Below are 72,089 nucleotides of genomic sequence, written 5' to 3' on the forward strand. Positions count from 1 at the left end.
CCACAAGGCCGCAGGCGGCAGAGATGGGGACCATTCCCACCAGGTCCAGGTGAAAACCTACTATCTCGGAGACATTATGATAACAAACACACTTTGAGCCTTCCATCTCCTTTGGGGGACTTTGCAGTGAGGTTCGAGATGTGTGTTCTTTCAACAATGAACAGCCATTCACCATGAAATGGATAGATGAGGAAGGAGATCCGTGAACAGTGTCTTCTCATTTGAAATTAGAAGAAGCTTTCCGGCTTTATGAGCTGAACAAGGATTCTGAACTCTTGATCCATGTATTTCCTTGTGTACCAGAACGTCCTGGAATGCCTTGCCCAGGAGAAGACAAATCCATTTACCGAAGAGGGGCACTCCAGTGGAGAAAGCTTTACTGTGCAAATGGCCACACTTTTCAAGCCAAACGGTTCAACAGGCGTGCTCACTGTGCCATCTGCACAGACAGAATCTGGGGGTTTGGACGACAAGGATACAAGTGCATCAATTGCAAACTTTTGGTTCATAAGAAGTGCCACAAGCTTGTCACAATTGAGTGTGGGCGGCATTCTTTGCCACTGGAACCAATGATGCCAATGGACCAGTCATCCATGCATCTGGACCATGCACAGACAATAATTCCATATAATCCTTCAAGTCATGAAAGTTTGGACCAAGTTGGTGAAGAAAAGGAGGTGACCAACAGCAGGGAAAGTGGTAAAACGTCATCAAGTCTGGGTCTCCAGGATTTCGATTTGCTTCGAGTTACAGGGAGAGGAAGCTATGCCAAAGTACTGCTGGTTCGATTAAAAAAAACATCGCGGGTCCGGGCGGTGGTGGCGCACGCCTTTAATCCCAGCACTCGGGAGGCAGAGGCAGGCGGATCTCTGTGAGTTCGAAGCCAGCCTGGGCTACCAAGTGAGTTCCAGGAAAGGCACAAAGCTACACAGAGAAACCCTGTCTCGAAAAACCAAAAAAAAAAAAAAAAAAAAAAAAAAAAAAAAAAAAAAAAATCGCATTTATGCAATGAAAGTTGTGAAAAAAGAGCTTGTCGATGAGGAGGAGGATATTGACTGGGTGCAGACAGAGAAGCATGTTTTCGAGCAGGCATCCAATCATCCTTTTCTGGTTGGGCTGCATACTTGCTTCCAGACAGAAAGCAGATTGTTTTTTGTCATAGAGGATGTCAATGGAGGGGACCTAATGTTCCACATGCAGTGACAGAGAAAGCTTCCTGAAGAGCATGCCAGATTTTACTCTGCAGAAATCAGTCTAGCTCTAAATTATCTTCATGAGCGAGGGATCATTTATAGAGATTTGAAGTTGGACAATGTGCTGCTGTACTCTGAAGGACACATTAAACTCACTGACTACAGCATGTGTAAGAAAGGATTACGGCCTGGAGATACAACTAGCACTTTCTGTGGAACTCCCAATTGCATTGCTCCTGAAATTTTAAGAGAAGACTATGGCTTCAGTGTTGACTGGTGGGCTCTTGGAACGCTCATGTTTGAGATGATGGCAGGAAGGTCTCCATTTGATATTGTTAGGAGTTCCAATAACCTCGATCAAAATACAGAGGATTATCTATTCCAAGTTATTTTGGAAAAGCAAATTCGCATACCACGTTCTCTGTCTGTAAAAGCAGCAAGTGTGCTGAAGAGTTTTCTCAACAAGGACCCAAAGGAATGATTGGGTTGTCACCCTTAAACTGGATTTGCTGACAGCCAAGGACATCCATTCTTCAGAAACGTGGACTGGGACATGATGGAGCAAAAGCAGGTGATGCCACCCTTTAAACCAAACATTTCCAGAGAGTTTGGTTTGGATAACTTTGACTCCCAGTTTACTAATGAACCAGTCCAACTCACTCCAGATGATGATGACATTGTGAGGAAGATTGATCAGTCTGAATTGGAAGGTTTTGAGTATATCAACCCTCTTTTGATGTCTGCAGAAGAATGTGTCTGATCCTCCCTTTCAGCTCTCATTTGCTTACTGTCATTTAGTGCATGGATCAACCTGTTAGCCTGGTCACAGTTGACATTCTGTATCGTCACCTACAGAAATCTCACTGTCCTCTTACAGACGACAGGACTCATAGAGCTAAGTAGAGCTAAGAAAAAAAAAATGAAACTAGCTTCCTCACAGACAGGTCAGACTTCAGTTACACTTGCTCTCCAGAGGCCTAGGAATGAGTGAGGAAATTGTCTTTTGTTTAAAGGAAATACCACAGCTTCTCAAATAGAGTCTCTGTTGTGCTCTGACACACGGTGGGATGACATCATCAGTCTCCCACAGTTGGTGTCATCTTGTGTTAAGTCAGTTGAAGGCTTAATTGTGTAATGGAGGGTAATTCACAATACATCTTGTATTCCTAGTTTCAGAGTTCCTTGAGTTTAAGAATCCTCCTATAAATTTTCTCATTACTTGGGTAATTATTGCTATTTAAAGGAGCAGTTATCAAATTGATATACAATTGACTAGTTTTACTAAGAATTGGGTTATAAATTAGTAGCCATGTTTGAAAAACTGGCACAATGATTTATTTATTTTGTGTTTTAAAATTCTTTTTTTTAGACTAAGGGCTTAGCTTCTGAGCTTGCCTTTTCAGTGAAAACTAGCATGCTGATACATGTAGTTCAGAGACCCAGAAGGCACATGAATGGACAGTTGCTCAGTACATATAAAGGAAAAAATAGACATTTAAAGCTGCACAAAGAGCAGTGGTGGTGTGTTATTTCTTATTGGGAATGAATCCTACAGTTGGACTTTGAGATTTGGTTTAAATAGTGAGGAGACACTCACTTCTTACCCAATTAGAAGAGCACTCCATTCATTCAGGGGAGGCAGAATGTACATACATGTTTTATTATTTAGTGTACAGGAAAATAATTTAATTTATCTTCTAAGTAGAATGTCTTAACTACTTTTGATTCCTTCCTCAAAGTACATTTCTTGTACTTTTGAGACCTGTTAATGGTGTCTGCAATGAAATCAAGAACAGTAGTAAAAGAACTTGAGTATAACACATGTGTACTCACATCACAGTTCTAGCTCTTCCTGAGTTTTTATGTCTTAGGTAACAAATGTAATACATAATAGAATGCATTTCAGGGGCAGAGTTATTTAGTTCTCCACAATATTTTTATTAATAGTAGTAGTTAGCAACATTTTATTTTAAAAAGTACCATTTTTAGCATTGTTCTGCTGTTTATTTTAAATATTTTTATATAAAGAACTTTAAAATAATTATCTAAATAAACTACAGTTATCAAATCAGTAAAATTTAATTTTTAGGGATGCTATCTAGTGTTCTGCTTATAATGATTTAAACCATGTAGGCATTTGAAAATGATCTTTTGGGGGAATGCTACATTTCATTAGAAGTGTAAGTTTCCCCAGGTTTGTGTCATGTATTTTCTTTTCTTCAAATAATTTAAGGCTGAGAACAATGAAAATCTCCATTGATTGAGACCAAATAAGGGACCAGTGAGGTGGTTCATCAGGGAAAGGCGCTTGCTGCCAAGCCTGATAACCTGAGTTTGATGCCTGAAACTCACGTGGTAAAGGAAAGAACCAGATCCCACAAATTGGTACACATGGCACATGCACACCCCTCCCCTGCAGTAAGTAAATGTGTGGGAGTGGGGAGCAGCCAAATAAATGCAGGAAATGCACATCAGAAAGCAGTTGCTTATGTGCATTTTCATGTTTGAGAGGTATATATGTTTCCCTAATACTTAGAACTTAGTTTAAATCAAAAGGCAATGTTCGCATCATAAACTTGTAGAGAATTCTGGTGTCAATATGTTTATGACCTTTTAAGTGGTGCTGTTTTCCTTTAGGCATTTTGGAATATAGAATAATCACTGAGAGCTTGTTTAAAAATGCACATCATTGGACCTACCATAAGGTCCAATCTTGAGATTAAGAGGGATAATCAGTGAATTATCATACACATTTGTCAACAAATTTAGATGGATTAATTCAAGTTACATATCTTACCTACACTCACCCCCAATAAACCTGTCTGTTTTCTGCCAATACTGTACAAAAATGATGAGCATTTTTCTATGATGAGGTTTTAACCATTATTAATGGTGGTCTTTGTCTTTAAATCTTTTTTTAAATAAGATTTACTGTGTGTATTTTATACAGAATTATTGCAAATGTTTTTAATTGAGTTCTGGTTTTCAGTCCTAACATGCCGTGCCAGCTCTGTGTATGTCCTGTAAAAGTTCTCTCAGAATACTCATCAGGGGTAATGGTATGGATGGGCGGAGTGGTTAGCATTTGGTGTCTTAGAAATCATTTATTTTGCATAAGCTGTGGTCAGATAGTTTTAATCACATGCAGCTGGATTGGATGTCTAGTTCCATGTGTCCTCACTGCTGGTACATTTAGTTTAGAAATTTGTTTTAATTTTTGTCATATAGAATACTGCCTTGTTCACTATAATGTAATCTGTATTTGCATAATTTTTTACATTAAAACTTTTAAATAAAATGTTTAATATCTATGGAAAAAAATAAATTAGGAGGAAATGCTTTTTGCAATGGCCTCAAAAATAGTTATGGAGCTGGAGAGATAGTTCAGCAGTTAAGAACACCAGCTGTTCTTTCAGAGGACCTAGGTTTGATTTCCACCTCCCACATGGCAGCTCACACACACAGCTCGCCTCGGGTACCAGTCACACACATGGTGCACACACACACACACACCCCCCACCACACCACCCACGCGGTCTGTGTGTGTGTGTGTGTGTGTGTGTGTATACAAAGCACCAATATGCATAAAATAATTTAAAATTAAAAACAAATACTTAGCAATAAATCTATTCAAGGAAGTGAAAAAAAACCTCTATAATGAAAACTTTAAGACACTGAAAAATGAAACTGGAGAAGATGGAATTACCTTCATGGTTTGGTAGAATTTATATTGTGAAAATGACTATATTACTGGAAATAATCTACAGATTTAATGCAATCTGCATCAAAATCTCAATGACTCTCTTGACAGAACTAGAAAAAGCAATCCTAAAATCTATATGTATGCACAAAGGACTAAAAAATGTCAAAACAATCTTTAGGAGAAAGAAATTCTGGAGATATCACAATACCAGACCTCAAATTACAGAACAGAACCATAATAACAAAAGTAGCATATTACTGTCACAGAAACAGATACAAAACCAACAGAATAAAATCAGGAACTCAGAAAAAAAAGCCTAAATAGTTACAGCCACCTACTTAATTTGGAAAAATGGGATGCCCACATTTAAAAGAATAAAATTAGACCCTTATCTCTTACCATGCACAAAAACAAACTCAGATCATATAATACCTGAAACTTTGAAACTTCTAAGAGAAAACACTTCAAAATATAGGCATAAGAAAGGATATCCAGAAAGAATTTCAGTAACACAGGAAATGAACCTCCCCCCAAACAACAAATATCATCACATGAATTTAAAAAGCTTCAGCATCACAAGGGAGGGTGAGACAATCTTCAGAATAGGAAAAGTCTTTACTAACTATGCATCAGACAGAGCAAATACATAACTACAAAAATTAATCACAAAAAAATAACCAAACAGCAAATGGACTAATGAATTGAATGGATGGTTCTCAGAAGAAGAAATACAAGTGGCTAGTAAATGTGTAAAATGTGTTCAGCATCCTTAGCCATCAGGGAAATACAAATTAAAATTGACTTGAGAGCCTCTCACCACAGTCAGCATGGCTATCATCAAAAAGATACATGGTAATAAACGCTGGCAAGATGTGGGGAGAAAAAGAACATTTTACTTTGGGCAGCCACTATAGAAATCAGTACAGAGATTTCAAAAAAAAAAAAAAAAAAAAAAAACAAAAACAAAAAAACCTAAAAACTGGACTACCATATACCCAACAGTACCACTCTTGGGTATACGCCAAAAGGACTCTAAACCAATATACAACAGGGATACCTGTATATCCATGTTTCTGTCTGCATTATTCACAATAGCCAGGGGATGGAACCAACCATATATCCATCCATAGGCGAATGAATAAGAAAAGGCAATACATATGCACCATGGAAATTTGCATATCTCCCGCCCCCCCCCTCTCTCTCTCTGTGTGTGTGTGTGTGTGTGTGTGTGTGTGTGTGTGTGTGTGTGTATGTGTGTGTGGTATATGTGCACATGTGAGGGGGGCGGGGTTCAGGCACCTGTGCCCCATACACAGAGGCCAGAGAAAAGTGTTCAGTGCCCTCCTCTGTAATTCTCTGTCTTATCCCTTTGAGACAGGTCTCTTGCTGTACCTGCAACTCATGTTTTTCAACTCGCCTGGTAGCCAGCATACCCCAGCGCTCCTCCCCTCTGCCCTACCGTGCTGGGGCTACAGGTGTGTGTGCGAACACATCTGGCTTTACACAAGGGTGAGGGGGTCTGATCTGGTCTTCATGCTTTCACAGCAAGTGCTCTTCATTGCTGAGCTGTTTCTCTAGTCCCTACACAATGGAATTGTATGTGTCATAAAGAAAAATGAAACCATAACATTTGTAGGAAATTTGAAACAATTGGAAATCAGTATGCTAAAATAAGCAAGATTCAGAGAGAAAGATACTGAATGTTTTCTCACATGCATGCGTGTGTGTGTGTGTGTGTGTGTGTGTGTGTGTGTGTGTGTGTGTGTTTACCTATGTGTATGTACAAGTTGTAGAACTAAGAAGGAAACCCTGAGAGGGGAGGAGGAGATCTTAAGGGAGGCAGGAAATAGAGAAGATGATGTAGCACTTGTGATAAGAAAGCAGAAGGGAACTAACTGGGAAAAGAAAGGGAGCCAGATGAAGTTGGGGGACAAGCAGGGGAAGGAGAAGTAGAAGGAGAATGAAAGTATAACAACACAGATGTATAAAGATGTCACTCCAGGTGGCAGTGGCTCACGCCTTTAATCCCAGCCCTCAGCCAGGTGGATCTCTGTGGGTTCAAGGCCAGCCTGGTCTACAGAGTGAGATCCAAGACAGGCACCAAAACTACACAGATGTTACAATGAAGAACATTTGTATGCTAACCTAAAAAATGAATTGTTTTTTAAAAAGGCAGAGAGACACAGACTGGTAATCCCAACCTATTAGGAGGCTGAAGAAAGAGGATCACAAGTTCAAAGCATGCCTGGGCTAAAGTGTGATTTCAAGTGCAGCCTGGGTAACTTAATGAAGCCCAGCCTAGAAGTCAAAAGAAGTAGCTCAGTGGTGGAGCACTTGCCTAGCATTGATTAGACCCTGGATTCAACCCCCCACTACTGCAAAACACAAAAATGAACATAAAATGGGAAACAAAATGTGCCTGGGGTAGTCCATCCACAGGAGCATATAGTTCAAGATGCCACTGTAGAGACACAGAACCATTAAGTACACAAAAAGAAAAGCATTATTTTCTTTTTTAAACTATGGTATCACAAACATAACCTTGCCTATTTAAGATGGAGATCCAACCACTTCAACATCTTACTTAGGGTTGGGGCTGTAGCTCAGTAGTAGAGCACTTGCCTAATATGCTCAAGGCCAACATTCAAAATGGAGTACTTCCTCCTCAAAAAAGTTTACTCACCTCCCCTTCATTATTTGCCAAATCAGTCAGTATTTGTTGGACATCATTAATGAGCATTAATAGGTCTCTGATCCATCCTACAAAAATCATCCAGACATGAATGCCTAGTCACAACCTCTCAGGATCATTATTTGAACTGTCGACACCAGTTAGATAGGAAACTATTTATTTGTTAATAAATATTGATGCCACCAGGACAATTTTTGTAAAAATTAAGCTAATCAAAACAAAACAAAACTGTAGTGAGTAGCTGTTCCAGCTTTGACCTCGAAGCACTGCCCCTAGTGTGGCTACAAGAAACTGCCACACTTGCCTATCACCTGCCCCTGGTGTGTGGCCGAGAAGAGACCCCTGAAGACCCAAGATGCATATGTGCTTGCTCTCTTAGATCCTCATGGTCCTGGAGGCTGGATTGCAGACCAAGTTAGAGTTCTCAAAGAACTACGCTGGATTGTACCTCATCTCTCCCGGATCCTGTAATCAAACCCTTATTGGTTGTAAGTTACCCCTGAAATAAATCTCTTTCAATTACCAGATAAACTACATGGAATTGCCTCATTAATTGCCGCTATACAAAACAAAACAGGTGGCAGTGGCACATGCCTTTAATCCCTGCACTGGACGCAGAGGCATGTAGTCGGCCTTTCTTATGGAGACTACCAGCCTGCAAATAATGGCATGGAAACTTATTATTAGTTATGAAAATTTGGCCTTAGCTTAGGCTTGTTCCCAACTAGCTCTTATAACTCAGATTAACATGTTTTTTATTAATCTACATTCTGCCATGTGGCTTGTGGCTCACTACTTCTGCTCCATTCTGTATATCCAACTCCTTCCATACCTCGTTGGCATCTCTGCCTTTCTTCTTCCCAGAGTCCTCTCTTTCCCCAGAAAGCCTGCCTATTCTTTCCTGCCTAGCTAATGGCCATCCGGCTCTTTATTAAATCAATCAGAAGGTATCTTGGCAAAGACACATCTTCACAGTGTACAAAAAGATTATCCCACAACATAGCCTGGTGGATCTCTGAGTTTGAGCCAGCCTAGTCTACAGAAAGAGTTCCAGGACAGCCAGGCAGGGCTACACAGCAAAACCCTATCTCAAAAAAAAAAAAAAAAAAAAGGAATTAAGTTAATCTTATACATGTGGGTATATATTCTACTTTCTTGTAAGTTTGACTTATACCCTCCCAAATTCCTCATGAAAATCATTGAAAAGACATGTCTGTATCTAGCCATAAAGCTTGCCGTACACTTCACAAGAGCTCCCCAGAAGCTTTGTGCCAACATAGATAATTTGTGACATCTTCTGCTATGTGGGAATATTAAAGGAAATTTGAAATGCCTCCTGGGATGCCATATGGACCAAAGGCTCAACCCAGCCATCACTTTCTTGCATCAATAGTTAACAATGAAGTCCGACAACCAGACAGCCTGGGATAGAATCTTGGATGTACCTCTCACCAGCAAGGTGATCCTGGGAAAGCAAATTCTATTTTCTATGTTATGTTTATATATCCCATCTATGGTACAAAATATTTATTTAAAAATTCTATGTAGTGTTTTGAAAGGAAATGTATGAAAGTTTTTATTAGTACCTGTTCCTTTAAACATACTCACTGAATATTCACTATTATCACATCATGGGCCTAACTACAAAGAAAACATTAGGGTTTCTTTTTTTTAAGGAATTTTTTTATTCATTTTACATACCAATCACAGATCCCCCTCTCATCTCTTCTTCAGCTCCCCAATCCTTCCCCTTCCCCACCACCCATTCCCTATTCTGAAAAGGTAAGGCCTCCCATGGGGAGTCAGGAAAGTCTGGTACATTCAGTTGAGGCAAGTCCAAGCCCTTTGCCCCTGCATCAAGGCTGTGCAAGACAAGATGGCTCACCATAGGTAATGGGCTCCAAAAGGCCAGCTCTTGCACCAGGGATAGATTCTGATCCCACAGCCAGGGGTCCCCCAAACAGACCAAGTTATACAACTGTCTCCTGTATGCAGAGGGCTTGGTCCGGTCTCATGCAGGCTCCACAGCTGTCAGTCTAAAGTTCATGAGTTCCCATACGCTTGGCTCAGTTGTCTCTGTAGATTTCCCCATCATGACCTTGACCCGCCCTCTTCCCTCTCTTCAACTGGACTCTGGGAGGAGCTCAGCCTGGTGCTTGGCTGTGGATCTCTGTATCTGCTTCCATCAGTTACTGGATGAAGGCTCTATGATGACAGTTAGTGTATTCACCTATCTGATTACTGGGGCAGGCCAGTTTGGGCATCCTTATTTAAAATTTTTATCTTTCTCTTTTTTTTTTTTGAGAATTGTATACATGAGTACTGTATTTATAACATTTCTACCCCTCCTGCTCCCTCTCCTACTACTCCCATCCCCCCTCCTACTACTCCCATCCCCCCTCACAGTCTCTCAAATTCAAAATCTTCTTTAAGTATATACTGAGTACGTACTTGCATTTAGGGCTGATGACTTGACCTATATGGGGGCTCATCCCCAGATAAAACAAATTCTCCCCTTCTCAGCAGCCATTTATTGTCTAAAGCTCTTCACCTAGGGGTAAATTTTTGTGACATTTTTCACATCCATGTTGGCATGTTGGTTGGTGTTGTTATTATACAAGTCTTGTTTGGGTAACTATATTGTTGAGATTTATGGCTATAACTTCCCTGCCATGTCTTGAAGACACAGCAGCGGGCATCTGATCTTCTGACTCTTAAAATCTTTTCACCACCACCACTTCTATGATGTTCCCAAAGCCTTAGGTATATAGGTTGTATTGTAGGTGTACTTAAGAGGTGGCTAAGCATCCCATGATCACTTTCTCTGCATTTTGACAAGAGAATCTGTTGTAAAAGAAGCAGAAGCGGGAGCAGGAAGAGGAGGAGGAAGAGGAAGAAGAAGAAGAGGAGGAGGAGGAAGAGGAGGAAGTAGAGGAGGTGGAAGAAGATGAGGAGGAGGAAGAGAAAAACAATAGGAGGAGGAGAAGAGAATGAAAAAGAAAAACAAAAGAAGGAGGAGGAAGAGAAGAAGAAGGTTTGATAAAGGATGAGAGTGACATTTGTCTGCAGGTATAAGGATAATATTTACAATATATTTAGAAATTGCATTGGTTTAGGAAATTGCAATAGTAAGTTCTCCTCCAAGGATAACACCTAGAGACTTTTGAACATGGAAGGAGGAAAACGCATGAGGACTCAACCCTATGCAAAGAACTACAGGCAGCTAAGAAATGCTGAAAACAAGGAAGAGCACATCAATTGAGTATCCAAAAACAAATAATCAGCCCCCAAACATACATACAAATAACATTATATGGATTGATCAGGTGTTATTTAGGTATTTAGGATCACACACACATATGCCTGGCACACAGTAAGTGTTCAGTGGAAAGTCACCAGCAAAACAGCTGACTAGATGTATCTGCCATGTTCCCCTCTATAACAAGGCCCAAAACCAAGAAAAATCAAGCATTATTCCACTGGAACAGTGTTTGAAGGGAGTAACATAATGTATTTATACATATATGTATATGTGTGTGTGTAACAACATATATACATTTGAAGAAAGGTTATGAGTTTGAAAGAGAGCAAGGGGGTTTGTGGAAAGGAGAAGGAAAGGGGAAATGATGCAGTTACACGACAATCTCAAAAAACAATTTTAAAATAGGCTATGGGATCTGAACAGAGAATTCTCAAAAGAAGAAATAAAACTTGTAGAAAAATGTCTTTTAAGAGTGTCCAACATTCCTAGCTGTTAGAGAAATGCTAATTTTAAGACTCTGTCAATGCTAAGATCAAAAAAACACTGAAAACAAATTCTGGCAAAGATGTAGGGATAAGGGTCAACCCCTGGTAGGTTCAGTGAATGGCCATACACACAAGTGTATATGGGTAGCACAAATTGGACTTGACAGGTTTAGGGTAGGGGAAGAAGACACTGAGTGGAGTATGTAGGGAAGTGTGGCATGGATCTGGAATTGGGAGATGGGATGAATATGATCAAAATACATTGTATAAAATTCTTAAATAACTCATAAGTAATTTTAAAGAATAAAAGACACATGACTGTAACTGACAGTCAGGTTCAAACTCCAAAACTCTTTCCACTCTGTTCCTTCATTTTAAGGGTCAAAAAAATAGATTCTTGGGCAAAAGAGGGAAAAGGTCACAGTCCAAGAGTCCGAGGTCAGAAGGTAATTGCAGGTAATACAAAAAGTAGGCATGAAACTAGGATAAAGTTCAGTGAGAGGGGAGTGTAAATTGTTACATTCCCCTTTGCTCTAGTTTTTGACAGAGCACAGGATTTAGGAGAGCAAGAAAGAACCTTTGGCCCTGTGGGTTGAGAAATGAATCCCTTGTTATTAGGAAAGGCAGAGAAGAAAACTTTTAGGAGCATGTCAGCAGTTTCTGGGGAGGCAGTCTTGTAGTCCAACAGGGAAGTCCATGGACTCTCAATGATTGATTTCCTTTTTACAATGTCACTTTGCCTCTCTGTTATCAGTTTCTCATCATTGAAATAAGGGCAAGGGTACAAGTAACCATACTTATTGAACTAGACTGGGTTCTTTCAAGGTTGGTGTCTGTTTTGCTTGCTGTGTGCAAACCCCCTACCACCCTGCCTGGCACACAGTAAGTGTTCAGTGGAAAGTCACCAGCAAAACAGCTGACTAGATGTATCTGCCATGTTCCCCTCTATAACAAGGGCCAAAACCAAGAAAAATCAAGCATTATTCCACTGGAACAGTGTTTGAAGGGAGTAACAAACATCGCACAGAGCCCAGAGACCCTAGATATCTGTGTAAAAAGGGGGATGGAGGACGCAACATGTATTGTTATAGTTCCTAATGTGAGAGCAAACCTAAACTTCACACCTTAGTGAATGCAGATGTTGGAGATGTTTAGCAGTCCCTGTTCAAGACACAAGCATCTAAAACACTTGCTCTCAGAGAAGCCAGAGCCCAGTTTGCAGCACTGTCAGGTAATCTTACATTGCAGCATTAACTCAGGCACAGCCACCACTCCAGCTTCTCCTGCAGGACACCATCTTGAGCTCCACCCTTCACCCCCAGAATCCCATGATGTAGCCAATCAGCAACCAATCAAGGCCATAGGAAATAGATTAGAGGCCCTTTCCTCCCACCAGAAGCCCTAGGAGTAACTGGGCATTCCCATCCTTATCAATTCAGTGAGTTAAGTTCCCATGAAGAAACAGTGTGCAGTCAATTAACATTCACAAGTCTCCTACCTGAGCCTACTGCTATATCTTAGCCCCTGCATGGTCCTCAGACAATTGCGGAGAATGGGAAAGGCCCTGAATAAATGAAGCCTTGAGTGAATGTGTGTTGTTGACATGGGCATGGCTATGGCAAGGACCCTAGCTCAAACATGTACGAAAATGGCAGTTTCACTTTCCTGGGATGAGGCTCAGAGGGATAGCAAAGACTTTTCTTTTCTTTCTTTTCTTTCTTTCTTTCTTTCTTTTTTTTTTTTGTATCTGATTGCATGTGCAGAAAGTGTCCACCATAGCTTCCTGCCCCTAAAGATGCTGAAGAGTACTCCCCTAATAGAGGCTTCAACTACCATGATTAACTAAACCTGACCCATGGATGAGCTGTGTGCAAAAACCTGCCTCTCTGTTCAACCATATAAGTAAACACAGTGAGCTTAGGAAGGGGAACTTCAGCTTCTTCATCACAGACCCCAGTCCACTCAACTGTAGCTTTTTCTGTGTGTCTGTGTTTCTGTATGTGTTTGTCATTTCTTCACTCCCTCACCACCCCAGTCAGCTCTGTCCCTGGAGCCATGCAAGACAGAGTAGATATGCAAGAGTGCCACATTCCTGCTACCAGGCTTGCTGTGTTCTGTCTGTTCAGAACTTCCAGAGACTGGGCATGGTGGCGCAAACCTTTAGTCCCAGCACTCAGGAGGCAGAGGCCTGGCCTACAAAGAGAGCTCCAGGATATCAAGGACTACACAGAGAAACCCTGTCTGGAAAAACAAACAAAAAAAAAAACAAACAAAAAACCTCCAGAGGAGCCTGGACCACCCAGCCTTCAGACGCTGATATATGCCTTTTCATTACTAAGCACACAATAATAAACCTTTGTGATCCTTCAGCAGCCTTGTCCCTTGCAGCCCTCAGAAACTGGCTAGCCTGGTCCCTTTCAGTGATATGCCAGTCATGCCTTGCTTTCCTGGGTCCACCACATCAGCCATACCTGGTGGAAACAACAGAAACTAAAATGTGACCTCCCACCCTCAGACATAGCAGCATGCATTGCCCTCACAGCTACAGAGAGGCTAACTTTCTAAGGAGACCTACCAGAAAAAACTCACAAATACCTGTGGGCTAGACCACTGAAACACACACACACACACACACACACACACACACACACACACACACACACACACACACGTGTCATCAGTGTTGATATTGTACATGAAGAAGCTTCACGGACACCACGATGCGGGAACTAAAGCCAGTGTAACTATTCTACTGACACACTGGAGCCCATCTCCAGAAAAAAATCCCTTGCCAAAAAACAAAAAAAACAAAAAAACAAAAACAAAAACTATCCCATAAAAGCTGCAGAAGCAAGTGATCGACCACAGACACAAGTATAAAAATAAACACAACTAACATAACAAAGAATCTCTTTCTAGCAAGTGTTACAAAAGAAATCAATGGATTGCCTTAAGAAAAAACTCAAAATAATGATTTTAAGGAAACTTGACAAGATGTGGAAGAATACAGATTTTATTAAAACAAACAAAAAATCCATCACTTGAATGAGAAACTCAAAAAAGAAATTCAGAGCAACATGAGAAGTATTGAGGCTACAAGTCAATCAAACAATCAATTTTCCAATCATTTAAAACAAGTGAGAGTTGGTTATAGATGTTGCTAAATAATTAGAGAAATTGCAATTTAAAACAGTTAGAGTATATTTTCTATGTTCAAAACATTATGCTGAATTTTCTTTTTCTTTAATAAAAAGGCTTATAGATCATAAAAAGAACCAAACAGATACCACAGAGAACTCAATTAATGAAATAAAAATACCATTTTGAGTCTCAATAGCAGATTACATCATGCAGAAGGAAGAGTTCTGAGCTTAAAGACAGGCTTTTGAAATAACCAGACAAAAGAAAAAAAGGAAAAGGAAAAGGACAAAGAATAAAGTAGATAAGGCCAACAAGATGCTCTAAGTGAAGATTATTCGCATTATAGGAGTTACAGAATGAAAAGAAACCTACTTTGTGAGGGCTGGTGAGGTTGCTCAGTGGTTAGAGGCACTTGCTTCCAAGTTGACAATATGAGTTCATCTCTGGAAGCCACAAGACAGAGGGAGAAAATCGCCTCCTATAAGCTGTCCTCTGACCTCCACACACATTATGGCATGCATGTGCAACACACATGCAAATAAATAAATAGGTAGATCTATTTAGTTAAATAATAGCTTAAAGCCTTCCAAATATTGAGAAATAGATGGGCATCCAAGTGCAATAAATTCAAAGGACTCTGTTTAAACTGATATGGTCCTATCAAAGATAAACAATATTCAAGCTCTCAAATGTCCAAGGCAAGAAATTCTAAAAACAAGAGAAATATGCCAAGTCACATGTGAGAAAGTCTCTAGTAAACAGTAGAGTCTACAACAGAAATTTTTTATAAATGGATGAAACTTTTCCATTAAAAGAGTTAGTTTGGCTGAATAGATTTTAAAAGTGGAATTCAACTGTATGCTGTCCACAAATCCTCATAAGAGGGTGTGGAAGAACAGAAAGAAACTCATTAACTCGAAAAAAAGCAAAACAAAACAGGGATGAGGAAGGAAGACCTGCAGTCCATGTTGCTACAATGGCACTCATGACCCTGCATAGCCTGACTCCTTTTGCTATTATTGACAGAAATTAGGGCAGAAAGAGTCAACAATCAGAAAAACATGATGTCAAGGAAAACCAGATCCATGTCATCTATTGTCCCATAGAAATAGAGCCCAGACTGAACTGAAGCAGTAGAAATAATAGAATCCCAAGCATCACTATGACCCTGCAAGAATAAAGGTTAACATAGAAAAAAATGCATGCGTGTGTGTGTGTGTGTGTGTGTGTGTGTGTGTGTGTGTGTGTGTTGATATGTTCAGAGAACGCCCCATGAGCTGAAGCTTAGACTTATCCAGTCAAAAGAAACTGGAGATGGAAGATGTGCTCAGTTTCCATCTGGGATACTCAACAACTTTCAGGCAGATGATGAATGCCTCAGGAACAATGCAAGACATTCACTAGAAACTTTAGCATCATGAGGCATGGCCTGCCCATGAAACCTAGAGGGAGAAGAGCAGAAGTGCCTGGATGCTCTGCAGTCTGAATTAGAACCACTCACCATCCACTTGGCATGGACAATTCAGAAGAAACTATGCAAGTGTTGGGTATGCTGTGGGAACTGAAGGACCTCCCAAGAGCAACTAGCAAAGCCACAGACTGGGGAAAGAGCCAGGGTATGGTGACCCCATGTCATATACTACTTCATACTGTACCCCATAAATGTATACAAGAAATAATGAAAAGGAAAATAAAAAGGCAAATAAATAAATGTTTTTGACTAGCACAAAGAGAGGAAAGTAGGTGCAGTTTGGGCCCTTTGCCACTCTCAGTTGACAAATCATTTCTCCGCCTCCCAAGGTAAGTCATTCACTTTAATTGGCCAAGTGCACTTTGAGAGCAAGCTCTGTCTGCCTTAACCTTTCTCCCTCCCACTGATGGGTGGGCAGTCCTTACAGGAATTAGGCAGGAGGTAAAAAGGATTTGTGAGAGTGAGGACAGACAGTCTGTGACTCAGGAGTGGCTGCACCATGAGTGTCTCTGCTCTGAGCCCCGTCAGATTCGCAGGCAGCATCTCTGGCTTCCTGCAAGTGGCCTCCGTGCTTGGCTTGCTCCTGCTGCTGCTGCAAGCAGTCCAGTTCTACCTGCGCAGACAATGGCTACTCAAGGCTTTCCAGCAGTTCCCATCCCCACCCTTTCACTGGTTCTTCGGGCACAAGGTATGACGGAAAGGGAAGGGTGGGTGGGACAGCAGGGAGGATGAGGGTCTCACAGACTGGCCATCAAGTTCACAGGACAAAGCCCCCTGTATAAGAGTCCAAATACTTCATGAGACATGCAGCTCAGGCTGAGACACATTCCAGCATTAGGATGGCTCAACTTGTCTGGCTGTTGCTCAGCTCTGTACTGATAGCCCTGCACTTGCAAGGCTGTGTGTTGAGCCTACCTAGTCTCCTCTTCAGACTGAGCCCCTTCAGTAGCCTCTGCTGTTCTCCAATAGCTTCTGGGTGGTTCCTTGCTTAGTGACTCCTGGCTATTCTCTCCCAAGCTTAGAGATTGCCTGGGAATGAAGACATCAGTGAGATGAAACCTTGCCCCGTGGGGTTCCTGGTGTGGCAATGGCACACATCTCAGGAGCTGTCAAGCACAGGAAGAGTTCACACTGCTGGGATGAGTGGGTAGCTGGCCTAGAAAATTCCCCTGGAGGGGAGCAATTTTCAGGATGAATGAATTACAAGATGAAATCCTGAAGCCATGGCACATAAAGGAAAAAGCCTGTGTAGTGTCCTCACATGAGGGCACTGATGTTAGAATTTCCTTGGGGTCTGTTTAGCTCTCCATTCTCCTTCCAAGCACCCTGCACTGTAAGCTACTTGGATTCAAGCATACCATCACTTCCCTGTACCACAGTGCTCAGCTCAAGAGCCAGGCACATGTGTCTGAGATCTCCTAGGAAGGAGATGTTGTAGCACCCTGTCTATTGAGAATGGGCAGTCCTGATTCTTTCCACTCTTGCCCCAGGAAACAAGGCACAGAGCCAAGTGGGAGGATACATGGGAAGGTATTCAACAAAGGACTGTGCAATGGATGCTCCTAAAAGGAGATGGGTATGAGGGTGCTTGTGTGCAGAACTGAGGATTCACCCAACAGCATTATCAAATCCAGCTCAGGAGCAGTTCCTGCTGTAGCAAAGCTCTGAGTGACAGCATACATAATCCACCAAACTGCTCCAAATTTCTGGCTGCCTCTGAAAAATCTAGAACTGTTCCTGTGCTTATCCTGCTCTTGTCTCCAATTCAAAAAACTAAACTAGAGTCCCACTGCTTTGTCTTTCCCTCAACAGCAGTTCCAAAGTGACCAGGAGCTATCGCAGATTATGAAGTGTGTGGAGAACTTTCCAAGTGGCTTCCCTCGCTGGTTTTGGGGGAGCAAAGCTTACTTTACTGTCTACGACCCTGACTACATGAAGGTGATTCTGGGGCGATCAGGTGAGAGAGACATAGCAGTGTGAAGAGATAAGTTCCTCTTTGTAGCTCACCCTAGGCTGTCACATTCCAGAAGAGTGTAGCACTCCACCATTGCCCTACACACTCTACCTACCATTCCTCCCTGGCCACAACCCAGTAAATGGCCAACAATACTCCATACTGAAATTTCCATCCCTTAGCCAAAAGTCTTCATCTTTTTTTGTTATTTAATTAAATTAAAATAATAAATCATGAAAATTGTTCCAGGTCTAAAAAACACACTTCTAATGCATATTGGTTTGAGGTTTGAAATCTCTGTTACCTGCCCAGAATCATAATTAAGCCATGATCCACTGTAACACACACACACACACACACACACACACACACACACACACACACACACACTCCTCATCAATTCATCATCCCTGCTCTGGGGGAGTTCAGCTGCTGGTACATGAATCCTGGCTTCCTAAGCCTGACTGTTTGGACATTTGCCAACAGACAGCCCTTAAAAGATGACAGAAGCCAGTGGCTTCAACCACACCTGCCTTGGAGCTGCCTTATTTATCCCATTCCTTGTTTCTGTTTCAGATCCAAAGGCTAATGGTGCCTACAGATTGCTGGCTCCTTGGATTGGTATGTATGTCTTAATTGGGAATGTGGTCTAGTCTCAATTAGGTTTTTCAAGCGCTGTGACTCTTTTTCACAGAGAACAAAATGTGACAGGCTACCACCGTCTTGATCTAGCCCCAATCCCACCTGGAAGAAGTAGGTCTATTGTGACCCTTCACTTCTCCGAACAGTCTTATCTAAACATTGTGTATGTCCCTCGTTGGTCTACCATCAACTCTTTTGTAATTTTTATCTCATAGTGTAACATAAATCTTAAAAGGTCTTATTAATAAAATTTTTAAAATGGAGCCACATATTGGAGTGAAAGCTGAAAGATCAGAGAAACAGAACAAGCCAGCCACATTCTTTTTTTTTTTTTTTTTTTTTTTTTTTTTTTTTTTTTTTTTTTTTTCATTTTCTTGTAGCTTTGCTTTCTAGCTCTTTAGCCAGCTGCTCGAACTCAAGAGATCCGCCTGCTCTGTCCATGCTATTAAGCGTGCGCACAACCCAGCTGCCAGCCACATTCTTACCTCTACAAAATCCTCAGCCTCAAGAGAGTGAGTTCCTGTTTCCTTGTGCCTTATATACCTTTCTCTACCCAGACATCACTTCCCGGGATTAAAGGCATGTGTGCTTCCTAGTACTGGGATTAAAGTTGTATGCCACCACTGCCTGGCTCTGTTTCCAAGGTGACCTTGAACTCATAGAGATCCAGAAGATCTCTGCCTCCCAAGTGATAGGATTATGGGTGTGTGCTACTACTGTCTGGCTTCTATGTCTAATCTAGTGACTGGCTCTGTCCTCTAATCCCCAGAAAGTTTATTAGGGAACACAATATATCACTAGATTTCCCCTTTTTGTCTAAAATAATAAAAGGTTATAACTAATATAAGAAAAACTATATATAATAAGCACAATAAGTATATACAATATATACAGTCAAGAATTACATTAACAATGCCCAGTCCATTAATATTTGACAGAATCAGAGAAAATACTCCACTATCTATCTTATTTTGATGAGTCCAAAATGTTGTACCTATTTCACTTTCTATCCTAACTTGTATTACCAGCCAAAAATATCTTTTGATGTCTTTCAATCTTATAGCGCTTTACATCTCTTCAGTGAGTTTCTGTTCTGAATTTGTTAATAATGAAAACTATAACTATTTAATCTTAAACTCCCTCAGAGACCTGAGAAGGAAATAATATTAACTGAGTAAGGAGGAAGAGCAAACAAGCAACTTGCAAAAAATGTGAGAAATGACAGAAATAACTGGTTGCCTGGACAGCCACCCAAGGTTTCTCTGCAACGTTAGGGCATCCATCTTCGGCCTACAGGCCTAGCATATTGACAGACTCATCTGTGAAGCAGGATTTTTTTTAAAGAGCTTTCCTACTTTGTCTTGGCAAGAATCGGCAGTTCTTTCTTTTGTATCCTTCTTATCCATTTTGGACAGCATACTGTCAGCAGTCAAGGCAAGGGCACTTTCTTGCCCAGTGGCTGCAGCGAAACTAAACTCCATAAGAGTTTTTTCAATGCCCATCATCTTCTCTGAAGTAGATCGGTGCTGCCATGAGCAGACATGTCTCGTTGTCATTAAAAAAAGAAAGAAAGAAAAGAAAAAATCTGTTATTAAAATATCTTAAATGCCATATTCTGTAGGTCTCTGAAGTGTTTGAAGATGACCTATCTAAAATAAATCTGTTTGACCTTAAAAACATACCTAATACAACTACAAGTTCGATTGTAATAACTGACTACTAACCTGCATTTCTTTATTATCCTAAATTGTTGGTAATAACTTTCAAGGACTAAAAAATTGCATTACATTGTTAAATGAGCTGTATAGTTACAATACCTTGAACAAGAATAGAAATATATGTATAGTATTTTCTAACAAAATCAATCTCAAATTTGTATCAATATACATAATTTGTATACAATATACAAAAATCCAATCCAATGTAAAATATTTAAAACTAGTAGTTGCTTTCTAAAAGCAGATTCAATAATCTCCCTTTTTATCTTATCATATCCATATTCTCCCTTTTTCAAAGTAGATTCAATAATCTACCTTTTTATCTTATCATCCATATTCTCTTTTTTTTCTTTTCAGAGTAGATTCAATAATTTTCCCTTTATTCATTTCTATAACTTTTTTAGAGTAGATTTAATAATCTACCTTTTATCTTATTATACCTATATCCTCTTTTTTTCTTTTTCTTTTTTTCAAACAAAAACTCTGAATCTAATCTCCTTGTTTAGCTTTTTTTCCTGACCATTATCAATTAACAACTTGTAACCAACCATCATAAACAATGACAATTATCCATAACCCATTGAATGACCAAAAAACCACCCACCCCACCTCTTGGAAATGTGGGCTTCATGTTCTTAAATTACTTCCTGCTGTCTGGGGGCAACAGCATCTTTAAGGGATCCTGAAAAGAAAATTTTTGAGGGTTAATTGTCAAGTCCTGGGAGAGGTAGCTGTATCATTTGTTGTCCAGTCTCCACATAATGCAAAAATGTAGGGCTTGTCTCAAGTCCTTGGATGAGTAGTCTGTGAGGTTGGATCATCTCAGCTAGTCAATCAAATTGTCCTGAGCAGTTTGTAGTCCAAGCTGATCTGTGGGTGGTTTTTGTCAGCTTGGTGACATTATCATAGTCCTAATGAAATCATTGTTGTGGGGTCCCATCTTTTTTTGTGATATCTTGTGTACCCTTATATACTTTCCTGGAATTGGAAGACAGAACCAGCCACTAGATTAAACACAGAGGCCAGATGCTGGTGTCACACACCCTTAATTCTGTCTTTTGGGAGGCAGAGATCCCTCCAGATTGCTGTGAGTTCAAGGCCACCCTGCAAACAGAGCCAGGCAGTGGTGGCACATACCTTTAATCCTAGTACTGGAAAGCACACATACCTTTAATCTCAGGAAGTGATGTCTGGGTAGAGAAAAGGTATATAAGGCATGAGGAAACAGGAACTCACTCTCTTGAGGCTGAGAATTTCGTAGAGGTAAAAATGTGACTGGCTTGTTCTGTTTCTCTGATCTTTCAGCTTTCACCCCAATATCTGGTTCTGGGTTTTTATTAATACGATCATTTAGCAATTCATGTTACATCACAGATGTCATAATCACAGATTGTATGCCAGTCTCACAAGCTAGGGAATTCAAGTTTTAAACAGTACCATTCTTCAGAGTTCTCATTCTCAGTTCCATTACACACCCCTCCCCAGGTTTATCTAATTGTCTCTCTGATGCCATCTCACACATACACACCCATCTCTGTCCCAGGCTATGGTTTGCTCTTGCTAAATGGACAGCCATGGTTCCAGCACCGGCGGATGCTAACCCCAGCCTTCCACTATGACATTCTGAAGCCCTATGTGAAGACCATGGCTGATTCTGTCCGGTTGATGCTGGTGAGTTCATTTGACTTTCTACTCTGCTCCCCTCAGATCTGCTGTCCTTTCTACAACAGCTGCTGTTTCTGCAATTGCTGCTACTACTACAATTTAGCAGCAGCAGCAGCAGCAGCAGCAGCAGCATCTTCCTTCTCATCTTGCTCCTCATACTCCCCTCTCTCTCCTTTCTCTCTCTCAAGCTCTGTCTTCACCTACTCAGAGTATACAACAAACTCCACATGTGTATTCTACTATGAATATAGGTTCTTCAAAAATAGCTGGACCAGAAATATTACAGGTACCAGGATATGGCCATACTTTCTCATTGCCCAAGGCAAAGAAAATCATGTAGATAGAGACCTCAATTCCCTCTTCAAATCCTCAACTTCAGAGGGACTTTCCAGGATGATACTGACTCAGGGTTTCCCTTGGTCTCAGTGCTTCTGCATGGACTTGAGTGACACAGCAGGGTAATGGATGCCAGATCCACATTGCCATAGCCAAAGCTGCCATACCACAAACTTTCAACAGGACTCTAGACTCTGACTCAATTGTTCTCAACAAGCTTTGATAAATACATAGTAATTGAAGTCACTGTTGACCCCATTAGAAATGCCCATAGTGACTACTTGGGCTTTCTTATGCTTGATACATAGAAGTCCTACCATTATCTCAGGTTGGGCTCAGCTCTTCAAACACTGATGCATCATCTTCTTTACTGCCCTACAAATAGCATTGCTTGTCAAATAAAACATGGTAACTAGTTGCAAATATTTGAAATTGTTCCCTATCTTATGAGTTTGTAAAGGACTTAGAACATGGTATATGAAAATATAGGGAAATAACTAAGTCTATTGAGCACAAGTCTTCTGTGGAAATTAGGTCACTGTTTCCTCCCACTGCAGGACAAATGGGAACAACTGGCTGGTCAGAACTTCTCTATAGAGATCTTTCAACCCATCTCCTTGATGACCCTAGACACCGTCATGAAGTGTGCCTTCAGTCACAAGGGTAGTGTCCAGGTGGATGGGTGAGTGACAACCTTGACTTCAGGGTCTTTGGTCTTACCAACTGGTGTAGCCTCATCTGACATGCAGGTGGGGCAGCTTGATACTTACCTCCACAAAAAAAAAAATCAAGAGTCTGACTCCAGCCTGTAGCTGAAGCTTTTCTGGTCCTGCCAGGCTCACGGTCAGGACAAATCTCTCTCACCTGCCAGTCCCACAGCCGCTCGAACCCAAGCAAACACACAGAGACTTATATTACTTATAAACTGTATGGCTGTGGCAGGCTTCTTGCTATTTAGTTCTTATATCTCAAATTAACTCATTTCTGTAAATCTATATCTTTCCATGTGGCTAGTGGCTTACTGATACCTTACATCTTGCTTCTCATGGCAGCAGTGGCTGGCAGCATCTCCTGACTCAGCCTTCCACCTCCCAGAATTCTCTTCTCTCCTTATCCCACCTACACTATACTTCCTGCCTGGCTATTGGCCAATCAGCATTTTATTTATCAATCAATCAGAGCAATACATTCACAGTATCCCCAGCACCAGCCCCAGGTCAATTCCTGACACAATCCAACCCTGTCCCAACCACAGAGCACTGATCCCTAGCTGAGGTGGATGCCTAGATATTCATTCCCCATTCTGCAGTCTTGAAAATTATAAGGGTTAAAAGACAGAATTAATGTGTACCTCAATGCTGTCTGTCTTATCATACAGAAAATCTCTTACCAGAGTCCATTCTATCTACAGGTCAGATCTCTCCACTGTCTAATCTGTTCTGTATCTTCTTCCTCAGAAATTACAAGACCTACATCCAGGCCATTGGGGACCTCAACAACCTGTTTCATTCCCGTGTGCGGAACCTCTTTCATCAGAATGACACTATCTACAGTCTGTCCTCCAATGGCCGCTTGGCCAACCGTGCCTGTCAACTTGCTCATGATCACACAGGTTCTGTCTGTACTTCCTGTCTCTCCTCCTTTCCTAGGATTAGCTCAAAGGGGCTGGCTGTTGATGACCTCTGAGGCAGATCTAGGCCCTTCAGTGCCCCTATAGCACTAGGGTCACACCCACACGTGGATGCTTTCACACTGCAAATGTTTGAGTTGGGATCTCAGAATGCCACGAGCTGTGTGGATGTCATCACATTGGCAAAGTTTAGTGAGATCTGACCCATCATCTCAACCAGAACTTCCTTGGTCCATGGTCCTGAGAGGGGGTCTAACCTAGATCAGATGGCACTGGTCTTCTAATGTTGCCCACTCCTTAGCTTTAGGCAAGGAGACACATGGAACTATGTGGGGTTACTGCAGCTCTCAGGCCTGATATTCTGATAACTGATGTTCTGGAACAGATGGAGTGATCAAGATGAGAAAGGATCAGCTGCAGGATGAGGGAGAGCTGGAGAAGGTCAAAAAGAAGAGACGTTTGGATTTTCTGGACATTCTCTTGTTTGCCAAGGTGAGTGTGTTGTCACAGAGGCCTGTGTATCACAGAGAATCTGCCTGGGAGCACACAGCAAGGAACAAGCACAGCTCTGATGACACCTGTTGCCTCCCCCAGATGGAGAATGGGGATAGCTTGTCTGACAAGGACCTACGTGCAGAGGTGGACACATTCATGTTCGAGGGCCATGACACCACAGCCAGTGGAGTCTCATGGATCTTCTATGCTCTGGCCACACACCCTGAACACCAGCAGAGATGCAGGGAGGAAGTTCAGAGCCTCCTAGGGGATGGATCGTCCATTACCTGGTAAGAGTTCAAAAGGTGGAAGAACTCTTATTCTTTGGGCAGGGAGCAGACCCTGGTCTCCAGTCTACCTGCTCTTCACAATGGACCTTGTTTTAGGGATGACCTGGACAAAATGCCCTATACCACCATGTGCATCAAAGAGGCCCTGAGGCTCTACCCACCTGTCCCAGGCATTGTTAGAGAGCTCAGCACACCTGTCACCTTCCCTGATGGCCGCTCTTTACCCAAAGGTATGAGTTTCCCAGGCCCATTTACCTAAACTCTTTCCAAAAATAAGGAAGGATCAAAAGTCTGTGTGCTTTAACTCATAAAGTGCATCTTCTAATGTGGGTCATAAGCTTAAATGACCTCCTATAAAGTTAAATGATCTCCTATTCTGCTGCTTTGCATGAATAATTGTAAGCATCTCTTGTTCATCAGCTAACACTCCTTCTTTTGAATCCATGTCCTTAACATGAGGCATCAATTCCAGTTTGGAAACACTGACATTCTTTGATTCTTATATTCCAGACAAAATTCCAGATGCCAACACCGTGTAATTCATAGCCACTCTTATCTTCATGTGTCCTTACTGTCACATGTGTGTGTTTTCATGGTGAGGCTGGGAACACAGGTGTATGTTTGCACACACAAGTGGAAGCCAAAGTTCAACATTAGTTTCATTCAGCAGGTACTGTTTGCCTTGATACTTTTCATTCAGGAGGTCTCTCACTGACCTGTAACTCACCTATTAGGCTAGGCTGGATGGTCAGTGGGTACCTGCCCCTGCCTCACCAGCAATGTGATGACAAATATGTGCCACTACACACAGCTTTTTATACAGGCTCTGCAAATGAAACATAGATCCCCATGCTTGTACAACAAACACCTTCCTACCAGTTTATCTGTCCATACCGTTGTCACATCTTTTTATCATCCTCTACATTTGATATTAATTTGTGGAATTTTTATTTATAAAGAACTGCTATTTATATATAAATCAGTAAATACAATGTGACTCCAGACTCTTGCTAAGGCCATTGGTTATTCTCCATAACTTGATGGTAAGAGGAAATGACCTGGTACCCATTTAGCAGCCCTAATTTTTAACCCAAATATTAAATAGGGTTTTTCTTCAAGCTTGTTTCACTGATAGTTTTACATTTATACATGTACAACACACACACACACACACACACACACACACACACACACACATACACACACCATGACTCAATCCTTGGGAAATTCTTCACAAAGAAACCTTTGAATCTGGTACTATGACTTCAGCTCTCAAATACTATTTGCTGGCATGCATAGGATAGATAAAGAATCATACAGGGACTAGGGAGATGTGTTCATTCTTGAGTCAGAGCAAATGAAGGAGATCAATGGATCCTATGTCATGGGTCATATATGGTCCAGTCTCTGAGAAGCACTCAGGTTAATGGCAGAGGTGAACTGATGAGCAGATACTGGACCCCTGCAATGTCAGGAAATCACCCTTTGTCTCACACCTCATTCTGTCAAAATCCTAGTTCTACCACATACTACTTTGGAGATAATATTTAATCCCTCTCTGAAACTTTATTAACTGACCTGAAAAACCAGACTAAAACAACTGGGAGATCATTGTGGGGACTGAATTATTATACATCTTTACTGAAAATCCTTCATCAAATTTAAGTTCTAATTTGATTTATTCCCAAAACTCAGGTTCATGTCTTTCTTGCTTCTCTTTCTTTAACTCCATTTTTATACTCCTCATTTGTGCCTCAAGCTCATTTCCAAGTCACCCACATCTCCCAAAGCGATGATCTGTAGTATCCAGACCTTTCGTGCATGCAAGTCCCCCGCTGTCTCAGGAACCGAGGATTCACAACCTGGGTATAACCCATCTTCTCTCCTATTCCTGTCTGCTCCGCAGGTGTCTCAGTCACACTCTCCATTTATGCACTCCACCACAACCCGAAGGTGTGGCCAAACCCAGAGGTAGGAGGCCCCAGAGGAGGGCATGGGAAGCTCTCTCCAGACCAATAGCTTCTCTGTTCCCACCTCTAGGCATTGCCTCCTGGTGGGTTGAAAGCAGGAGTTTAGCCTCTACCTGTCCTGACTGAGGTGCTCTCTCCCTGCAGGTGTTTGACCCTTCCAGGTTTGCACCGGATTCTCCCCGACACAGTCACTCATTCCTGCCCTTCTCAGGAGGAGCAAGGTGAGACAACCTGTGTATATTGGTGGGGTATACTGTGGGGGGTATCTGTAGCATACCTTGATGTTTTTACCTCCTGCGAACATGACATCTCCAGGTATATCCTTATTGGTGGACTTGATGGAAAAACTCTTTGGGGATGTGTCTATGAACAACGGGAGGGTAGCATTTCAGAAGACACTATGAAGACATTAACCCATTGCCCTTCCCATTGGCCAGACAAATTTTTGTGTCAGTGGAAACCACACACTTGTATGTGTTCTGATATTTCCCTCACTTTAGGGGCAGTATTTAAGTTGATTTATTTTTCATGTGAATTTAACTTTAGGTGTCTAGATTTTCAAGTTTCAGAATTCTTAAAGGTCCTGCCTTTTTCCACACTTCAGCCAGGCCCACCACCCTTGCTGGGTAGTTCTCTAAGTCCAGAATCACTGTGGCAAGTGATTAGTTTGCTTGAGTGTCTGCATGGACAACTGTCTAGTTAGAGTCTTGAGGAGTTACAGTGGGTCTTTTAAGGAAAGGTTTACCCCAGCACAACCCAAGAATCAGTGCTGATGTTCACAGCCCTCTCCTGGTTGCCCAATGGCCAAACCTTGACAGAGAATATATATTCCTTGAAGTTACACTTAGAGGCTGAGTGGTCTCTCTTCAGTCAAAAAGCAATGAAGAGGAGTAGAATAACCTGTTTTTGAGTAAACCCTCTGTTTTATAAATAACACATAGCATTTTTTAAGGTTCCTGGTGAGTGAAATGTAAAACACTCTTGAAATAGCTACTGAACCAGACAAAGGCTTTCCAATGGCTTCTAGGAAAATCCTCGAAGGCTCCCATGGGACCTGACTCACTGTGAGCTTTACAAGGCAGTGCAGAAGCAAGTTTTTCTGAGTCTATAATTCATGGATTTCTCAAGTGGCGAATAAGCTTTCACAGAGCAGGCTTTAAGCCAGTTGTTCTTCCAGACACGGGCTATCTAGCTTTTGGTGTACTTCAGGATTGAACGTTCCCACCTCTGCTCACTGCAAACCATGTCACTGACACTAGAAGACAGGAGGGAAATGGGTAACTCAGCTTAAGTTGGAATGAACCATGCTGCTGCTGGTGTTGTCTGAGACAGTCTCAGGCTTGTCTGGAGCTAATGATCCCTCTGCCTCAACTTCCTAGTTCTGAAATTCAGGTATAGGCCACCACACCTTGTTTATTCAGAAGTATTTTTATTTTCATTGTTTTTCATTCTTTAAATTCAAATGAATTACATTTTAGAGTCAAGTAAAAATAATTACTTTAAATGTAAAATAACTTATGAAGGCACTCTTGTGTGTCAGGTGCTATGCTAGATAAAAACCTGAGAATGAATGATATGATCCTATCCCTGTCTCCAGTTCAAAATTGTATTCCACAAGACAAATATGTCTGTGTTCCAAAATATATTCTTCCTCCATTCTTTCACTCATTCATTGAACAGTTTGCAAAATGTTCCATGTTCCTGACATCATCACATGCCCTGACTATTGCATGCCCTTGAATATAGCACTGGTGATGCCTTGGGTGCCCAGGAGCAACAGGGAAGTCAGCAAAGTAAGGAAGCCAGCTGCACATTGGCCTGAGCTTTGGGAATACGCAGCCTGTTTAGGTGCTGTTAATCATCTTAACAACTTGATCCGAAGCAGGAAGTGAGATGGGTGGGAAAGAGGTGAGGGCACCAGCCAGTAGAGGGTATGGCTGTAGCTATGCATCTGAATACAGCGCTACCTGATGGATGAACAGAGGGTCATCATGGTATGGGGGTCAGGAAGATCAGAGAAGCACAGGAAAGAAGACTGGAGGAGAAACAAGGGACATTTCTGAAGTAGAGTTAGGAGGCTAAAGATGCTGAAGGATGAAGGAGGTAGAGGTACCCTAAGTAGGATGCAGATGGGATAGCCAATTGAGGAGCCCCAACTCAGTGCCCCTGTAGGATCTTCCTACTGAAATCTCACTTCTCTCTTTGGAACCCATGCCCAAGATCTCCCTGGATGGAGTAAACTATGCAATGCTTAACTTATTAAATAATTTACAAGTTTGAGCTCTAATCCTAAGAATACTGGCCTAATAGGTTTTGTAAATCTAAAATAACTAGGGTCAAAGTAGCCTTGAAAAATATAGAGGCTGTATCAAAATCAGGAGAGTCAAGGCCCGAGGAAGAAGTGGGTGTGGCCTGTAATGACGAAGGTTAGACTGGACCTGTGAAGGCAGGGCTTGAATGATATTCTGGGGTCAGAGGTCATTGAGTTTTATTGTCCCTTTCTGACCCAGGAACTGCATTGGCAAACAATTTGCCATGAATGAGCTGAAGGTGGTTGTGGCCCTGACCCTGCTCCGCTTTGAGCTGCTGCCAGATCCCACCAGGGTCCCCATCCTCTTACCACGACTTGTGTTGAAATCCAAGAATGGGATCTACCTGTATCTCAAGAAGATCCACTAATTCTGGTAGGGACAAGGACAGACTCTATGAGCACGCTGCCTGACATCCTGTCTTCAGGCCATGTGTTACTGTCACCATCTTACTTTCTATCTGCTCATCTTTCGTCACCCTTTTTTGCTCCTGTGCTTCCTGTCCTCCTGTCTATCCATCCCTCTCTCTCTCCTTCCTCTAGATTCCCTAGTTTCTGTCTGTTTCCTACTACCTACATCTGGTCCTAATCTCCTCTGTCCTCTACCTTCTCTCCTTCTTCTTACGTTTCTGTCATCTTATTTTTCCCTACATGACTTCTTCATTACATCAATAATCAACTGTCACAACCCTTGGTTGTCTAAAGTGACAGAAAGTTATTATCTTACAGTTCTGGATCTCAGAAGTCTGAAATGGGTGTCACTGGCAGAAAACCAAGTTGTTGGGGTGGCAAACCTCCTCCTGAAGAGTCCTCTGGAGAGTCCTTCTCCCCCACTTTCAATATAAGTGATCATTCCTTGGTGCTGGACTGTCACCCCTGCTTTAAAGCCAGCATCCTCCGAACCCCTCTCTTCTAATTTCCTTTCCTTCTGCAAAGACTCTTGTGACATCATCAACCTCACTAAAAAAAAAATCCAAGATAATTTTCCAGCTCAGTATGTCTTACTCAATCCAACATACTAAGCCTTTTTGAATTATGAGGAAATAAACATTCATGGGCTCCAAGACTCAGGCTTGATCATCATTGTGAAGCCATTGTGAAACCTGGCATGCCCTTTACAGGACTGTCACCTGGTCTGTTTGTCTACTTCTCTCCTGCACAGTAGCTCTCTACCTGACTGTCCTTCACACAAGTTTCTCCGTCCTCCCTCCTTTCAGCAATAAAGTTCCTAGTGCCACACATGGTGTTTGTCATGTTCCCACGTTGCTTCAAACTGCTCCTGGACCAGGATTCATGATGCCATGGACAGACTTTCCTGGTATGCCATGTTCTGCTTCTTAGAACGGGCTTCTCTTGAAGCCACTGTCTGCAACCAGGACCTCCTTCCTAGTTTCAGAACCTACCAATTTGCTGGGCTAAAGCAGGCTGGTTCTGAGGAAGGGCAGGAGAGGATAGACTGGATACCCAGTGCCTGACCAAGGGGAGAGCTGGGCAGGAACATGAGCCCAAATCATCATGCACAGAATATTCAAGCAATATAGAAAGTCTCATGCTGGCCATGCTAAGAGAAGACAGGAAAAGTAAGAGCACACTCTGGGTGCTCCGCCAAGCACTCTAGCCACAAGATTCCAACTGGGATGAAATGTGTAACAGAAAGTGATTCTACTGCCTGGAAGCAATGAGCAAGACAGGCTCAGTTCACTGTCCCATGCATTCCCCCTCCTTGACACACACAAAGTGACACTCATGTAAACTCTATACACACCCATAACACATTCCACCCACACCTGTGCATATGCATGTGCGTGCTCAAGACCAATGGAGCCTTAGGCTGTGTTTGAAAAGTCATAAAGATGAAGCTGTGGTCATCTGTGATGGCCACCAGTCCCAGAATCCACTCGCCCTCACTCAGGAGGTCCCAGTACACACACACACGCACACACACACACACACACACACACACACACACACACCAGTCAGAGTTCTTGACTTTATTCCCACTGATACATATACTCAGAAAGAATTGATGTTAATGATAGAGTTTTGAACAAAAGACATCAGAGTCAGAAAGCCTCAGCTCAACTTCCTCCTAGATTAGAGTCTCTCAATATTCTTCCCTTAACATTAAAATGCAGTCACAGTTTCCTCCAATAAGAGAAGGGGTGCCTCCATCCTGTCCATACCTCATGATGGCCAAGGTTCTGAAGATCTAAAATGATATTGTTTAGATATTGTTCAGGTGCCGCCTAGAGGCACATGGTGGTTATGACCACAGAATCAGCACCGAGTGATAACTGTTGAAACCTTACTACATTTGTTCAGAGAGCAGTTTATCTGGTGTTAGGACAAAAGGGCAAGTTAGTTGCATTAGGGCTCATAGCCAACAGGCACACTATAATGGGACCTTTGCATCCCAGCTTCAAGTTTACAAGATCTGGGTCCTGATGTGGCTTTGTAGGAGTTAGCAAGTGTCCTAGGGCAGATTTGCCAAGATGTAGCCTTCTTCCAAGTGGAAAATAATCAGTAGTGAAAAGTATATGGCACATAACCCAGGACACCCTAGGGCAGTGGTACTCAACCTTCCTAATGCTGCAACACTTTAATCCAGTTCCTCGTGTTGTGGTGACTCCAACTATAAAATTATTTTCATTGCTTCTTCACAACTGTAATTTTGCTACTGTTATGAATTGCCATGCAAGTATCTGTGTTTTCCAGGGGTCTTAGGAGTACAATATGAAAGGTTTATTAAACCCTATCCCACCCCCTTGGTTGAGTACTGCTGCCCTAGAGGCTTCACCAAGTCCCAGGGCTAGAATTCCTAACTATTGCCTCTGATCCTAGTTTCTAGTGCCCTTCCTTCCCCATGGGGCTAATTCCTAGATTTGAACCTCCTAGTGACCTTAGGCCTTTAACCCTAGAGATACAGGTACTCATGGCCATCAAGCAGCTGCTGCAAGGACTGCCAGGAAAATATCTCTAAGTCATCATGTGGGCCCCACCCCAAACTCCACTCCAAAAGTCCTTTTTGCACAGTCATTCTCTTGCACAATCTTGTACAGAATTCCTCTTTAGTGTACACCTTCCCTAGGAATACTGTGAATGCCCAGAGTACTGTATGACTATGAGACACCACTGTTGCAGATGACAAGAATGCCACAGGGACATATCCCAAGAAAGAAATCACATGAGTAAAGACACCTTTCACATTCTTTCACTTTAGTGATGGGAGTGTGCTTTAGGAATTATTCTTTATTTTGTAGAGATTTAGTTTAAACAGTTTTTCGTTGTGTCTGTTATATTCCAAATACACAGAGGCAGTTAAAGAAATGCAAGTCAATGAAGAGTCACCTTCTATCCAAACCATCCCTCCTTCACATCCATCTTCCACAAATGTCAAGGCAACATTTCCATGGTCTTCACCAAGATTTTTCAAGGGCTGGAATGTATTTTTCTGGTTGTGGTTTGTTTGTTTTTGAAAGACATGTAGTTACGAGAAACAAATGAAGTTTCTCAAGACACCCAGATGTTCAACAAATGTTTGCAGAGTGAAGGAATGAGCTGTGGAGTCCAGTCATCAAGTCATTAGACACATGTGTTTACAAAGGACTGCCTTCACGAGACTATCAATGCCAATGCTTTCACATCTATAAGCCCCCCCAAAAGCAGGGATCCATGATGACTCTACATTCAAGCTAGGAGGACAACATCCCTGAAAAAGCCACAGCCTGTGCTGTCTAAGCTGTGGTCTCTGAAGACCTATTTCCCAGAGCCCAGTGGCTTCAGGTGGAGGTGGATGCCATTTTTAGAGCGCAGGACCAGCTGGGGAAGCTTGATGGGCAGCTTTGAGGGATCCAGCGAGAATTCAAAGCGCAGCAAACAAAGGGCTGTGACCACCTTCATCTCATTCATGGCAAACTGCTGCCCAATGCAGTTCCTGCAGCGAGCAGCACAAAGAAACATCAAGCTGTTGGCTATCCAGTGTTCTTAGAGACCCACAAAAAACCAGTAACAGTTTTTGAATGCATAATGAATGATTGATTTGTTGGCCTGGGCTTAAAAGGCAAAACTCCAGGAGCATGGTAATGGGTCCCACAGGGTATTGTCCCATTGGGAGTTCTGGCTTGCAGTCTCTCACAGAAGGAAACATGTACCCCACCCATTTACCAGAAACAGGAAAAAATAGCAAAAAGCCCCCATTATCACAGAGAACTCCATATTGATGCCTCCCCAATGATGACCTTCACTTTTCACCCCCAGTCTTGAGGGCCTGAGAATGTTGTCCCTCTCCCTACCTGGGTCCCGCAGAAAAAGGCATGAAGGCAAAGGGGTGGCGTCCTGTCACGTTCTCAGGAGAAAAGCGCAAGGGGTCAAAGACCTAAGGAGAGAGGACTTACTTAAACACTCACAGATGCTGCCAGAGGTGACCCCACAGCCCACACCCTGTCTACCCTCCAAACCCAGAGATGCAGTACCTCTGGATCAGGCCACACAGCACTGTTCCTGTGGAGGGCATAGATGTGCATAGAGATGAGACTGCCTGGAAGCAGAGAAGAGGCCTGATGACGAAGTGTTGTGAGGCCGTCAGGTCCACCTCCACATTAGGACTGAATCCCCTAAGGTCCCCCTATCTAGGACACTGGCCTCTGTCTGTGCACTGCCAGTGACACTGAGCTCTTGGTCACACTCTAAGTATTTTTTAATCATCATAATCAACAGCTCCAGGAGCCAGGTACTGAGAATAGTGCCTAACCTCTACATCTGTGGAATGAAAACCAAGAATGGTGAGCCCACCCTACCACAAAGTGGAATAAATGGGAGCTGCTTATTATAGCCTTTTAACTTTCAATTAACTAACTCTTAGGAAGCTATTATGCTATTAATAATAAGAGATAACCTTCATTTGATGCTTACTACATGTCAGGCTCAGGTCTGAACATTTTTTTTTTAAAGATTTATTTATTTATTATGTATACAGAAGAGGGCGCCAGATCTCATTGCAGATGGTTGTGAGCCACCATGTGGTCGCTGGGAATTGAACTCAGGACCTCTGGAAGAGCAGTCGGTGCTCTTAACCTTGGAGCCATCTGTCCAGCCCAGGTCTGAACATTTTTATGAAGCCTCAACACAGAGTTGAACATGTTATACACGCATTGCATCATAGTCTATGTGAATCATCTCCTGGAGTTGTCCAGGGTGCAATCAGATGGGCACAGTGTGAATGAAAACTCTGAAGATGATTGTCATGAAAAAATGTATTCTCTGATCCCCCATTTTCATTTTTTGTTTTATTTTACACATATCATTACAATCTGCTTGTTAAATAGCACCATAGTAGAATCATTTGATATAGTTTTTTTTTCTTTTTTGTTTTTTCAAGACAGGGTTTCTCTGTGTAGTTTTGGTGCCTGTCCTGGATCTCCTTCTGTTAACCAGGTTGGCCTCTAAGTCACAGAGATCCACCTGGCTCTGCCTCCCAAGTGCTAGGATTAAAGGCATGCAACACTGCCACCTAGCTTGATACAGTTTTAAACAGAAGAAAAAAAAAAAAGAAAGAAAAATTCAGGTTACAAGAACCCCTCCCCTGTGAACAATGCAGCAACAGTACCCAGTGATTGGCCATGCCTGGGTCCTACTGCACTAACAGTTAAAAAGAAAAGCCAACTTTCACAATCACTGCCTCAAAGGAATAACTCATGTTGGATTCTTTTGGAAGACAAAAAATAGTTCTTGCTACTTCAATCTGCAAAGAAATGAATCCACATAATCACCCTAAAGCCCAGGGGAAAAATGAAGCTTATATTCTCATACCCATATTTATATCCTCAGCCCTCTTTTAGAGAAGAGAAAGTGGAGGTTTGGAAGCAGAGACAAGTTTACTTTGTGAGGCCAGTGCTCGGGCCCAGGGCTCAGCACACGAAGCCTGAATTCTCTCTGCCTGATGTAAAGATCGTCCAATGGCACAGGTAATATCAGAGAGGACTTTCATTCCATCCTCACCTGCACCCCAACGCACCTGCAGGCAGAGAGCGGCCATCCACAAAGGTGACTGGCTTGCTGAGCTGGCGGTACACCTGGGGCACCGGTGGGTAGAGGCGGAAGCACTCCTTGATACACATAGTCAGGTAGGTCATCTTGGCCAGATCGTCCCTGCCAGCAACACAGGACACTTGGGAACTGGGAACAGGGATCCCAGGAGAGGGTAGGCCCCATTGCCAACTTCACCATGATATCATTTTCACCTTCTGTCACCACCACACTTCCAACAGAGGAGTCAAGAGGGTTTCAAGTGCCTAAGCATTAATGTCATACTGGGTGGCCAGAGAAACCTAGTGCTCCCAGAGGAGAAGGCACAGGATCCAAGAGACATGCGTGTACCCAACCCTCAAAGACAAGGCCACTTTTGTGTTATTCAGTGCCTACAGAAGTCCCACAAGGGACATTTCTTTAGTTTCTGCTTGGCTTCCCTTGTGGCCCTGGAATGGAAAAGGTGGCCTGATACTTGTTAGTTAAATAAATCAACCAATGTCCATGGATGAATAATGATAAATTCACATAAATACCCACTTTGGACACCATGAAGTTCAGACCAAATGTAAAGTTCAATCATCAGAACTATATAATACCTTCTTACAGAGCCCCAAATTCCAACTCACTCTCCCCCTAATCCTGATTTTTTTCAGTTCTTGTACTATTTTATTAAATAAGTATCCTCTAAGTTGCTTCAAATTCTGGATAAAACTATGTGAAAACAAAATAAGTATTTAATTCCCTGCCTCAGACTGTATACATGATTATCTGGCTAGAGAGCATAGCTCTCTTCACCTGAGTTTCAACCTTCTTTCTAAAGTCAACTCAAGCCCCTCCCTTCCTCACCCTCTACCCTCAACATCCTTGCTTCTCAGTGTTACTCCATCCTGCAGCCTTCTCTGGATTTCAACCATGTGAGTCTGACTTTCTGAGAACTCCCCAAGAGCAGCAAATTGTCTGCTCCTCTCCTCTTCATACTTGCAGTGCGCTCCAGATAGCACTGTGCACATGGCTGGACCCCTGGCAGGTTTCCTACATCCCGCAAGTACACATTAGCTATGGAGACTCCATCCTTCAAATCTCAGACACTGGAATTACAGATCAGTCCCACTTGGGAGAACAGGACTCGGAACACTGAGAGGCCAATTTCTCAATCCCTGCTGTGTGTCCTGCCCCATGCTGGAGGTGGATCAGGAACTCAGTGGGATGAGGGACTGTCAGGCTCCAAAGGCCTAAGAGGAGGAAGCAACAGAAGAGGCCTGGGTGGGACTCTCAGAGACCACTCTGAACTGGAAGTTGGTTCAGCTGGTGTTACATTCAGGACTTCAGACTTGAGCTGAGGAGCAAGTAGGGACACATAGCAGTTTTTGGCATTTAGGATCTGTCTCCTTTAACATGATGAGGGATGTGGAGTCTGGGCTTCTGTGCTGTCATCCAAAGGCAGATGGCAAGGGACTGGATTTTTCCCATCTGTCTTCCCACGGTCATCTCCGACTTCTTCCACTTTCTCAGCCCTCTCTACTCTATCCAGAAGCCCAGTAGGGGTCCATATTCTGTCATTATGAAATTCAGCCTCTGTTGACAACTTCTGTGACACTGAAAAGCCTCCATTTGGGGAGACTGGTTAAAGGGGGTACATCTAGAGTTAACCCCCCAAGAAAGCTACACAACCAAAAGAAAGGGAACCCAACTGTTGCCAACTTCATCTCATTTCCAGAACAGGTGTGGGTTGTCCTTGGCAGGCACTGGCAGGATAGGCACAACCCCTCCCTGGGCTGAGCAAGAAGGGCCAAGCTCCCTCTCAGATTCACTCACCACTGGAAGGAGTCCTGGTCTCCTAGGATCTCACGGACCTCCTCCCTACACCGCTGCTGGTGCTCAGGGTAAAGGGCCATGCAGTAGAGAAACCAAGAGATACCGCTAGTGGTGGTGTCATGGCCTTCAAACATGAAGGTATCCACTTCAGCCCTGAGGTCTGCATCTGACAGCTTGATCCCACCTTCATCCTGAAAGAAGGCACCATGGCAGAGCTCAAGGCCTTTGAGTTAGGGTGAAGAAGATGCCCAAGCACAGCTGTCAGAGGCAGGTCTGACGAAGCATATGAACACTTGTTGGTAAATTTGGAGTCTTCCTCCAGATTCCTCTGTCCCTTCCAATTCCAGCCAAGATGCTTCTCATTCATGAAACCCTCCCTCAGCCCTCTGGACACATGTAACTTTACTCAGCCGCAATATTGCTCATTAGGGACACCAGTTCTAGCTGGCAGGGAAAAAAATCTTTGTCAACATCCACCTACGACCTCCCCCAATCCAGCCACTATACCATATGCAGATGGATGGCCATGCAGGTCTTTCTTATCTCTGCATCCTAGCATAGGCATTGATTCAGGGTAGGCGCTGAGTTTTGTGGAATGGAGGAAGGGAGGGAAGGAGAAGCGGGGAGGAAGAAGGGAGGGACAGAGGTAAAGAAAAGGAAAGAAGGAAAGAAAATGAAATCTAACCTCTAAGCTTCTACAATGCCAAGATGTTTAGGGATCTCAGAAGTCTAGAAATGTCTTCAAGCTGCTACCATGTGACCCAGGCTGCCAGCTCCCTGGTGTCACAGCCCAGCCACACACATGCTGCATTTTTACCTTTGTTGATTTGTGCAATGGGTAAGCAGTAGGTTATATTTGCTGAGCAAGGAGCCTGTCTTAGAAGAAGAGTCTAAAGGCCTCCCTGGGACCAGCTGTCAGGTAGGGTGGACTGTGTTCACTCACCCGAGCACCCAGGAGAATGTCCAGAAAGTCCAGATGTTTCCGCTGCTGGATCTTTTTCTGTTCCTTCTCATCCTGAAGGGCTGCCTTCCGCTGCCTGATGACCTGGTCTGGACCAAGAGCATAGGTGTCACTGTCTACTTTGGCCCTGTATCAGGAAGGGTGAAAAGGACTCCAGGGGAAGAACCAAGGATTCCTGGTTGGCATGTGGTGGCGGGGGGAGAGGGGACTTGAAGGAAAGGCCCACCTGTATGGTCATGGGCTATCTGGCAGGCCCGCAGGAAACGCTGGCCATGTGGAGTGCGCCAGTAAAGGAAGTCATTGTGGTACTGGAAGGATTCGATGCGCTGCTGCACCAGCAATGTGAGCTCACTGACTGCCAGGTAGTAGCTGCTGTCTCTATGCAGAATAGGTTGGGAAAAGGAAGAGGCCTGAGTAGCTTTCTTTTAGGAATCCTATCCAAAATACTTCCCGTTCCTCTTCTTGCCTCCTTCAGCCTCCTCACTAACACCAAATGTGTCTTCCACCACAAGTAGGGCCAGGGCAAATCAAGGCAGGACCTCTGCAACCAGAGATCAGGAGCCCTTCAGCTTCCTTCTCTGAGAGCTTTGGGTAGAGGTGCCTCTGACCTGTCGCTTAGGCCACTGTCTCCTTTGCCAAAGGTGCACTTCATGAGGGTGTCCAGCGCCATGTGTCCTACGTCACAGAAGATGTCAAAGCTCTTATTCTCGCTGGCTTTTTTCTCCCATTTGTCCTGGAATCCAGAGAGAGAGAAGATGTAATGTGCAAAAGAGCTGGGCTACTTGGCCAGGGAAGTAGGTAGGCTAACTACAGAGCTTTACTTCTCCCTCCTCACCTCCGAATCCATTCCCCCAGTCTCATCCCCAGCTCTGTAACAGACCATCTGCTGTGGTCTCCCTACTCCCCCTCCCCCCATCTCCAGTGGATCACACAAATCTTCCTCTCCAAATTTCCTTCCCCCAACTCATGGCTGTATTCCAGTCCCCAACTCCAGCAGGCACTCCTAGCAGCCATGCCTGCCAGAGAATTAAGTATGTCCCTATAGCAAGTAGGTGAGCTTCAGATCTTCACTCTCACACCCCTTCCTCCAAATCCAATACCCCAGTCTCATTCCTAGATTTGTAGCAGACTCCCTGTTTGTGCCTCTTCTCACTCTTGGCCCCATTCCCAGGGGACTAAAGCACATCCTGTGGAACACCCTGATTTCCTCTCTTCTGTGGACCCCCTCACTCCTCCCAGGCCTTCTCCATTCCTAAGTGCCAGCTCCCATACCTAGAAATCCATTTTACCAGGACCCCTCTCCCATGGCAACACCTATCTGAGAAAAATTCCCTACCAGGCAACACACAGCCACCACACTCTCCTAACAACCAGAGAGGGCAACAGGAAGCAAGGAACAAGACATCTGTGCAACAAAGACAAGACCAGACATCAGCACCTAGAATTACAATCTTCCCAAACCCAAATGCCTAGAAGCCAGCATGAAAATAAATCAATACTAGCTAGAACAATATATTTCCACTAGAACCCAGCAACCCTAGCACAGCAGGCCCCTGAGAAATGCAACATAGCTGAAGCACAAGATAAAGATCATAAAATAGCATTTATTAATATGATAGAGGTCCTTAAAGAGGAAGTCGATAAACCCCTTAAAAATCTATGAAACCATAAATAAACAGGGAAGGAAATGAACAAAACCATTCAAGTCATGAAAGTGGAAATAGAATGAATAAAATTAATGAATAAAAGAAAACCCAAACTATAGGAAATCTGGAGATGAAAACTTTAGGAACTCCAACAGGAACTTCAGAGGCAAGACTTATCAACATAATACAAGAGACAGCCATTTGAGACAAGATAGAAGAAATGGATACCTCAGACAAATAAAACATAAGACCTAAAAAGCTCCTAGCACAAAATATCCAGGAAATCTGGGACACTATGAAAAGACCAAACAAGAATAGTCAGAATAGAAGAAGAATCTCACCACAAAGACACAGAAATATCCTCAACAAAATCATAAAAGAAAATTTCCCTAACATTAAGAAGGAGATGCTTATGAAGATACAAGAAGCATACAGAACACCAAATAGATTGGACCAGAAATGAAATTCCCCTTGGCACATAATAATCAAAGCACTAAACATACAAAACAAAGAAAGAGTATTAGAAGCTGCAACGGAAAAATGCCAAGTAACATATAAAGGCAGACCTATAAGAATGACACCTGACTTCTCAGTGAAGACTCTAAAAGACAAAATGGCCTGGATAAATGTTTTACAAACTCTGAGAGATCACAGATACCACTTCTGAATACTATATGCAGCAAAACTTTTTATTACACTAGATAGAGAAAACAAAACATTTTGTGATAAAATCAAATTTAAGCAGTATCTATTTACGAATTCAGCCCCACAGAAGGTATATAAGGAAAACTCCAATCTAAAAAAGTTTACCACACCTGGAAAAACACAAGGAAATCTAAATCAGGCCATCAGATCTAAAGAAGGGGAACACACACACACACACCATCACAACAAAATAACAGGAATCAACAAACACTGTTCATTCCCAACATCAGTGTTCTCAATTCTGCAATAAAAAAGACACACATTAACAGAATGGATGCAGGGCCCATCACTCTGCTGCACCCAAGAAACACACCTCAACATCAACGATAGCAATTACCTCAGGGTAAAGGGTTGGAAGAAGATATCCCAAGCAAATGGATCTAAGAAGCAAGCTGCTGTGGCCATTTTAATATCTGACAAAGTAGACTTCAAAGCAAAACTAGTCAGAAGAGATAGGGAGGTACACTATATACTCACCAAAGAAAAAATACACCAATAGGACGTTTCGATTCTTAGCATCTATGCACTGAACATAAGGGCTGTTTGTAAAAAAAAAAAAAAAAAAAACCACTAATACAGCTCAAATCACATACTGATACTCACATACTGATAGTGGGAGACTTCAATACCCCACTCTCATCAAGAGACAGGTCAACCAGACAAAAACTAAGCAGAGAAATGCTGGAGCTAACAAGTGTTATAAACCAAATGAACCTAACAGATATTTTCAGAACATTTCACCTAAACACAAAAGAATAGACCTTCTTCTCAGCACCTTATGGAACATTCTCTAAAATAACACATACTCAGACACAAAGCAAGTCTCAACAAATACAGAAAAATTGAAATAACACCCAGTATCCTATCAGACCACCACAGACTAGAGCTGGATATTAACAACAACAGAAACCACAGAAAGCCTACAAACTCTTAGAAACTGAACAACACACTACTGAATGAAAAATGGGTCAAGATAGAAATTAAAGGCTTGAATTGAATGGATTCTAGAATTGAATGGAAAAATCTAGACTTGAAGGAAAATGAATAAATATATCTGAATTTACAGGACACAATGAAGGCAGTTCTAAGAGGCAAGTGCATAGCACTAAATGCCTACATTTAAAAAAAAATGGAGAGATTTCATACTAGTAACAGCACACATAAAAGCTCTAGGACAAAATGAAGAAATCACACCCAAAAACATAGAAGGCAAGAAATAATTAAACTCAGGGTGAAATGAATAAAATAGAAGCAAACAAAAAATATTTTAAAAATCCATGATGCAAAGAGTTGGCTCTTTGACAGAATCAATAAGGTTGAGAAACCCTTATTCACAGTAGTTTTCAACATTCCTAATGCTGTGACCTTTAAAATAGTTCATGTTTTGGTGATTCACAGCCATAAAATTATTTTGTTGCTGCTTCATAACTATAATTTTGTTACTGTTATGAATCATAATGTAAATATCTGATATGCAGGATATATGATATGTGACCCCTGTGAAAGTGTCATTTGACCTCCAAAGGGGTCATGACCCACAGGTTGAGAACTACAGCCTTATCTAAATTAACTAAAGGCAAAGAGAATATCCAAACTAACGAAATTAGAGATGAAGGGGGGACATAATAACAGACACCAAGGAAATCCAGAGGATCCTGAGGATATACTTTAAAAACTTTTGGCTCCATTGTTGAAGTTAATGAAGACAGGGCTTCAGGGACCCTCTCCACAGGAGAGCACCACTTGCCTTCACCCAAGGCAAATTGGGATAGGTACAGAAGGCTGGTCCAGCAGCCCACAATCCCAGGATCCTGCCATAGGGAGGGTACTCACCAGCATGATACGTGTGGACTCAGCAAATATGGCCACGTAGGGCTTCAGCACATCATAATGGAACCCAGGTGTGAGCAGCTTGCGGTGCTGGTACCATTTGGGCCCATCAAGAACCAGTAAGCCTTTCCCTGAGGAGGGAAGGGAGATGGAGGCCATGGAATCCAGGCAATCCTACTTTACCCATGAGAGCTGGGATCAACCACAACCTCTGCCACTCCCAAACCTGGAACACCCTGAGGGGAGGCACTACAATAACCAATATAGATAGACCTCTGGTACCCAATTGCGACCTCCCAACATAGAAACCTCCCAACTGAGACCTCCCAACATAGAGAAGGTAGCAGATCTTGACTAAGTCAATCATCTAAGACTGATACCTTCCTACCAAGCAGCCCTTTCTTAGCTCCAGAAGCTTCCAAGGGTAAATAAATAAATAAAGGAACTTTGGAGAAGCATATGGCCTTGGATCAAGAAGATTCAGAGGAGGCTGGAGAGATGGGTCAGTGATCAAGAGCCCTCACTGCTCTTATGAAGACCTGCGGTCAGTTCCCAGAACACACATGACAGCTCACAACCACATATAAGTCCAGTTCTAGGAGAGCCAACATAGATACCTGTGCTCAAGTGGCACAATCTATGCAACCACACATAGAGACAAATAAAAGTGAAAATAAGAATAAGGCCAGGTGTGCTAGTGTACACCATTAATGCCAGCACTCACTCAGAAGTCAGAGGCCGGTGGATCTCTGTGAGTTCAAAGCCAGCCTAGTCTACATAGAGAGTTCTAGGCCAGCTAAGGCAACATAGTGAAACTCTGTCTCAAAGTCAATTAATTAATCAACTAATCAATTAATTAAAAGAAGTAGATGACTCAGTGGCTCCCTCCACCTTCACAACATCAGTCTACATAGTGACAGCCGACATTGACCCATCTTCCCTGACTAGTCCCATCTACTAACCAAAGTCTGCCTTTCGGCCACTTGCAGCCTCCATGGTCCTACAACTATTGCACCTTTTCTCAGACCCTTCTTCCAGAAACAAACATCACTATACTATCCTGTAGGATCAACTTTGGGGTTGCCTCCTCTAGCAAGCCATTCTTCAAAGACACATTGCCTTGCCTCTGCTTAGGAGAGAGGGAAGATGAATGTCCAGCAAGGGGAAGTGTCTGACTCCTGCAACAGGCAGGAGCTCTCTTGCTGCTCTCCTGCCTCCCCACAGAGGTGCTAAGCTTAGGACCGGCACCCAGGACAGGCAGTCCACTGGCGGGGTAACCGGCTGAGTATGGCAGGGCAGGATTCTGGTCACTTAGCACAAGGAAGGGAAGGGAAGGACAGTAAAACAGATGTTCACTTACCGATCCACTGGAGTAAGAAGTCATACACATCTGGAGCCTTTGGGTCTGCAGAACAAACGATGTCAGTCACAGAGAAACAGGATATTCCCAGGTGAGGCATAGTGATAAATGAGGAAGGGACTTGATTATTCTCATCCAAGATGTTGGACACAGGCCCTGACCTTCCCCAACTTGGTCCCTGAGCCCATCATTCCCAGGAATCCCCACCCTCTCCCCAGGGCACCTCACCCCCACGGCTGTATACAGCTTTGGCATAGTCAGGCTCGTAGATGTTCAGGAAACCAATGAATTGTCCAAGCCAGAGAGAATGGGCATAGGGGAACTGTTGGGACCAGGATACCACCTTGTCCAGGCTCCCTAACTTCTGGATCTGAAATGATAACAGAAGACAAGGACCACTCAGGAACCCAGTATAGCCAGAAGACCCCAGGTTTCTGGGGAAAGAAGGAAGGACACTGCCCAGGCAGAGCCTGGAACCTCCTTCCTTCCTCCTGTACCCCCACTCTCCTGCACATTTCTAATACCCTCTCAGTCCCAGAGCTGCTGCTGTAAGTCCAGGAATGCTGGTCACTCCCAAGCCACTCCCTTCAAAATCACCAGTTGTGCCTTCTCTGCAGCTCTGGCTCCCAGTCCTATATCTATATCTATATCTATATCTATATCTATATCTATATCTATATCTATATCTATATCTATATCTATATATAATCTGCCTATAGAGTCATCTTTCTGAACCCTGAATTCAACCAAAAGGTTGCCTTATTCTTGCAATGTCAGGGAGTGAAAGTGATAAAAATCATCTTTACCTGTAAATAAAGGGACATTTGTGGTGCTCTTCCTCCTTTCTAGCTGGTAATTCCTGGACTTCTCTCCCTTCTCTTAGGTCTCTCTTCTTTCCTGCCTGCCCCTGAAGTAACTAAGGTAACACCATTTTGTCCTGACTCCATTTTGTGTCCACTTAGAGAATTTCCAAGCCTCTAGATTCTCAATAACCATGTCCACCTTGGCAACACATTCAGGATGTCAGTGATTTGGACCACGGTGCAGATGTACTAACCAAAATAATTAATGTTTAAGTCAAAAATAATTGTCATGTTATGTCTAAATAACTACTATGTTCTGCTGAAACAAATGTTGCAAGGTTACTCTGACCCTCACCTAACATTGAAGTCATTGTGGTTTCTGTCTTTAAAAATGCTGTGCCCCTGAGCTTCAGCACCAAGAGGCTCTGAGGCATTAGCTCACTCTTGGTTGCTGCCCAGAATTAAGGATCTCTGATACTCTTAACTGGCTTAATCGGTTGTCTGTATCACTCTTGAGTGAATTATTTCCCCCACATGTGGTTTCCTTACATTCTGCTTCCTATATTTCCCAACTCCCGAGAACCATGCCTGTGTCCTTCTGCAGTATCCCAGCTGCAGACAAAAGACCTTGGCCTCAGTCACGGATTGTCATGACCTCCCTAGAGACAGACTTCTCCTATGGGCCCTGATTGTCCCCAGGAGTCCAGTGAGAGTGAGGACAGCTCCCAGGGTCTGGTCCCACTTCTGCAGCTACAGTCCTTCAAAATGGCTGTTGAGACATTGTTCTAAGGGTCATGTGGCTACTGGCAAACTTCTCTGAGTTACGTAACAAATGTCTCAGATTTATCCTCAGATGCCTTAAGCCTGGATACTTACTATCAGATCTAGAACAGCTTGTTTTCTCCCAAAGGAAGGAAGCAGGGGGAAAACAGGAAATAGATGTAAGTCACTGCACCCAGCTCTCAGCAACCTGCCTCATCCATTCATTTGCACCGGGGTTGACCCCGGCAGCAGTGAACAATAGGAAGGTCTTGTTCTCCAAGAGTAAGTTAGACTCCAAGAACAAAATCAGAGAGGGACAGCAATGAAGTTTGGTTGAACCATGACCTCTTCATAGGTGGGAACAGTGCATTCTAAGGCCAACAGAACAGTCTCACATGACACAACAGAACAGGGATCATGACTGAGCTTGTCCTGCCGTCCTTCCTGTCAACAAATCTGCTCAGGCCATTCGCTAATGGACCTAAAGATCAGTTGGCTAGTGTCCAAGGAGCAAGCTCCCTGCTTCACCAGTCTGCCGCAGCCACAGCTCTCTTGGAGACTGCTAGAGGACAATATTAATCTGTGTGGGGAGGTGGCTCAGTAGAGGAAGCACTTGCTTCCCATGCAAGAAGACCTGAGTTTGAACCTTAGGCCCTTACTTAAAAGCCAGACATGGTGGCTATATCTGTAACCTCAGAGTCAGATAAAAAGATCAGGGGAGGGCTTGCCGACCTGCCAGTCTTTCCAAAATAGGGAGAGCTCTGGGTTTAATAAGAGACCTTGCCTTAAAAAGTGAAACGGAAGGGGCTATAGATATGGCTCAGCAGTTAAGAGCCATACTGCTCTTGAAAAAGACCCAAGTTCAGTTCCCAGCACACACATGGGACTGCCCATAATTTCCTGTAAATCTAGCTCCTGGGAATTTGACACCCTCTTCTGGACTCTGCCAGCACCTGCACTCACATGTACACATTCACTACACACACACACACACACACACACACACACACACACACACAAGCACGTACTTATGTAATTTTTAGTTTTTAAAAATCTTTTTAAAGGGTCTGGAGAGATTGTTCAGCAGTTAAGAATACTGGCTGCTCTTCCAGACAACTGGGGTTCAGTTCCCAGGACATACTTGGTGGCTCACAACCATCTGTAACTACAGTTCCAGAGGCTCTGACACCCTCTTCTGGCCTCTATGAGCACCAGGTACACATGATACACATATGTACATATAGACAAAATACCCACATACATAAAATAAACTGAAGCAAGTTTTTTAATTCTCAAAAATGATTTAAAAAGGTGGAGAGTCATAGGAGACATACAACATGAACCTCTGGTCTTCACACACACAGATGAATATACATACATAACACACACACACACACACACACACACACACACACACACACACACACACAAATTCATCTGCTTGCAAAACAGAGGTGAATATTTAGAAAAGCCAACCATTGAAAGGTAGAAGACAGGGACTTCTCTTCTCCAACATGCTCAGGAGCTCAGGTATCTCCAGTATAAAAATTTAACTCAACAGCCATCTTTTGACTTCCCAGATCTTAACAAGATCTCTCAGTCCCTGAACCGAATGCCACCTGCCAGGACCCTTCCCATGATTCTCTGCTGTGCCGTCTGAGGCCACCCAGGGAAGTCTTGTGGGGATCAACATAGTTGCTCTCCTCCTCAATTGCTATCCCTTGGTGTCCTTGTGTGTCTAGAATCAGTCATCTTGACCTTTAGGTTCTCTTCTTAACACATATAAGACTATTAGGGCCTGGTATGCGTGAGTCCAAGCCACTGTTGAGACTTCAAATAAGAGACAGACTATCAGGAGGTCTGCTGTGAAACAATCCCTCCTAGAAATGGCTGAGTAAGCAAGACCAGAACAATGGCAGTATCAATGAGCATGTTAACATGAAAGGCAGAAATTTTCACAGGGTCCACCCCTAGACAAAGAACGGCAAGCAACTAATGAGTGTTGGGAGAGTGAGAATGAGCCTCTCTCAGGGAAAGAAAGAGAATTAGCCTCTCTCAAGGGTGAACTCCTTATTGGTTTTCCAGTGCAGAGTGATCAGTCTTGAAATTGTAACAACAATAAAAACAGACTGAGGAGGTGTGTGTGTGTGTGTGTGTGTGTGTGTGTGTGTGTGTGTGTGTGTGAACACATAGGTAACAATAATAAGGAAAAAGAGGCTATCAATTTGAGGGGGACATGGGAGGGAGTTGAGAGAGAGCAACTGGGAGTCGCTGGAGGAAAGAAAAGGGGTAGAGGTATAATTCCATTCCAATTAAAAATATATAATTTTTTAAGATTTTTAAATAAAGCTGAAGAGTAGGAGCACCTGCAGGAAGAATCAACCAAAACAAGAAGCACCAGCTCTGGAGTAGCCCTGACCTCCCTCCTCCTGCTCGCCCTTCACCCTGGCCCCCTGGCTGCTGTTTGCCCTTCACCCTGGTCCCTGCCCCTCTGCCTCCTCTTTCATAGAATTCTTCAGACATCTTTGTTGGGAGGACTGGAGGAAACCAAGGACCAGATGGATTTGGGAGGAAAGAAAGAAAAGAAAGCAAATGTGTCACAGTATTTTGCATCAAGCATCCTCTACAGAAATTTCACATCTGACATTTAGCTGCCCAGCTGTTGGCTATGCCCTTATAGTTTGTCCTATGGATACTCATCTAACTCAGCAGTCTGAAGATGACTACCCCCGTTTTATCAATAACAAAGAACAGAGAGGAAGGATGACTTAACAAACAGGGCACAGCAAAGGTCAATGATCAGTGTTGGCTAAACAGAACCAACCAGAGTTCCTAGTATACGGGGCAATGCTAAGGGGGCTGCTCCAGTAATAAGCAGGGCCAGAGATGCGGCCTCTGAGGTCACAGAGGATTGATTTCCTTTCCTTGAGCTGGAAACCAATACCCACTACACACACACACACACACACACACACACACGGACACACACGGACACACACGGACACACACACACACACACACCCTGCCTCAAAAGGACACATTCTGAGATCTGAATAGGATGAGAGGTAGATGCTAACAATGCCTCCAGATTGTAACTGGAAATCAAGAAGGGAGAAACTAATCCTGGTAGAAACTTCCACACCCCAGGCCTACACCCACCTACCCTCCTTTCCTTCCCGTGCGCATCCCCACTGCATTAGAGTCAAATGTCAGTTACTTGGCTTTTTTATTTGTTTATTGGGTTATTTGGTTCGTTTCTTGTTTGCTTTTTTGATTCACTGTGTCTGGATTAAAATGCAGGAGGTCTCCGGTCCAGTCTTGATTTGAATCCTGAACTATTATATGTCCTTAAGTGAACACCTTGTCCATTTGAATCTCAAATTCCTCATCTTTTGTCACACTAGGGAAACAAATCCACACCCTGCCCTTCACAGGTTTAGGTGTGAATCCAACCCACAGCAGAGACAGGTGCCAAGTCCTGAAGGAATGCAATGGTGGTATGTCTATGATGGTTCCCCAGGGAACTTGTATAGTACTCAAGATCACCCACCACTCCAATCTTGGCATGCCCTTCCTGGAGTCAAGCCAAAGCCCTCCAGATAGTGGTATTGGCAACAAGCAGCTGAAGCTAGGCTGTGTTCCAGGCTCTTTGTGTACTTCCAAGGTGGGGTGGAGGCCCTGGGAAGAAGAGGGCAGCCAGCTCTGGCATGCAGTTGGAGAGAGTAAGGACTACATGCTATGGAAGTCCACTGATTGGGGGTCCTCCCCAACTCTGAAGAAAGCAGCTAAGCACAAAGCAGGAGGTACAGAGATCCCCTTCTCATGTGTCTCTCATGCTCTTTCAGGGTATAACCTCAACCTCCCAGAGTTGTCAGACATGCTCCCAAGTCCCCCTAATCCCTCACCTCCCTTCCCCACTACTCTCTGGCCTCTGCGGACACCTCTCCCTTTTGAGTTTATTCATTCAGCCATGCCTCGTCTGTATCAAGTTTTGTGTTGTACCTTGAGAGCACAGAAATAAATCAGACCAGATCTCCATTCTCCAGAAGCCTCAGACAAGTAGGAAAGATAAACGGTGCCAAGATGAAAAGAATGAAGCAGAGTGGACCCTGGGGAGGTACCTCTACAGTCCTGGGAGCAGGGGAGGCTCTAGTGTTTGTTTTCTCCCACCCAAACCATCCTTTTTTAAAATTAATTCTGGATGCTCAGTGGTACAGCGAAGTTCATAGGCTATCCCCAACATGGGACAAGAATAAGATTAGAGATTAAGTTCATTTCCAGTGTCAATTCCAAAAGATAGGCAATTCCCAGATGGAGGAATAAGGAAGTAGAAAGAATTATACTCCCTTTCTGCGACCATCCCTGGCATCCATGCCTAGGCTCCCAAACCTGCCTGCAGCTCAAAACATTCAGGAAGACTTTTAATCTTAGGTGCCTAGCTACACCCTGACATATTAGAATCTCCAGAAGTTGGAGGGGGACATCTGCTTCTCCGATTTCACTTCAAACCCCCAGAAGGTCTGGATCCCCATGACAGGAGTTCCGGAGACTGGATGTTGAGGTGGACCCCTACTGTGCTGCCTTTACAGGAGAACCAACCAGGATCTGAGCCTGGGAAAATGCCATAGTTTCTCAGCTACAGGAAGGAGACACAGAAGGCATCTCCTGGCTTTGCAGGCACCAACCTCTCAGACATGCTGGGAAGTCTCAGGAGGCAGCACTTGTTGGTAGTAGAAATCTTTACACTACACAGAGCAGGACACATAAGAAATCTAAACATGACTGCCTAGTTGTTGGGTCTCACTTTGAGGATTCAATCTCTCCCCTGTGTGATCCATCAACAAACCTCAACACTGACTTGCACTTTGGGCCTCAGAATAATGGAAAAGAATCTTGGGTCTTCTTAAGCTCCACCTCTGAAGTGTTGTGTTGCTTCTGAAGCCAGCTTGAAAGGCAAGAGTGGGAAAGCTGACTAGGAGTCTTGGTTCCCGGCATTACTCCCTGCCCAAACTGATGGCCTCCTTCCTAGTCTCCGGGGAATTAGTCCTGATTCTCCCACATCCCCCTCTCCACCTACCTCAAGAGCATGACCAAAAAGCCAGTGAGTGGGGGGCCCTGGGAAGCTGTCCAGAGCCCTGGCCAGCTTCTGCCTCCGCAACAACAGGCTGAGGAGCTTGAGGACGATTACGATCAGGATCACTACAGAAGCCCACAGGCCCAGGCGGGACAGGCTCGGGGAGAGGAGGCTGAGTGCCATGGCTAAACTTGCAGGGTCCAGACTCCCAGCTGCCTCCAGCTGCCCACAGGTTGCCTTATACTCTGGACACAGGCACCCTGCCAGTTCCCACCTCCTTGCCACGCCCGACAGTCAGCAGCAGCCCAAACTGGGCTGAGTGCCATGGGGTGGAGATAGTTGCCTCAAAGTTCATAGCAACAGAGAGAGCATGACTGGATTCGACCAAAATACAGCTTAATAGAGACAAGACCATGAGCATCCCACCTTGGAGAAGAGAACATAGGGCAGTTCTTGGTTCGATCATTGCAACTACCTTCTTATTTACAAGTACCTTCTATGTTTAAGAGACTTTGTATACACTTTAACTTAACCCACCCACAGAGGTCATAGGTACTCTTTCTTTACATCTGTTTCCCAGATAAGATCATCTGTGCTTTCTCATTAGACAGCTTCCACGGTCCCCTTAATGTAGACCAATGATGGGACTCATATTTTTGCCTGTTTCATAATGTTTTGAGTCCCTTTTCTGTGAGATGACTTTAGGGACTATGTCATAGTCCCCAAAAAGATCAAAGGAGGATGAACTACTACCCCTAAAACCATAGTACAAATTTGACAGGAATATAGAATAGACTTTCAAGATGATGAAGATAAATCATCAAATCCCTCTTGAATAGGTGGAGCCACTCAGGCCCAATGATGAGTAGAGAAATGCCCAGTGTCCCAGAAAGACAGTAGTTGCTCTGAATGCCACAGCCAAGGTTCTGTTGAAGGACAATCTTAGCTGAAGCACCTGGCCTGACAGAGGATCCCTGCCGTCTTCCCTCCAATGTAGAGTTGTATCATTCGGGACAGCCACAAAACACAGAATTCAGCACCAATTTTGATGTAAGGGTCCTTTCAGAGGGTAGATAGGGTTATAAAGCACCAGACAAGATCTGACATGGCATCCATAAATTAGCAACAAGAATCCCATCAACACGCTTGCAAAAAGGAACAAGAATGGTATGCCCACAAATAAGTTGGAACTGCATTTGCTAGACATAATGCTGGCACAGGAAACTGTACTCCAAACCTTTTCTTTTTCCACTTTTCAACCTCGTACTGATGTCCCCCAATAGTCAACTAAATCAGGAGCTAGCAAGGGCATAAAGGAGGGTCAATCTGTGGAAGTCAGATCTTCAGTAGGGACAGAAAAAAAAAGAGACTGAGTGCACTGGCCAGAGGTGACAGGGCCAACCCAGGGCACGGGTGGACTTGGAACTCCAACAGGAGGTCCTGACTCAGAGAATGGTGTGTTGTCAACATGGCTTTCTTGTCCTTTCTTGCAGAGGAGACCAAGTCTCCTCCCTGTTGGGGAGATAGCATATCCAGACCTACTCAAAGGTAGAAAAACAAGATATAAAATGATGAAAGGAACTCCAATGGTTTCTTTTCTATTGGTCTATCCCACTCCTGAAAATTCATATCCAGGATTCACTTTATCCCAGATCAGAGAATTAGCAAACATGATGAGCTATCTGCTGACTTTTCACATTTTATAGTAAATTTGTATATTAGCATGGCCCTATCAGGAAGTGTGATAAAGGATGTGTTTGAGGGAGGACCTAAGAGAGCATCAAGCTGATGAACAAGTCATAGCCCCTGTCAAGGACCACATGAGGGTCACCAAAAGTGAAAAGGGCAACGTAGAAAGCTTTGAGTGGTTGGAGTAGACTTCAGCTGAGTGAATCCCCAGTATCATCTTCCTGAACCCCTCTTCTGCCCAGTGCCATTCATTTAATGTCTCAGGAGTATGTTGAGATTGGCCTTACCCCCAATTTCAGAATGGCCTTATGTTTATATAGCACAAAATTTATAGTCTATTTGTCACACCCTGCCATATACTTTCTGATACAATCTGGCAGCTAGTTACCCTTCTAGGGCAAAAGGCAGGTCACCCTGTGGTCAAAGTCATGGGCTAGGCAACAACTAACTCCAAGGTCCTGACCTTACCTAACACTGGCCATTTGGTAGTATAATTAAAGATGTCTGTATTTATTCACCTTCCCCATAGTGATTCATTTTTTCCAGGATAATTACAGAACCAATGTCATCTAACCAAAGCAATGAAACTTGACTTCTAGTCTTAAATTAAGGAGTCTAGATAGTCTCTCTCTCTCTCTCTCTCTCTCTCTCTCTCTCTCTCTCTCTCTCTCTCTCTCTCTCTCTCGTTTCTCATTGGATTTTATCTGCAAGAATATAATCTTATGTGCTATTGATATGAGAAGAGCTGAAAAAGAATTTACTTACCATCTAAGAGAATTGAGAAATACTCACACTGAAACAGTATTCATCCATTTTTCCATCACTATAAAAAAATATATATACCTAAGACTGTAGTTTTTAAAGAGAAGAAATTGTTTCACTAATAGTTTGGGAGGTACAAAGGCACAGCACTGCCATCAGCTTGGCTCTGGGAAGGACCTCATGTCAGATGGCATTATGGCAAATACATTCAATAGACAGGAATTATATTGCAAGAAAGTAAGTCCCAAAGTGATTCAGAAGTCTAGCATTCTCTTATAACAAGTATTTCGCAAGAACTAACCAGGGATCACATGACTACATCAATTCCTTGTGGGGGTATCACCCTTAATGACCTATAACTTTCTATTAGAGCCCTCTTTTAAAGGTCCTACTACCTCTTAAGAGAGCCACCATGGTAAACCCATAGGAAATCATTTAATTGCAGCCACCAATTACGTTGTTCAAACTCATACCTCAAACTTCACTAATAGTTCCAAATAACTTTAACCCATTTACTTATACGAGCCAGTAAATTCCTTTATTGCTTAAACTCAAGTTAGGATTTCCATTGCTTGGAACTTTGGGAATCATACAAGATGTACCAGAGAAAACTCAGGAAATTGGCAAAGGTCTTATTAAATGGGGCTAAAACATATTTAGAGCATTAACCTGAGGCACACTGAATGAAATTAACCTAAGAATGAACACATGAGATTAACCTAGTGCCTTCTGAGAAGCACTGAAGGGGAGTTCACAGAGGAGTTGGGAGATAGACCCAGGGAAAGATCCCATAAAGAGAGCACAGAGTCAAGGGTGGTCAGAAGGAGGTTCCAGAAAGATCCTCTCCTACCCCCCACCCCACCTCTCTCTCTCTCTCTCTCTCTCTCTCTCTCTCTCTCTCTCTCTCTCTCTCTCTCTCTCTCTCTCTCTCTCTCTCTCTCTGTGTCTCTGTGTGTGTGTGTGTGTGTGTGTGTGTGTTGACTCTGGAAGGTAGAGGGTAGAGCCTGCTAAACATTTAGAGTGGAGATGAATTGATCAATGCATTGTTCCTTTAGGAGATGGCAAGTCCAGATAGGGAGGTAGAAGGAAGTCTGATTCTGGGCTGCTTTTCTGGGAGGGGCCTGAGGCTTAGCTAAGGCGGCAAACTAGGAGATGAAGTTAGAAAGAGGACGTCACTGGTAGCCTCAGGAACTCTACTTATCTTCTCATGCTAGAAACAAGGCCCAGGACTCATGATGAATGCCGAGGGCCGTGGGAGAACACAGCAGGTGACAACTAGTGTTTGACAAGTCGACCCACCAGTTATATAACTCCCTGATGGGGAGCCCCACCTGGCAAAGCCGAGGGGTCACTGACTGTGGAAACGGATTTTCTGTCTGTAGCTTTTTCAGGTGCCACTGCTATGCCTCCCGAATAAGAACAGCTCGGGGGTGCTTTCCACGGCCCTTTAGTCATGTGTTTTACATCTCTGGGCACACATTTAGCTGTGGATTTCTGTTTAAGCTGTAAGATTCTGATGTATAGAAATATTACCGGAGGAAAGTAACAGTATTCTCAGTCTCAAAGACAGCCTTTTGCACATTTTGCAAAGACCTTAGAACTGGTCCAAAACAGACTAAGGTGCCCAATAGAATATACACAGACTAACTCTCAGGTATTGTTTATTGCTAAATCAAGGCCAGGCTGTTTACACTGGGATTGGCTCCTTGCAGTAGCTCCCTTTCTGCATGTACCCTGACCACTCAAGGTTCAGCCAATTGTTGACTGTCTGGGACCCCTCACCAACTTAGAGCTACGTGCAGGGGTCAATGTGACATTACTAGCACATTGGAAAGCTGGTGTACTATGTGAGACATCATCATTAGTGTATGAAGTGGGTAAAATAATGGGAGATCACTGCCTCATCCTGGCATCTGGAATTTTCTAATCTTTGTGTTCTACCAAGATCTTTCCCTTCTACCTGAAAGACCCCCAGGGGAGATCTTCCTTCAGGAGAGACCCCAAACCCAAGGAACACACCGAAACCACAGATCAGATGCAAACAGCAAGAGGGTTTATTAGATACACAGGTACCTGGGGCGAAGTCTCTCGGAGGACTTGCGCGCCTTCCTAGGGCAAGGGGGACTTTTTATGGGATCCCGGGGCAGAGGTGCGGTTACAGAAGCGAGAAGCATAGTTACAGGGTCCCTATTGGTTGTTTCAAAGAAGGCCAGGGTGAACTTGGGGTCGTATGTGTGTGGCTGACTTGGCCTTGTCTAGGGTACAGTGGGTGTTTTTCCAGCCTAGCTGCTTATTCCTCAAGGCCAGGGGGCCAGCCATAAAATATCCTGATTTGACTCAACTGTTTTTCTCCCAAGGCCGCTGACCACAGTTATCTCTCTCCCAAGGCCGGATGGCTGGCCATAGTTACCTCTCTCAAGGCCGGATGGCTGGCTACAGCTGTGAACTCCTGTTTTTCTGATTCCTTCAGAATGGCGTTTCTTAGGCTAAGTTATTGGGACGGGGTGGGGGGGGGCATTTCATCGGCCCAACGCCCCATGTCCTCATGGCTTTGGATGAGTATCTTGGTCATAAAAGTGTGAAGGGAGAAGGGGGATGGTGGAGCTGGTGAGGGCAGGAGAGCAGTCAGGAATGTGAGGCAGCTGGACTGGACCAAGTCAGTTATTCTACAGGCTCGATCCAGAGTTGAGCCTCCCAAGAATACAAAACTTCTTCCAAAATGTTCCAGTGCCCCACGCACAACACAAGAATGATTTTGCCATGTCCTCATAAGAATATAGCATGACAGAGAAAACACAGACTCAGAAACCCTGCTTCTCCAGAGCTCCCTGCCCCTTCTGTGTAGGATGCTGTGATCATGTTTTCTGTTTTCTGTGTGACGTTTGTATGTATGTACAGGTGTGTAGAGAAGGGAGGTAAATGTTCAGTATCTTTTTCCATTGCTTTCCATCTTTTTTTTTTTTTTTTTTTTTTTGAGACGAAGTCTCTCCCTGAACCTGGAGCTCACCTGCTGTACTAGATTCCCTGTTCAGCAAGCCCAGGGATTATCCTGTCTCTGCCTCCTCAGCACTGGGATTACAAATGTGCACCATCAAGCCTGAATTATTTCACATGGGTGCTGGGAATGTTTTTTAAAAATTAAGAAAAAAATTTTTACAGATACAGTTCTTAGGTTGCAAATCCAATCTATGATTTTTCCATGACTGCTACTTTTCATAAAATTACCATAAGCCTAAATTTTAGTATTGAGAATTTTTTGCCCACTGTATCATAACTACTTTAAATTCCACCTGTATTTATATTGTCAATAATACAATTGATTTAAGATATAGGCTCAAATAAGAAAAAAAGGGTCTGGAGAGATGGCTCAGAGGTTAAGAGCACCGACTGCTCTTCCAGAGATCTTGAGTTCAATTCCCAGCACCCACATGGTGGCTCACAACCATCTGTAATGAGATCTGGCACCCTCTTCTGTATACATAATAAATAAATAAATCTTTAAAAAAAAAAAAAAAAAAACAAAAAGATGGAGCAAACAGGAATCAGCAGAGAGAATGGGAACTAGAGATGCATCGACCACTTGGCCTGCAGGCCCAGTCCTCAGCATGAAATCACTGCTGCTGCTGCCAGTTTGTGCTGCTCACCCTGCTGGAAGGAAGAGCGTATGGGCCAAGGTGCAGCCCTCAGGCTACAAACACAACAGTTATGCCTGGGGTCTAGCAGGGCAGCCAGTGCCAAGGGCACACTGCCCAACTACACAATCACCCTGATAAGATACCAGGGGTGAAGAATGGTTCATTTTCTGGGTTAAGCCTCCTCGAAAGACTTCAGTAATCCATACTGCCATGGAAACCATGTTGATAGTCATGATCTCTGCTGCTGTGGAAATCATGGTGATGTCCATGATATGTGCTACTCCTGGAAACCATGTTGATGCCCATGATCTGTTCTGCTATGGAAACCATGGTGATATCCACGATATGTGCTGCTGCTGGAAACCATGGTGATGTCCATATGTGCTGCTGCTGGAAACCATGGTGATGTCCATGACCTGTGCTGCCATGGAAACCATGCTGATGTCCATGATCCGTGCTGCCACCAGCTGCTGTGGTCAGGGAAGCTTTTTTGCAGTGATATCAATGACTGCAGACTCATAACTGAGAATGAGAGACACTGAAGGCTTCTGTGCAAACCTCTCTGCCCCAAACCCCCACCAAAAAAAGAAACAGTCCAGACATGGAACTACTGAAGAGAGTCAAAAAAAACTGTGATAAAGATGCTGAGGCTGTAGCTCTTCATAACTGATGGCTTCTGGGGGGTATGGAGGACTCAGCTATCTTTAAGGAGTTAGCCACTGGGAGTTTGACCATTCTCCAAAGAGTATATGGATAACACAAATTGAACTTAGAGGTTTTGGGGGTTACCTTTTGGGGGGCACAAAGGTGAGAGGGTGAACCTGGAAGGAATGAGAAGCAAGTGTGATCAGGGTACATTGTATGAAATTCCCAAATAATAAAAATATTATGTTGGGGAACAAAAAAAAAAACTTCCAATAAAATCAGTATAGTTTATTGCTTCATCAGATAGTTCTTTTTGATATAACAATGAAATTGATTTGCTATTTACATTAGTTTGCAAAACTACATTATAAAACTTATATATATAGGCTCAGGTCTAGAAAGATGACTCAGCAATTAAGAGTACTTGTTGCTCTTCCAAAAAACCCAGGTTTGGTTCTCAGCACTCACATGTTGGCTCACAACCATCTATAACTCCATTTTCATGGATATGACACCTTCTCTGACCTCCACAGGAACCAGGCACACACATACATGCAGTCAAACATTCAAAGCACAAAAATAAAATAATATGATATACTCAAAAAAATAGATTCTTATAGTGAAACCTACTATTCCATAAGATGTGTGTGTGTGTGTGTGTGTGTGTGTGTGTGTGTGTGTGTGTATTCTACCTAAACAGGTGGGCTTAGCTTGTATAAGAAAGGAAGCTGAAAGTCCCTGTTGCTGAAGACAACACCTACACAACTCATCAAACATGGAGATGTAGAGCTGGTGCTTACATAGAGCTTTCACCCCTACATTCCAGCATCATTGGTACAGGAAGGTATTTTGAACTCTGTCAAAAGAGAAACATAAACATCAAGCCAGCCACAAACCCTTTATCTACAGTGATGTACTGCCTGTAAGATATCCTAGGGTAATGGTGGCACAAAGCTTGTTAGAGTAACCAATCAATAACTGACTTGACTTAAAGCCGACTCCATGAGATGGGCCTTACCCAAAAATCCATACCCCAAACTGCTTGGGTGACCAAGAACCTGAGCCAGGATAGTCCAAGAACCTAGGGTAAAACCAAATAATATGGTCTAAAAAGGGGGAAAACTGTAGTAATGAAATGACTCCTAATGATATTCTGCTATATTCATAGATCAGTGCCTTGTTCAGCCATCATCAGAGAAGCTGCCTCTTGCAGCTGATGGAAACAAATACAGAGACGCACAGCAGACATTATGCAGAGAGTGAGAGATCTTGGAACACTCAGCCCTAAATGGGATGTTTCCATCAAATCCCTCCCCTCAGAGCTCAGTGAACCTTGTGGAAGAGGAGTCAGAAAGAATGTAAAAGCCAGAGGGGATGGAGTACACCAAGAAATAAGACCCTCTAAATCAATATGAGCAAAGCTCTTAGGAACTCACAGAAACCAAAGCAGCATGCACAGGGCCTGCACAGGTTTTTACCAGGTCCTCTAAGTATATATTATGGCTTTCAGTTGAGTTTTTTATGGGATGCTGAGTGGATCTCTGATTCTTGTGCCTTCTCTTGGGCCCTTTTTCTTCTGTTGGTTTGTCCTGTCCAACATCCTTTTTTTTTTTTTTTTTTTTTTTTCGGAGACAGGGTTTCTCTGTGTAGCTTTGCGCCTTTCCTGGAACTCACTTGGTAGCCCAGGCTGGCCTCAAACTCACAGAGATCCGCCTGCCTCTGCCTCCTGAGTGCTGGGATTAAAGGCGTGCGCCGACGCCACCACCACCACCCGGCTAATTTTTGTTTTATCTTATTATATTTTATTTTGTTATATTTTCAAATGAATGAATGAATTAAAACCTAGCCACTAGGTTAAAGGTTAATAAATGAACTGTCATTTATTCCTGCTGGGAGAGGAAAAAATCAGTTTTCTCCAATGGAGTGACACTGGGTATATCAACCACTCCAGGTCAGTCCTCATGTTCAAGAGTAGTTGATCAAATATAATGGACTCCACAGTTTTTTGTGTGCTTTTATTTGGTTATAGTTTGGTGTTTGGAGTTTTTTTTTGTGGAGGTGGGTGTTGTTTTATTTTATTTTCTTGTTTTGGAGGTATTTGTAATTGTATTGAGTTTTTATTTGCTCTCTGAGAAAGAAGTTAAAGTTGGGTGGATAGGCAGGAGGGAGAAAGGATCTGGAAAGAGTTGGGAAAGGGGAATAATATGGTCAAAATATATTTAAACTTCAAAATTGTTTTGAATAATAAAATTATAATAAATAACAAAGAAAATGTAAAAAGAAACTTTTGCTGTAACAAAGAACCTTTATAAGCTTTCCGATACAGTCCTATTTTTAATTAGTACCCTGAATTGATGTTATAAATTTATAATTTTTAAGCATCATAAATTAAAATATTTTCTACACAAATCCTCCGCAGAATATTACAGGGACTGCGATCATCTACATCACCTTTTCTTTCATCACTGCAGAAAATCAAGGTATGCTTTTCTGCCAATCAGTGTGAAGTGGGTGTTTTACACCAAGACAAATACCAAGTCAAAAGTCACCAGCTCCTTTTATTTTCGTCATGTGCCCTGAAGCAAAGCCAGGCACCAGGTAAGTGAGATACCACTGGAAAAGATGCATATTAATATCCAGTCTGGTAGGCAAGCGTCCCCATAGGAAGGGGCTGGAGAAATGCTTTGAGCCTTGAAAGTTTAATGGTTTGGACCTCTGATTACTGTAGTGGGTAGCCATTTCAGCTTTGATCTGGAAGTTCCAACCCCCGTTGAGGCTTCAGCAACTGTCACGCCTACAAGGCGGCCCGAGAGAGGACCCTGAAGACCCGAGATCCGGGTGCATGGTCTCTCTTGGTTCCTGGACTCTGGACCCTGAACGCTGGAGGTAGTTGAGCAGAGTTCTCCAGAGAACACCGCCCAACTGCTCCACACCTTTCCCAGACCCTGTTACCTATCCCTTCACGTGTAAGTTACCCCACAAAATAAACCTCCCTTTTAACTACGTGGAGTGGCCTTGATAATTTCACCAATAGATTACCATGGTGTATTCCTACTGATAACAGGAATAAGACTAAGTGTGTCATGCTACACTTTCCTATCTATACATTGTTGGGATCCTGCCCTCACTCTTCCGGGCCTGGCGTCTTATGTCATCAGGGGGCACGGGCGACTGCATACTGCCTTAAAAAGCTAGATGCAGACCCCCCCTCTCTCTCTGTTCTCTGTTCTCTGTTCCCTCTCTGCTCTGCTCCCTCTCCCCAGGCCTGGCTCTCTCTCCCTCCTTTCCCTCCTAATAAAAGCTCTAAAAACTAACATTGGGTTCTGCCATGTCCCATGACTTTTCCAGCACCACCAACCAGCGCCGTTTTACTGTCATACATGAGACAGCATTTTAGGATATTCTGAACGAGTCTCTCAAGATATCTTAAAATTCCCAGAGAGATGTTCACATGAGTTAGCACAGTACATAGGAAAAGCACATGGGAGGTTGTTCAGCCCTTTACCAACAGGTGCCACGTGATACCAGAACATCAAAGACTCAGGGACTCACAGCTGTTCTCACTCCTTTCTTCTGGGCAACTAACTCATTAGCCTTCTTAGATACACCACAGCCTTCGGGGAGCATTTTCTCAGAGTCAGCACGTAGAAGCTGTGGTCCAGAAGAGAGCGAGGCTGCATCTCAAGTGGCAGCAGAACTTGGTAATAACTAAGAACCTCTCACATGTTACTGGTTTGGGGGGCAGGCACATACATATGTATAATTAAAGTAATAAAAACATTTTTAATATATATTTTAGTGTGGGCTATTTTTTACCTTTGAGTTGAGGAAGAGGCCTGAAAAGTTTCCTTACTTATCTTTTATTCCATTTTTATAAAGCATAATTTTATTTTTAAAAGTGTTTTTTTCCTCTTTTTGAAATAGTATTCTCTTTACATGCCCTATTTTTAAAATTAAAATTTCTAAGAAATGACTTCATTTACAACAAATGTAGCTTGTGCTAAAAATTCCCAGTCTTGTACCTCCACTTCTGGTGAGGTTCCTTTGATTATGGTGTTTGGTCAATTCTGATAACCCCATCATAAATGTTGTTGTTATTAGAAGTTAGTCCTTTTCATACAGTTTGTTTAAAAAGAGTCAACCCACAATATATGCAGAGACTGGAATGATACAGTCTAAGCTGAGGAATGCCTGGGATCATTGGGGTATGGAGCCTATTGTCTCCTCCAAGCTTTTAGAAGGACCCAACCCTGCTGGTACCTTGATTTCAGATTCTGGTCTCCAGAACTTCAAGGAAATAAATGTCAAGAAGTTGGAGGGATGAGGGGGGAGAAGAGGAAGAGAAAAAAAGGAGAGGGGAGGGGAGAGGAGAAGAGAGGCTGAAGTCTTTGGAGATCTCAAGTTAATATTGCAGAGCTGTCACCAGAGCTCAGAGGCTGGAGGGTTAGCACCACTAACACCAGCTTGGTAAAGTCTTCTAGCAAACTCTGCATCTTAGGAGGATTATGTACAAAAAGACTGAACACAAATTTTAAAAGGCAACAATAAGTAGCATCATTGGACAGAAAAACATCACAGAAGCCTTCTAAATAGCAAGGAAAGGGATTTGCTGCACAAGCCTAGTGACCTAGGTTCTATCCCCAGAACCAGGTAAGAGTGACAGGAGAGAACCAACTCCATGACCAGCTCCATGCACATGGGCCATATGTGAGAAGATGCTCATAGAGGCCAAAAAAGGGCATTAGATCTCCTGGAGCTAGAGTCACAGACAGCTATAAGCTGTCCAAAGTGGGTGCTGGGAACCAAAACCAGATCCTCTGGAAGAGCAGCAAGCACTCTTAATCACTAAGCCAACTCTGCAGTCCTCAGCTTCTACTTTTGAATCTTTGGTCCAATAGGATAACAGCTCTGATGGGGGCACAATGATAAGAGCGCAGCAAATTACGTAAGAACACATTTGTACTTTATTCTGTAAAAAGAGATCCACGTGTACACGTGGCTAATGGCTTGTTTGCACTACCTTAACCTTCAATCTAGATGGCATCCAAATGACTGTCTCTCAAGAGGAATTCAAGATTTAGTGGCTTTGGCATTTGTGAACCTTCCTCTGCTCTGGGGAGATGATAAGGAAAAACATGAACACAAATCTCAGAGACAAGACTGATCACATGACCACAGAGGTGACCAAAGTCTGGAATGATCGATTAACTGATTCTGATTCCCCTTCCTATAAAACCTGCTGACTAAGGATGAGATAGGAGATAGAGCTTTAGGACAGTAACTCATTATCTTCTCAGATTCCTGCTTCTCTGAATAAAATACCGCTTAAAAGATTCAGCTTCTGGCTTGTACATGTGATGGGCAGAGTGGGCTGCCACTTATGTATCGAGAGTACTGGCACAATCATGAGTTTAGACTTCTCACAAGGAATAGTACAAGTAACCACAGACTGACTCATTTCCTGATATACAAGCCCATCTCATATATATAATAACAAATCTTTATTTTGTCAAGGAAGCATTATATAGATCACAGTTTTAAAGAGCAGGGCTGCAAAAATGGCAAGGTGGTTTGTTTGCCGTTTGTTTTGGCTGAGTGGTACAGATTAACTAGAAGAAATGTCAAAAGATTTCAACAGCCACTTTAGATAGATGTAAACAGTCAAGATACAATGAGCAAAACAGCATTTGTTGTTCATTTTACATGTTTTAGAATTCTGACTTTAACTGCAAGCTTTTGTATAATACACAAAGTTCAGACACACAGCTATACATGTTTCTGTATGGGCACATAGGGTATTAAATGTTTTCTTATAAAGTTGTCATCTAAAGAATTTAACACAAACTTAAATGAACTGTTGTTGTTTGTATTTGCTCTTTTGGGGGCCCACCACCCAGCTCCCAAATAAATCATACACAGAGGCTTATTCTTAATTATAAATGCTGGCCTTAGCTTGGCTTATTTCTAACCAGCTTTTCTTAACTTTGAATTATCCCTTCTACCTTTTGCCTCTGGGCTTTTTCCTTTTCTTACTTCTGTATATCTTACTTTCACTTTTACCCTGTGGCTGGCTGTGTAGCTAAGTGGCTGGCCCCTAATGTCTTCCTTCTTCTCTAGCTACTCCTCTCCTCCGAGATTTCTCCTCCTATTAATTCTTTCTGCCTGCCAGTTCCACCTATCCTTTCTCTTGCCTCACTATTGGCCATTCAGCTCTTTATTAGACCACCAGGTGTTTTAGACAGGCAAAGTAACACAGCTTCACAGAGTTAAACAAATGCAACACAAACAAAAGTAACACACCTTAAAATAATATTCTACAACAATGAACTTGGACATTGTTAAGATTGGGGTCAAAAGTAGCCAAAAGCACCCAAACATAAGCAGTTATTTTAAAAAGACAAAAAAAATTGATAAATTTTTAGACTCTTTTTTCTTTTTTGATTCTTTGTGGATTTTACATCATGCATCCTGATCCCATTCATTTCTCTGTCCCTTCATATCTACCCTCTGCCCTCACAACCTCCCCCATAAAACTGAAAATAAAAACAAACTAACATACAGAAAAGAAGAAGACGGAGGAGAAGGAGGAGGAGGAGAAGGAGGAGGAGAGGAGGAGGAGGAGGAGGAGGAGGAGGAGAAGGAGAAGAAGAAGAAGAAGAAGAAGAAGAAGAAGAAGAAGAAGAAGAAGAAGAAGAAGAAGAAGAAGAAGAAGAAGAAGAAGAAGAAGAAGAAAGTCTCAGTGTGGACGCTGTAGTGTGACACAGTGAGTCATGCAGTAAACCCTTTAGTCCATATATCTTTATTTGTTCATTGCAATGAATCATTGGTCTGTCTCCAGGCCTCTGGCCTCTGTTACACCCTTGATACTGGGACACACCAGGACTCCTCTTAGATATCCTATCATTGCCTTATGTCAAAAAAGATCCTGTGGCTTTGGATCTGCAGGTCCAGCCCCTTCACAGGCTCCAGCAGTTTATAGATGAGGTGGATGTTGGGGTGGGCCATCTCATAGCCCTGGTTCTGGGCCTAGATGGCAGCTGGGTTGGTCAGCCTGCCAGCTTCCCCTCATCAACACCACCAGGGTGAGCTCTCCAGCATTGCCCCAGCTAACTCACCCACTGCAACAGATAGCAAGGAGAGGGACCAGTTCTTCTGCTCTCAGGCCCTCAGATCCAGTCCCCTCACTCATATCACCAGAGCCAGCTCTACTGTTTTGCCAAGGCAAGGTACAGGGTCCTCTTTCTGGATTGCTGTAGGGGACATACGGGGGAAGGGGAATGTCAGCTCTCCTGCTCTCATATCCTGGTTGTTTTCTGCCAGCCCAGGCCAAGTGACCTGAGGTGGAGCTGTAGCTGTTCTCCTCACTGCCCCCAGACCTAAAGAGCTGGGTGGCTCATGGTCGTTTTCTCCCGGCCCAGGCCAAGTGTCCTGGGGCAGAGCTATAGCTGTCCTCCATATGCCTGAACCTCAGTGCACCGGAGGTGCTGATCTTGATAATTTTACAATGTGCATAAGCACCAAAGTAGATGTTGAAACATTTAATCTTTTTTTTAAAGATTTATTTATTTATTATGTATACAGCATGTATGACTGCAGGTCAGAAGAGGGCACCAGATCTCCTTACAGATGGTTGTGAGCCACCATGTGGTTGCTGGGAATTGAACTCAGGACCTCTGGAAGAGCAGTCAGTGCTCTTAACCTCTGAGCCATCTCTCCAGCCCGAAACTTTTAATCTTATAATATCATTTATAGCAAGATACATTATCTATTTATTAGGAATAAATTCATGTGCAGTGACAATTTTATTTTCCCACTAGCATAATTATATCATCTCAACATTAATTATATACATATATGCATATACAAAATTCTAGATAGAGCAAAGCCCAGAAATAATGTAGCAATATCTCTCTCTACACACAGGCTAATCCTAAAACTAATTTTTATTTTTGTATTTTAAGTTAGCCTAACACAAAATAGTTTAGAATTTTTCTGAGAATTTAATAAAAATGTATTTTAATAATGTAATCATTTTATAATGTAAGATATTGATTATCTCTCTTGTAAATCCTGTAACAAGATTTTTTTTTCTCTACCTCAGTTTCTACCTATGACCATGGGCACACTTCCCTGCCTATTCCTATTTTTCATGGGCCCCTTTTCCCACTGATCATTTGTACCTAGGAACTGAAAAAATATCAAAAGGAGATTTGAATGATATCTTTTGGTATGTCCTTTTACAATTGTTGGTGAGATATATGGACTCCACTCTCCTTGAGTTGAAACCATGGTATTCCTTCTTCCTTGTTTTGATATTTCAGACCTACATGTCTCAGGCCACTCCTTCTTCATGTGCACTTATGTCTTCTGCTAGCCCCATGCTAACCAAACTCGATACCTTTCATCCACAATGAATGACTACACTTATTCAGTGTTTTCTGAGTATCTCTATTGCCATGTGGTCAGTGCATTTCCTATACTGGGTTAAGAAGGTACATCAGACCTCTAGAGTGGGTTCTTTGGGTTTAGGGGCATATTTTACATGCTCTATCTACTGAGTTCTAAAGGGGACTTAGAGCTTCCCCAGCCATGTGCTTCCTACACTAACCAGATACCAAGAGAGCTAACACTCTGAGATGGCTACATCTGAGAAGCTCACACAAATTCAAGACAACACAGAGCCAAGCCATAGGGAAGCACAGATTCCTACCAGAAGCTGGACAGCAAAGTGCTAGGTATTGGACAAGCTGTGTCCAATAGGAAGGTGACCACAACATGTGTTGCTTTGGGAGCACATGAAGGAACTGAAAAGGAGAAGGCCTTTTGTGCCATTTTGTCCCACCTGAGCACAGTGGGAATGGGAATCAGACAGATGTGTGATTCTCTGTCTTGGCAGGCATTCGAGTCTCTTAGAAAACAAGCCATGCCAGAAACCCCATTCAAGGACTGAGGAATCTGGATGCAGACATCCACGGCTAGGCCCCGGGTGGAGCGCCGGGAGTCTAATTAGCGAGAAAGAGGAGGGTTTATATGAGCAAGAACTGTTGAAACCAAGGTTGGATAAAGCACAGGGACAAATAGCCAAACGAATGGAAACACATGAACTATGAACCAAAGGCTGAGGGGCCCCCAACTGAATCAGGCCCTCTGAATAGGTGAGACAGTTGATTGGCTTGATCTGTTTGGGAGGCAACTAGGCAGTGGTACCAGGTCCTGGGCTCGTTGCATGAGTTAGCTCTTTGAAACCTGGGGCTTATGCAGGGACGCTTGGTTCAGTCTGGGAGGAGGGGACTGGACCTGCCTGGACTGAGTCTACCAGGTCGATCTCAGTCCTGGGGGAGGCTTTGCCCTGGAGGAGGTGGGAATGGGGGTAGGCTGGGGGGAAGGAGAGGGAGGCAGGAGGGGAGAGAACAAGGGAATCCGTAGCTGATATGTAGAACTGAATGGTATTGTAAAATAAAATAAAAGGGAAAAAAAAAAAAAATCAGTTAATTCTGAGGCTGGAGAGCCCACTTACTGCCCTTACAGAAGAGCCAGGTTGGGTTCCCAAACCCCTTATGGTAGCATACAACCTCCTACAACTTCAAATCCAGGGGATCTGCCACTCCCTGACCTCTACAGACTCCTTCATACATGTGATACACATAACACACACACACACACACACACACACACACACACACACACACAACTAAATAAATATAAAACAATCTGTCATAAAATATTTTCAAGATAGTTAATCCTGATTTAATACTTCAGCGGCCTATAGTGCTTCCACACAGAAATGCAGCTGCAGAGGGCTCATGTGTTTTAAGGCAGTGCCAGGAGCCTCCATTTTATTCAGGGACACAAGGCCTAACCACGCCAAGCCACTCTATCTGTTCTCCTTCCTTTCAGAAGTCTCACCAGCTGTGACAAATAGCAGTAGTGATGGAGACCAGAAAGAACCCTGTGCTCAGGGAGGGAGTGAAAGCTGGCACTATTGCCCCTCACCACATGGCCATCAGCCACAGACACAGAAAACAATCCAAAAAGGAAGGGTGTTACATGTATGCACAAATGCTCCATATCCTGCCCTCGTCCTCCAAGGAAGAGTTAGTTCTTGGAGAGAGAGAAAATAGAGAGCTTTTTTTCTTTTCCTCAGAATGCAGAACACCAAAGCAAGAAGCTTCCAGGCCTGTGACAAGACAAAATGCTTCTGGACATGGTACAGCCATTATAGTCATGAACTCACAAAAGTTTTGGTAAGGGATGTGGCTACTGATAGGTGGTCCATGCTCCATCCAATGGCCACACACCCATGTCCATGTGGGTGTCATTAATTGTACTCAATGGGCTATTTAAAAAAAAAAAAAAAAAAAGAAGAGAATATGAAAGTGAAAGGGAGACATGGGGAGGTCTGGGGAGGGGGAGGGGGAGTGAAGTCTATATAATCAAGATACACTGTCTAGACATATGAAATTGTCAATGAATAAAACTTTAAAACTTGTAATGACAGGATCTAATATCATCATCATTTATAGTTTCACTAAAACTCTCTCAGTATCAGCAGTATTTTCGTCATTTCATAAAGTCTACCCATCCTCCTGGGGTGAGATGGCTGATTAGAAGTTTCCTGCATGCAACTCCCTGAATGAGAAGTCAGGATCGATAAAGAGAGTTCATAGTCCAAGGAAAGGAATAGAAGGACATCAGGAGTCAGTGAAGAGATGACAAGACAGCTACAAAACACAGAGAAACAGAACACAGTGAGGAAGGATGTCGGAAGCAGCCCATCACCAGCCCTGCAGCTTCCTCAGGGTCAGCAACCCGAAGCTATAACCTCAAGGTGAACTGGAATCGGGCCACAGTCCTGGGGGAAATGGACTAGCCGTCCTGATGCCAGCAGTTAAGTGAGGCAGACACCCTTAGAGGCAAACTCTTACATTAACACACATTTCCTTTGATTTCCTCTAAAACCCCTGTGGCTAAAAGAAGTTAAACAAAACAAGCTGTTTTTCTGACAGCCATCTTTTCAAAACAAGCTAAGAGTTCCCCTAAAATACTTCTGTCTGCCACCTTTATAAGGCAAACTAAGCATATTCAAAAGTGTCCCTGTCCACCATCTTAACCCTTCAAACCAAATGCTCCAGGACCTTGAGCTACATACACCCAGGACGGTGTCCATCATCCTTCCTACCTGAGAATGCTGGATAAAATGAGTGTGCTTGGGAATGTGCCCACCCCAAGTACTTTCCTGGGTAAATGTGTCTTGGTTCTCTGAGTAAAAATCCTGTATCTATTTTGTCTAGGAACACATAGTTTGGGGGATTATCCCATTATCTGCTTCAGGGAATGAACTTTTCTCCATTCTTTTATTGTCTGGTTGTGCTTATTGACTTTGCACTCAACCAAGGGAAGAATCCACTGTGTTCAGCTACATGAGCCATAAGCAAGCCCCAGAGATCCTTCAAACATTAAGTCCAGTGCGAGGATTTGGTGCAACAGTAACTCTTCCTGCACAGCAGGTAGCATTGGAGAAGAAATCCACTGCATCACTTCTCATATCTTAGAATCTACAGCCAGGTACTATCTTGAGAGGGAGCCTCTTGTTTAAAACTGAGCTACTCCAGAGCCCAGAAAACACATAAGTCATAAATCCTAAGGACACTATGTCAGTTTTTGAATGGGAGTTAGTCACAAGAAGCAGTTATGAATAGAGGGGAGATCAGATGCAGAATTTAAGTAACAGGTAGCTCGGGCTGTAAAGATCTGGTGATCATCTGTGGGTCCACCTCTAGAGTAAGGAAGAAGCCCAGCACTAGTGTTATTGCAATGACTTATGACCCCAACCCCCTAGCTGACACATTGCTCAATCCCTGGAGCATCATTTGCTTCGCTGCCAGAGAGTCCTGATCTGAAGATCCAGCATATCACACTCAGTGTCCAAAGCTTCCTTGTCTTGTGAAGTGGCTTGTTGATGGATACAGACTGATGAGCAGAGTGCTCGGTTTCCTCAGTTCTCCCATCAGGAGCAGAATCCAGGGCTCCGGCAGTTTCCTCCTCTTTCCAACAGACTTAGGAAATATCTCTCAGCTTGAATGTACACAAACCAGAGATCATCTGGAGTGATAAATTGGAGCCAGAAGAGGCTCATAGTATGTAAAGGAGGGAAGCTTCTAAAGTGAATGTAGCCCTGATGCTGACAACATATTCTTGACTCGCCCAGCTTTCAGCCTCCACATAGCACCAGCCTGTACAGTAGGAAAGGAGAGAAAATACAACAGACAACAGCTATGACTCTCTGCCCTCTCCAGACCTAGCAGATTCCAATATTAGAGAACCTTCAAATTTTTGCAGGTTGGTTTTTGGTGTGAGGGGGTGGTGTGTGTTTGTATGTTTTTTAATAGAAGGAAGATTTTATTTGGGCTTATGGTTCCAGAGAGGTAAGAGTCCATCATGGCAGGGCAGCATGGCAGTAACCAGAAGGCAGGGCATCAGGAACAGAAATCTGAGAAACAACATATTTTGCTAAAAACATGGAGCAGAGAGGTAGGGCAAGTTTATATATTTTCAAACCCTGCCTTCAGTGACACGCTTCCTCCAGTTAGACACCTCCTAAACCTCTCCCAGGCAGCCCTGTGCACTGGGACCAAGTGTCAAATGCCTGAACACTTCTCATTCAAACCATCACATAGGCTCATGGCCATGTCATGATGCAACGTGCATTTAGATGAACTCCCCAAGTCCCCTGGCCTTTAGCATTCTTGGCATCATTTTTTAATAATTAAAACTTTACTGTGCCGGGCAGTGGTGGCACATGCCTTTAATTCCAGCACTTGGGAAGCAGAGGCAGGTGGATCTCTTTGAGTTCAAGGCCAGCCTGGTCTACAAAGTGAGTTCCAAGACAGCCAGAGCTGTTATACAAGGAAACCCTGTCTCAAACAACAACAACAACAGAAACTTTACTGTAAAGGACTTGCAAATAAAAATCATTATGCAGCAAGATTAGTGAGGCCCAAACGTCTATGCATCTCAACGAACTTCTATGTGGTTGGAATAGTCATTCTGACATGGAAGCTGTAGAGCTTCCCATTGGATTTCTACACTTTTGCTATCAATTAGATTTTATGCACTTACATACACACATACACATGAAAAAATAGAAAAAGAAAATACCAATAACAAAGTTAAAATTAGAAAAACAGCTAGCTTTATATCTTCCTTAATGACTCACTTGTTCAGTACATGGATTTTATCATTTCTCATTACCTAATATTTACCCTTTCTTACTCTCCTTTCCAAATATTGTACTGTACCCACATATTCATTTACAGACACACACACACATACACACACACACACGTGCACACTTATGTGCATATGCATATGCAAGTGTGTATGTAGAATGTGCATGTGGCATGTGTGTGCATGTGTGTGTGCCTGTGTCTGTCTGTCTGTCTCTGTCTCTCTCTGTCTCTCTATCTCTGTCCCTCTGTCTCTCTCTCTTTCTGTCTCTCTCTGTGTCTCTTTCTGTGTGTCTCTCTGTGTCTCTTTGTGTGTCTCTGTTTCTCTTTCTGTGTATCTCTCTGTCTCTCTCTGTCTCTCTGTCTCTCTCTCTCTCCCCCCAGATGGCTCCACTCCCCATGTGAAGTTCTCTTGGCAGATGTCTCATGGCTCTGGCATCTGCAACTTTTTTAAGGCTCCACTACAACCTAGGTTTCACTTTCACAGCTTTGTGCAATGGTCTCTTTGACAGACTCTTGCCGTCTCAGTTCCTTCCTACAGGGACTCCCCTGTTACACATTGCTTGGCCTCAGAAACTCTCTGAAACTGTGGAGGAAAAATCCACAGTCCCTTCACTGTTCTTCTTTTGTGCCTCTAAAGCACAGCACACAACATGTGACAAATTAACTGCCAAAGTTATGGACTGAACATCTCTGTGTTTACTGACGCATGGAGTGAGTCCTGACTTCCAGCACTCTTACACATTGAGTCACATTCACAGCAGCTTTTGTATTCAATTGCTTTTTAGAAGTAGAAAATGTCTTAAGGTCTCTTTCACAAGTTGGAATGTGTGCTCTGCATACAGCATTCACCCACATTCCTAGATTAGATCTTGCCCTGAAGGCACCCTTCTTCTTCATTCCTGTAAAGAACACATTAATAGTGTTAATATCATTAACAATACAGCTTCTTCTTTAGCACATACCTTGACTATAACATTAAGATTCCTAGTGCTCTTTTTTCTCCAAACTGTACATTTTATAAATCATTATACCCCAATTGCAATTTTTCATTATAGACCTACATAAACATCAATAATAACCATACAACAGACTCAACATTATATAGACTTAAAATTTCCCCCACCAAAGATATTAGTCTATTATTTTATAATTTCCTTCAGGCAAGTCCTCAGGACAAGAGCAGAAGGCAGCCAGATTCTTTACTAAATCATGGCTTCTAGCCCAGTTGCTAATATTGGTCCCCTCTGAAACCTATTGTGTTAGGCCACCATAGTTCACATTGCTCCCAGCATTACAGCTTTCCATGCTCCTACTGGAACAGCCTCTTGAGCTCTGCATACAGCATTCACCCACATTTATATTCCAAAGTTTCAAAGATGTCCAAATTCCTCCAAAAAAGGATGTAGTCAATTTCTTCACAGCAATGGTCCACTTTCTGCTACTAACTTCTGTATTGATTTTGTTTTGTTTCTATTCCTGTGATAAGACACCATGGCCAAAGCAATTGATAGAAGAAAGAATTTGATTGGGCTTACAGTTCCAGAGGAATAAAAGTCCACCATGGCAGGAAGACATGACAGCAAATATCATGTATGGTGGAAGAAGCAAGTAGCTTGACTCAACTCTGAACCTGCAACCTGGCTCAGTGACAGCAGCAACAGCATCTCTAGCTTGTGTTTATTAGCTTACTCCCATATAGACCCTCTTTGCATTCCTTTAGCTTCTGCTCTTGGTATCTTAAAAACTAAATATTCATGTGGTAATTGATCCAAGCTCCATGAATCCATGAATCCATCCAGGAGCTCCTACAATCCTCCCTCTTGCCATTTCTAGCTATCTCCTCATTAGGAACCCACCCACCTGTAACTACCTGGAGCTTGGGTTAAGAATATCATCTTGGTCAAGAGTGGTATAGCTGGATCTTGCTGTAGATAGATCCTAATCTTTCTGAGGAACTGTCATACTGATTTTCATAGTGGCTATACAAGTTTGTATTCCCACTAGCAATGGATGAGTGTTCCACTTACTCCACATCCTTGCCAGCATGAGCTGCCACTTGTTTAGTTGATCTTATCCATTCTGGTAGTGTAACGTGAAATCTCAAAGTAGTTTTGATTTGCATTTTCCTGATAGCTAAGAATATTGAACATTTCTTAAAGTGTTTATCAGCCATTTGAGTTTCCTCTTTTGA

General features: G+C 43.1%; 2 protein-coding genes and 1 pseudogene across 2 annotated transcripts; 2 read left to right on the forward strand and 1 right to left on the reverse strand.

The window, feature by feature from the left end:
- Positions 1 to 1,953, forward strand: part of LOC114707672 — a 1,985-nt pseudogene extending 32 nt beyond the window's left edge.
- A 14,394-nt stretch (positions 1,954 to 16,347) lies between these two features.
- Positions 16,348 to 30,196, forward strand: LOC114706732 (cytochrome P450 4A10). The gene is made up of 13 exons (XM_028889221.2): positions 16,348 to 16,635; positions 17,760 to 17,904; positions 18,478 to 18,522; positions 21,805 to 21,932; positions 22,820 to 22,944; positions 23,720 to 23,874; positions 24,278 to 24,384; positions 24,487 to 24,677; positions 24,774 to 24,907; positions 26,584 to 26,648; positions 26,792 to 26,868; positions 29,158 to 29,331; positions 29,685 to 30,196. The coding sequence occupies exons 1-12, from the start codon at positions 16,447 to 16,449 to the stop codon at positions 29,324 to 29,326; spliced, it is 1,530 nt and encodes a 509-aa protein (XP_028745054.1). The 5' UTR covers positions 16,348 to 16,446; the 3' UTR covers positions 29,327 to 29,331; positions 29,685 to 30,196.
- Positions 30,197 to 32,161: 1,965 nt separating this feature from the next.
- LOC114706744 (cytochrome P450 4B1) lies at positions 32,162 to 50,176 on the reverse strand. The gene is made up of 12 exons (XM_028889233.2): positions 49,942 to 50,176; positions 43,528 to 43,669; positions 43,300 to 43,344; positions 41,943 to 42,070; positions 38,367 to 38,491; positions 37,985 to 38,136; positions 37,741 to 37,847; positions 36,798 to 36,988; positions 34,969 to 35,102; positions 33,428 to 33,492; positions 33,248 to 33,330; positions 32,162 to 32,889 (listed from the first exon to the last, which is right to left on the reverse strand). The coding sequence occupies exons 1-12, from the start codon at positions 50,119 to 50,121 to the stop codon at positions 32,712 to 32,714; spliced, it is 1,530 nt and encodes a 509-aa protein (XP_028745066.1). The 5' UTR covers positions 50,122 to 50,176; the 3' UTR covers positions 32,162 to 32,711.
- Positions 50,177 to 72,089: the final 21,913 nt, after the last annotated feature.

The sequence above is a fragment of the Peromyscus leucopus genome, chromosome 2 (assembly GCF_004664715.2).
Source record: "Peromyscus leucopus breed LL Stock chromosome 2, UCI_PerLeu_2.1, whole genome shotgun sequence".
In the NCBI taxonomy this organism is placed as follows: domain Eukaryota; kingdom Metazoa; phylum Chordata; class Mammalia; order Rodentia; family Cricetidae; genus Peromyscus; species Peromyscus leucopus.

What these genes read in the sequence shown, in the direction of transcription:
- LOC114706732 (XM_028889221.2), top strand. Translation starts at nt 16,447, where the DNA reads ATGAGTGTCTCTGCTCTGAGCCCCGTCAGATTCGCAGGCAGCATCTCT. An exon ending in ATTGCTGGCTCCTTGGATTG is followed by an intron (nt 18,523 to 21,804) that starts GTATGTATGTCT and finishes TCTCTGTCCCAG; the next exon opens with GCTATGGTTTGCTCTTGCTA. An exon ending in CCCTTCTCAGGAGGAGCAAG is followed by an intron (nt 26,869 to 29,157) that starts GTGAGACAACCT and finishes TTTCTGACCCAG; the next exon opens with GAACTGCATTGGCAAACAAT.
- LOC114706744 (XM_028889233.2), bottom strand. Translation starts at nt 50,121, where the DNA reads ATGGCACTCAGCCTCCTCTCCCCGAGCCTGTCCCGCCTGGGCCTGTGG. An exon ending in AGTCCACACGTATCATGCTG is followed by an intron (nt 38,492 to 41,942) that starts GTGAGTACCCTC and finishes TCTGGATTCCAG; the next exon opens with GACAAATGGGAGAAAAAAGC. An exon ending in GATAGCCCATGACCATACAG is followed by an intron (nt 37,848 to 37,984) that starts GTGGGCCTTTCC and finishes CTCTTGGTCCAG; the next exon opens with ACCAGGTCATCAGGCAGCGG.